The 72,089-nt window shown below is 44.9% G+C and overlaps 3 protein-coding genes across 3 annotated transcripts in view; 2 read left to right on the top strand and 1 right to left on the bottom strand.

Moving 5' to 3' along the window:
• The window catches only part of MAML3 (mastermind like transcriptional coactivator 3), a 429,833-nt gene extending 411,159 nt beyond the window's left edge, over nt 1-18,674 (top strand). Inside the window, exons 3-5 of the mRNA XM_029235078.1 lie at nt 6,131-6,370; nt 10,620-10,704; nt 15,173-18,674. Coding sequence (XP_029090911.1) covers nt 6,131-6,370; nt 10,620-10,704; nt 15,173-16,167 — 1,320 coding nt within the window. The 3' untranslated portion in view covers nt 16,168-18,674. The remainder of the gene's footprint in view (nt 1-6,130; nt 6,371-10,619; nt 10,705-15,172) is intronic.
• Nucleotides 18,675-22,744: 4,070 nt separating this feature from the next.
• Nucleotides 22,745-51,499, bottom strand: MGST2 (microsomal glutathione S-transferase 2). The gene is given in 5 exon segments (XM_029235971.1): nt 22,745-22,876; nt 23,379-23,458; nt 25,249-25,319; nt 47,048-47,147; nt 51,463-51,499. Coding segments are annotated over 5 exon segments (420 nt in total).
• Nucleotides 48,163-48,447, top strand: LOC114903159 (uncharacterized protein C8orf59 homolog). Its single transcript, XM_029235972.1, has 2 exons — nt 48,163-48,282; nt 48,388-48,447. Exons 1-2 carry the CDS (start codon nt 48,163-48,165, stop codon nt 48,445-48,447), a joined length of 180 nt encoding a protein of 59 aa, XP_029091805.1.
• Nucleotides 51,500-72,089: the final 20,590 nt, after the last annotated feature.

The raw sequence follows: 72,089 nt of genomic DNA, 5'->3' as shown, positions 1-72,089 counted from the left end.
GGGGCATGGTAATTATCGAAGGGCACGTTAAATTCCTCCTAAAGACTCTGGTTCAGGAGGCTTGGAGCAGAGCCTGAGAATTTGCATTTCTAACAAGCTCCCAGGTGCTGGTCCTGGAGCCACGCTTTGAGAACCCCTGATGTAGCCCTCATGGTTCCCCAACAGCCCACACTTAAATTGGAAGAAGTTTTAGCACCTTCTTAGCCATTTTCCCTCTATAGCTTATTTATCTCCAAAGTTTCCGTTGTCGAGGGAGGAGTCCTATGGATAGGATTTCCGTTTGAAGAGGTGGGGACTGAGACCCAGAGGTCAGATGGCCCCCTGAGCCTCAGGAAGCCAGTTCACCACCCTGAGCCCCAGGTTGTCACAGCCGGATGCCTCCAGCCGGCTCTGCAGTGGGTGTCGGATTCTCTGACATGAATGTACTGAACTTCCCAACAAGTGTGAGGTTCTGCGTGAAACGTCAGCTTCCACCTTTGAAAAGACTTCCTCCTTCTGAAACTTAAAACTTCAACAGTACCTTTGCAGGAGAAGACCCCTGACAGTGGTGAGAGGTTGGACAGAGAAGTGGCTTGTTGTATAGAATCTAGGCAAAATTCCCCTGGGGCTGGATTTTTTTTTTTTTTTTAAATTGATCCACTTCAGTGTGTGTGAAAAGCACAGGTCTGTCTGCTGGGACATGCTTTTTGTTTATGTATTAATTTTACTTCTTCCTACCGTGAACTACCCTCCTGTCTCCCCCCAGTGCCCTCCGGCTCCCACTTCCTTGCCGGCGACCGGCCCACACGACGTGGCGGGGAGGGGGAGGTGAAATGCGCCCCGGGGAGCGCGCAGAGGCCTCCCAGGTTGCGGAGCAGCGCGCTGGCCGAGGATCTCGGGGCCCCTGGGCGGCTCGGCCGCCGCACGCCCTCCCTCCGCTGCCCCTGCCCGCGCCCAGACCGCCTAGTCGGTTTCTTTGTTAAGGACGCCTGCGCGGAGACGCATCTTCGGCCCCGGCAGGGGCGCACGGGCCTCACTCCTGACTTCTTAGAGTCCCCTAAGGACTTGTAAGCATATACGCTCGAGTCGAGAGGCTAAATTACGCCCCAGGGGGGCTTTTTAAGTAAAATCCTAAATTTCATTTAGGCTGTTCGTAAGCCATGCGATGGCAAAGACACTAAGCCCAGGCTCGCCCCCCGGCGCGGCCCTCACCGCGCAGGCCTCGTACAGCCCGGGTTACGGTGAACGCTGACCCTCTCGGACACTCCGCCCCTGGGTCTGGGGTACGCCACTGTCCCTCCCCTCTCGGGTCGCCAACGCCCCCATCACCTCCTCCATCTCCCGGCCCTTCCGTTTCCTTCCACGGCCTCCCCCACCCACACGAGAAATCTCCCTCCCCTCGGGCTGGCAGCAAGGTCGGTAATAAGAAACCAGTTCAGTGTCAGTCGGAGAGAGGAGGGAGATAACCCCAGAGATACACGGCAATGGAGAGAGAACTCATTTTGTGTAAAGAGGGCCTCGAGTCACCAGGGAATTCCTGGATTGTCTCAGGCTGTCGTGTGTGATGTCCATCACGCCGTGCGCACACCATCTGCTCGGTATTATGCTCTCAGTTGCCAGGCTACCTGCTATACGCAGTAACACTTGACTGCCTGGCTCCACGCTCGTAGCGTTAGCCCAGACGCGCGGGGCCGGGGGGACCTGGTGGGGGAGGAAGGCGAGTCCTGATTAAGCCATCTGCAGGCTGGGAGGGGGGCGGGGGGAGGGGACACGCCGCGCGGGCGAGCGGGCGGGCTGGCGGCGAGGACCGGGCTGACACTACCATCTGCTGGGGCCGAGGAGGAACAGCAGCTGTTCCTTGTTTCCCCCGACGCTAGCACCTGAAAAAACGCCGAAGCCCTGAGCATCCTCCAGCCAGTTCTCCACTAAGCCCCGGCACCCCAGTCCCAGTCACCGCCGGAAGCCTCTTGCAATCCCCCCTCCAAGGAGCCAGCAGTCTTTGGTCCACCGCCAGCAACCCCGGCCCCTCTTACCCAAACACGAGGCATGTTCTTGAAAACACGTAAGAGAAAATAAAGCTTCCCTACGCACAGATTTATAAATAAACAGATGGCTACTCTTGAGAGATTTTTACCACAGCTGCTTTTTGAAGTAAAAACTGCCTCTTTGGGGGAAGTAGGGTGTTTTTTTTAACACCTCTGACCTATCTCCAGCCCTTAGAAAATTGCTAAGATCTTTTCCCTGGAAGAGAAGATATGTAAAATAGGTTCATTGGTTTTGATTTTTTTCCCCCTCCCTTTATTTTACTGAAGAGTGAGAGCTTTGGGGAGTAATGAAGATCTATGTAGCCAATTGGATTTCTGAGAGGAAGAGGCTGAATTAAGATTCTGGGTAGAAGGCAAGGGAGGTCGTTGGGCAGGGGGTGGAGTGGAGAACAAGCTAGTAATTAAAACTAAAAATACTGCATCATTTGGCTTCAAGGCATTACATTTCTGGTGACGAAAGCCCAGCCTGGTTTTCTCTGATTGCACGCACAGTGTGTGTCCTCCTTAGAAACAAGAGCGGGGGCTTGAAATTCTGAAATTCGACAGACTAATGCTCATTAAGCCCTCTTAGACGGGGGGGGGGGGGGGGGGGGGTTTAAAATCCACCATGTCATACGCATCAGATAATGGCCTCAGCCAGCTCAGTTTGTAAGGTGTCACTCGGCGCGTCTTCACACTTGGCATACGCACCTGAGGCTGGGGCTCTGGGTGCCACTCACCCGCTGTTGAATGCAGCAGAGCTGGTTGGGAAAGGTGTATCAACCTAGGCTCACAAATGTTTCATAGGGAGGGCAGTCCTGTAGAAGTGCACATAGCCCTCCTGCCTCTCGGTCTTCAGGTCTTTGGTGAGAAACCTGAAGGCAAAATCTTCGAGAGGGAACCACTGGGGGAAATATATAACCCTGGGAGGTAATAATCAGACTATCCCTTTGGGAAGGGTTTTACGCACTGTGCTTTAGAAGTTCAGCAACACCCCGCCCCATCTGAAAGTAGAGCATCCCTATGAAACCTTTCCTAAGCCGACATGGCTTACAGTGAAGAAGCAAGCACCTTAGGACACATCTTGCTAAGAATGTGCGAAATAAATAGAGATAGAGCACAGATGCTCACACAGTTCAAAGCTATGGCAGCTTGATGCTGAGACGCTGAGTGTAGTTCCTGGGGAAGGAGCTTGGTGTTGCCACTCTTGTTGCTGGAGGCGCCTGCTGTCTCTACCATCACTCTGCAAAACAAACACTGAATGCTATCTTAGATTTTCACCTTCTTTTGTAAAAGCGAAAATCCTCTTCAGATTTCTTCCAGTTACAGAAGATAAAACAGATACTAGTGTAGGTGTTTCATAAAAGGGGAGTGGCGTAAGTTGAACTCTTGAAAAGGGGCGGACTTGTATTTCTTTTTGGTCTAGGAAGACAGGGACTAGATACGCTTAGATGAATCTACATCCTCACCTCATTTGCCTCTCCCTTTCTTTCTGGGTGGAGAGAAGGCTGGGAGAGCAACACATTACTACTTATGGCTCCTGGGCAAGCTCACCAGGTACTTGAGGGCTAGTCTCACAGGACAAGAATATCTCAAAGTGTACAAAGATAAACGGGGCCAGCCCAGACCAGTCCTCTCATAAAACCAAGCCAAAGAGAACTTGATCGTCCCTTGGGTCTCATTTTCTTTCCAACTCCCTCCTCATTATCAAAATTGGAAAATATCAAATATTCTGAAATACACAGAAAAAACTGTATATCTGTATTTTCGCTGGTCAGCTATCTGCACTTCCGTGTGAATTCATTTGTTAAAGTGCTAAGTCAGTCAGCCATTTGTCTCCAAAGGTGGCAAGAAACAGCTTCATCCCATTGGAAGGAAGGGTTTGGAAAACAGGTGGCAAGTTTGGGGGGAAAAGGAAAGAGTGAAATATCTTGACCTCTGCAGGGGTCAGTCATAAAGTAAACTTTTTGGTGGCATAAAGTTCCAGGCATTGCTGAGTATAAGGTCTTTTTATTATTAATATCTCATAGCTCTCTACCTAATAATTGTCTATGTACAGAGAAAATACACAAAGACAAGAAGTTTTAATTTCAGTAACACCACACTTACCATTTGAAAAATAGAACACAGTGTATTTATGGGAGACATACTATATATTTAGTCTACAGGCAATTCTTAGGCACACGCTTGGCACCATGGACCCGTCGTCTGGGAAAGGCCTATGCTTGTGGAAGGAATACTGAATTTAGACTCAAACTCAGTGTTCCAGTTCTGCAAGTTCTGGTTCTTCCATTTACTAACTGTGTGACCTGGGCCACCGCACTGATTAACCAAAACTTCTTGAGCTATTGTTTCCCAGATGAGAGGACTAACGGGGTTTTGTTTGGTTTTTTTGTTTGTTTTGCTTGTTTTGTTTTCTTTGGGTGCTGATGGGAGGGACGAAGAGTACCTGAAGATGTGGGTTTCGGTGTACCTGGAAAGAAGGATGTGAATGGCTGAGCTCCACACAGTAGCGGGAAGGGGGTCCAACAAGCCCAGGCTACGGGGGCTCCAATGCAGGGCTGCGTCTCTAGGAGTTGTGTCAAACACGACTCTCTGTTTTGAGAGGAAACTGCCCACGTGATTGACTGTACCAACACTGAAGAGGTAGCAAAGCAAAAAGAGGACAAATATTAAAATCCAGTTTGACTGCACCCTGTTTTTCATATAGGATGGCTCAGAAGAGGTGGATAAAATTCATGTTGTTCACAGAGCAGGCTAGTTGCATGCATGAATGAAGGAATGCATTAATAACGATGGAAATACCATTGCAAATAAAATTTGATAACTACTACACATCCATTTAAGGTAGTCACTTGCCTGTATACATCGGTGTAGTCTTAATTTCCTTCACCCCATATAACTGGAAATAATAACCAGTGTGGAAAAAAAGAATGAATATCTAGATTTTACAATGAGGAAATTTTTTTTAATCCAGTTTAACTGGATACAAAAATTTAAATACTGTAGAGTTATTCACATTCGTTTCTCATGATCTAAGTCTCATAATTGTGCCTCATGATATGACTCTGTATGTCCTTACACGTATACCCATTTAACTTGTGTACCTCTCAGACCGCAGCTTCTCTTTGTTCAGATTAATTACTTGAAACTTCAGTGAATTAAAAGAAGCCTTTCTGTGAAATGTTCAGACGATACTTTGCCATTACCAGCTATGCTTGATAGAACGAACAGGAAAGAAAGCATCGAGAAAGTACATCTTACGGCCACACACCTACTTTTCCCATCAGCTGTTTTTCCCCAATGGTCTACACCGTCGGGCTGTTACTTCCCCTCTGAGTACAGTCTCCGAGTAGTGGCTTGGGCTGTGTGTGAGGAGTTCTCTAACACTTTACCTCCTGTTCCTTAAGGACCAGTCCTTAAAAGTTGCCATCATTTGATTTGACTGGCGGACACATAATTATAGAATCAAGAGACCCAATTCAACCCCCCACGTTTAAGTTATCCCAGACACCTGAGACCCAATTCTATCTTTAAAGATGTTGGGAGATTTCGTATCTTTGGTCAGGGTAACACACTCCTAATTCTCACCATCAACAATTCTCACTAGCAGGATTTTTTTTTTTTACACGTCAAAGCTTTCAAATGTCACAATTAATTAGAATTTCATCGAATAGCAATCTGCTGACGAATCAACTCCAGCAGTCTTCTGTAAACGTCTCTCCTACTAGCTAAGAAGCGCATTTTAGCCAGGCAGGCGGTGAGGATGCCTCATTCCAGACTTAAAATGAGCCCCACCTGAGGGCTTACTCCCTTTCCTTTGGAGGAGCACAGATTGCTAGCTGAAAATGCGGTTCTTGTTCCTTAGCCAGTCCCATCAGAAACAGACTGGACCGGGTCTCAGATTTTCCCAGAGCCGTGCTCTATTACTGTCGCCCTGTAGCCTCTCCAATCCCACCTGTGGTAAGGCCAGGTTTGAGGACCACTGGGTTCTTTTTATGGAAATGTAATGTGTGCCTCTCGGGATCCCGTAGGTCCCTAGGCCGGGCCCTACCCCATCCCCCTAACCCCTGTGCTTTCCTTCAGTTGTGGAGTGGCTGCATTCTCTTCTCTTCCTGTCCTTCCAGGAGCAGCATCCGGTCGGGCTTCCCCGGACCACGGGCCCCATGCAGCCCTCCGTAGCCCCGGGCTCTGGCGGCATGGTCTCCGGAGCTGGTCCAGCGGGGCCCAGCTTCCTGGGCAGCCAGCCCCAGGCAGCCCTCATGAAGCAGATGCTCATTGATCAGCGGGCCCAGCTGATGGGGCAGCAGAAGCAACAATTCCTGCGGGAGCAGCGGCAGCAGCAGCAGCAGATTCTGGCGGAGCAGGTAACTCACGCCCGTGGTGTGATCCATTCGTTCGGCAAACACTTGTTCAGTGCCTGGTGTCTGTGAGGGAGTCTCAGTTCATGTCCCTCATCAAGAAATTCACAAGCCAGCATTTCCTGAGATCACAGAAGAACCTGCAGAATGTAGACCTTTCCGTTAGTTAGGCTTTATCTTAGAATGAATTAGTTCGTTCTGAAAAGACAGGCTTCCGCCATCCATTTGAAGACCCAATTGCCAGAGACCGTTCTTCAGTTCAAGTCTGGCTCTTTTCTCGTGGCTTCTGGTACAGGGGTCTGTAGAATCAGCATGGGGGGGCGAGAGTGGAAGGGGGCTGGCTCACGTGCTTCGTAAATTCTGATATTTCCAGCATGAAGAAAAAAGAAAATAATTCAGAGAACTTTGCTTCTTGGAGGAAAGTGTCAGAAGGAGGGATTGAGAAGAATTCTTACAGAATTGGTCATGAACAATGGAACAGGAACAATAGCAGAATAATAGGGCCCACAGAACTACCTGGAAACCTGAACTCGGGGTCACAGAAAGGGTGCAAACTTGAGAAAATTCCCAGCAGCTTTGAACACAGCTCAGGAAATGTTTGAGTTAAAGGCCTAACACAGAGAAAGCTTTGCCTTAGGCGTCTTTGACAACCCTTGACATACATAATTCCTCCAGCTTTGAAAGAAAGCCTTCCATGCGGGCTACTCCTCTCAGTTCCAGTGTGTTTTGTTTTTCGAGATGCCCGTGCCTGATTTCGTGTTATCTCGGGAAAGGCCTGAGGACTTCCCCAGGAGTCCCTGGATGCCTCCCGTGGGGGCCTATCCAGCACGTCTCACCCTTCTATTATAGGAGACGTGAGGCTGTCATCTAAGGCTCAAGGCTCACAATTACCCTTCTAGAATGTTTCTAATAGGATCAGAATTTTGGAAATGTATTAAGTATCCTCCACCATATCTATAGGAGAGGTTGTGTAGGACACGAGACACGTCGAGGTCCTTAGTAACCAAGGGCAGCAGTTCAAAGTAACACCAGTCATCCCCCAAATAGAAAAATTGTACCGTTGAGCACAGTTCACTTATGTTCCCTTGTTCGCTTTTGTTCTTGAACAGCTGTGTAATTATCTCCCTTTTTACTGAGGTCAGTCAGCTTCCTGGCAGCTCTTGTACAAACAAACCTCTATCCCTCTCACCCTGCATAAGGTGTGTGACAAGGAGCCATGCTCATATCTCTCAGACAGTGATAAATGGAGCTGCCGAGGGGAAGCTGGGCTTTGCAGATCCGCCCCTCAGCCAATCCCAGGAAATTTCAGGTGTGCCTGATACTTGGAGGGATGCTCTTTGATGTCTGTGCTGTGACCAAGACACAAAGGGGAGTCGGGGTAACCAGGCCAAACTCAGCTGTGCCAGCCCAGGGGTGTCCCCCACTTGGCAAGGTCAGCCAACCCCGGGAATGACGGGGAAGGCAGGAGACCGGGAGCATTGCTTTCACGGATGGTGCCCACAGACCTTGAGGTGAGAGAGTGCGGGACCCCTCAGAACCCGGGACCACGGAAAGACAGACATAGGGCTCCTCAGAAGAGATGAGGAAATGGGAAACTGCAAAAAAAAATGAGTATAGGGCTTCCCTGGTGGCGCAGTGGTTGAGAGTCCGCCTGCCGATCCAGGGGACACGGGTTCGTGCCCCGGTCCGGGAGGATCCCACATGCCGAGGAGCGGCTGGGCCCGTGAGCCATGGCCGCTGAGCCTGCGCGTCCGGAGCCTGTGCTCCGCAACGGGAGAGGCCGCAACAGTGAGAGGCCCGCGTACCACAAAAAAAAAAAAAAAAAAAAAAAAGTGTATAATTCCTTAACGACTGTGTGTTCCGGGAGCTGAAAGGGACCAAGGAAAGAACAGTTCACTCTGGGTCACACCCTTTGCTTATGGTATGATTTTGGAAAAACCACCTAACCTCTCTCCTCATCTGCCAAGTAAGGTTTTCCTAATCTCCCAGCCTTCCTCCTGATGCTCAACGTGAGTAATAAGTGTAAAACCCTTCGGAAACTGCACAAGGTGTGGATCTGCCACTTGACCCTGGGGTCACAGAAGGTAGTGTACGAGCTGCAGCCACACGTGCCAGCCATCCTGTGGGACTAGCCCAGAAGTAAGTCAGAGGGATGTAGCATCTCACCTGCACCTGGGGAAAGTGCTTATTGATGCCTACATTTTTGAGGTTGAATGTGGCCAAGCTGATTTCCTTGGTCCCTGCAGCGGCAGTGAAAGCATCCTAACACTTTCAATTTTGCCAACAGCGTACTGGGAACACTTGGGTTTCCGGAAAGGACATGTGAGGGAAAACAGAAAGACTGGGGGTATCTTGCATATCTTTGGGAACTTTCAAATGGTTCTCAGTGGACTTAGAAATCAGAACAAGTTGAAAGCAGGTGTGAATTAACATTTAATGCGTTATTCTCAAGAGCACAGAGCGTGTCAAATCCCACCCATTCACAAAGGTTCAACGGCATCTGGAATTTTGGATCTGAAAGAAACATTGAGGATCATGAAGTCCCTTTATTTTACACACGAGGAGACTGAGGCCAGGGAGCTTACATGATTTTTTTCAGAGATCGCAGAGCTAGAGAGGGGCAGAGCCAGGACTGGCACCTGGGCCCCCTGACTCCTGACTGACAATCCACCCCAGGCTACGCCAGGGCTGATGCCCAGTTGTAAGTGGAACAGTTAAATTCTTACATAATATGGGAAGTTTGGCTTCTGAGAAGCTTTTAAATGCTCACCTTACTCTCAGTAATGTTCTTAGATTGCTGCCTAAAAGATTAGCTTGGTTTCTTGTCTACGCTGTGTCTATACAGTTAATTCATTTCAACGGTTTCGAGCAAAACACCACAGGATGGGGTGAACAGAGGCCCTTCTTTTCTTTGGTTGCCAGTACTGGCTGGCCTTGTCAAGAAACAGAAAGAAAAAGAAAATTATAGAGCTGCCCAGGAACAAAAACAAGAGGAAAAAATAGAGATAAACACATGTGTTAAGAAGTGGTCAATGTGTGTTATTTTTATAATGAACACTGTAAAAAGCGGGGCCCTCGTTGTCTGTTTTCCTAGCCCTCGCAGATGAAAGGTGCTTGATGCATATTCCACAGCTGCAGAGGAGGTCAGATGACATGCCGAAGGTCACGCAGCTACTTGATGGCAGACCCAGAACGAAAACCCCTTTCTTTGCTCCTTCCACCTCACTCTTATTTTCTCTCCCTTTTCACATACAGCATGATAATGATCATAATAGCCTTCCCTGTATATTGGTAACAGTGCCGGCAGTGCAGAAGCCTCGTGACTGGAAGAAGAAAAACTAAAACGCGGGCCTCCTGGCTCCTGGTGTATGTGGAACCCCACGCGGTTTCCTCAAGGCAGTAAATGCTGTATGTTTGACTTGTGGAGATGTATTTTGCAGGCAGGGTGGCTTCCTGGGGATAAAATGAGCCTTTTTTTTTTTTTTTATAGGCCCTGAGAATCCCATCTTCCTATACCCGAAGCATCTATTTTAGGTCCTTAAAAGTTAGCTGCTTGTCCTTTTGAGCTCGGTACCCACCGTGCTGAGGAAAGCACGCAGGCTGACGTCGGAAAAGCAAAGTCAGAACTGCCTCCCTGGCTACACCTCCCTCATAAGCCAGCAGGTCCACACAGCAGAAAGGCCACAGATGTTCACCGAGGATGTTTGCAGCAGAGGGGGCTCTGACGGCCGAAAGCCAGAAGCACCCTAAGCAGCCACCCCTAGTAGCATGGGCAAAGACATCGTGGGATGTTCTTATGGGGGGAATACTACTCGACAGTGAGAATGAATGGACCCCACTGCAGGCATCACCGTGGAGGGAGCTCCCAAACGCGATGAATGCAAGAAGCCAGTCCCCCAGAAAACAGGCTCAAGTACATTGTCTCAGGCCACTTCTCTGAAGCACAGAAGCAGATATAACTAACCTGTTGCTAGGCTGGGATAGTGTGCCCACGGGTCAGGTGAAGGGCAGTGGCTGGGAACGGGCAGGAGGGGCTTCTAGCAGCATTCTGCGTCTCGACCCGTGAGCGTGTTCCTTTGTGAAAATCCGTCTCACGGGGCACGGATGCTACGCGCTTGTGCCCTGACCTGTATGCGTGTTATTCTTCAGTACAGAGTTCAGGTTTTGAAAACCGCTTCCTCAGAACAGCCAGGAGATCTAACTGTGCGCCTCTTCCCACCCCGCCCCCCCGGCCCTCCTTGTCCTATCGTTTCAGCAGCTGCAGCCGCCACAGTTACCCCGGCAGCACCTCCAGCGGCCGCGCAACCCATACCCAGTGCAGCAGGTCGCCCAGTTTCAAGGTGAGGCCGGTGCACACCTCTGCCGTTGTATCCATTCCAGTGGGCAAGTGTAAGTGAATGTAGAGCCAGTGACAATGCCACGGCTGCTGTGTTTGTGTCCAGGTAACATTAAAAATATTTAAGAACTGATGATGCCAACCCATCAGAATCCCAGGCGTTAACCTTTGGGTCGCTGGGCCCCAAGAGGTCCTGGTGGGCCGGGGGCGGGGGCGGGGCGGCGGTGGGAGTGGGACTGGAGCAGCTGTTCTTTACCAAAGCTACGGAAGTATTTCGGTGGTTTAACAACCAGCAAAGACATACTGGCGCCGACTGACCTAATATCAGCCCCGTTTACGTCTGCATCGTCATCTCAGTGGCCATGGGGAGGAGTGGGGGGAATCCCGTGTCACATCTTTCTTGCTAATCCCAGTAGGTCAGCTGACCAAAGCCCTCACTTCCAGCAACCTTGTAAAAGAATCTGGCTTTCGGCAGCCACTAATCTCTGAACATAGAAAGCAAATAGGAACTTAAGTTTGATTGGACTTTCTTGATCCTGCGGCCCTTTGCACAAATCCTGAATCATGGCCGCAGGAGCAATGGGTGCACTGTTTGTGCGGCGTTGCCATTTCTCTGTAAAGTAGAAGGTCCACTCAAATATCAATCGCTCCCATCTAGAGATGGGAGCCCCTGTGGGTCTTGTATGGGGTGGAGGATGAGTCTGAGAACCCTTCCCAATCTCATCCACAGGAGTTTTCAGGGGGCCACAGGGGTCATGAAGCAGCAGAAATCCTCATTCCTGTCCTCTGTCCTTTTTGAAGACCTAGATCAATGCATCCTAACTTCTCAAATGTAACCTATCGCTTTGACAATCTGCCAGAAGCTATGAAGCCCCTTGCACAGAAATATCCATATATATAAATAAATACAAACTTTGTGGATCATTTCACAAGTGTCACCCTTTTCCATAGACTGTGGGTGAAACTTCTGTGATCTAGGGCAGCCTTTTTCAGTCTTTGGGTTGCAACACTCAAGTAGGTTGTGAAGATGATTGGCCACAACCAACATTTTTTAACGAAATAATAGAAATGATTGGAGTGTATCATAATTAGGGCAACTTTTGTTTCTGTCCTAAACCCACATGTGTATGTACTGTGAGTTATGGCTTAAGGAGTCTGAAAGCCGCTGATGTTCACGGCCAGATCTCCCTGAAGATTGCCTGTGGACCCCCTGGGGCTTGAGCCGCTATCACCCCCTCCCATCCCTGGGACATTTATATCACTTCAGATCCCTTTGGACTCGACACAGGGAAGGACAAAGGGAGTTTGTTCTGTGCACTAAATTAGTGCCAATATTCTTTGAAGAATTCTGTTTCTCACTTGGTCAGTGGGGGGGAGGAGTGGGAAATAGTCATTGTTACATGCGTAGTTTTTGTTGCAGACCCGGAGCCCTCTTTTGTACCTGTGGCTCTCAGACTTGAGCCTGCATCAGATCACCAGCACAGCTGGTTCAAAACAGAAGCCCGCCCTCACCCCCAGAGTCTCTGATTCAGTAGGTCTGGAGCAGGGCCTGAGAATCTGCATCTCTAACAGTTTCCCCACAGTTGCTGTTGCTACTGGCCCGGGGCCATACTTTGGGAACTGGTGCTTTGTATTATGAACTAATTTAAACCATTAAATCTGATAAACCTGGTATTGTGTCCCTTGAGTTTTCTAGGTTCATAACTCATGTATTATTTTTTGGAATACAGGGACCCACCAAAATTTAGTAACTCCTCTATGTTATGAGTTATTCTGAATGGTTTGGGTCCAATTTAAAAGTTCTACCCTTTGAACTTTTCTAAAACCCCAAATCACAGGTAATCAACCTAAAAAACTTAGCTCCACTTAGGCTAAACAACCAGCGACATTTTAGGTTTCCTAAGCTGGTTGATGTGATAACTTTTAAATTTTTCTTCTGTATTTTCATGTAATTTTACTGACATCCTAGATATCATAATGTTATGTATCTGGGAAAACAGCAAATTGATAGATAAAAAATATTGTCCTTGGAGAGAAGTTCTGTTAGGAATAACTTATCTGAGACCTACAGGTCCACTGACCACTACAGTTTTCAAAGGTTTTAAAGACGAACTTTCTCTTGCTGAGTTCTGTGTCTCTGGGCAATGTTACATGCCTAGGGGAAAAGCTTATTTTACATAAATATAGACTTCTTGTGAGTGAAAATAGAACACAGACCCTTTTAGGGAAAAAACTGCATGTTACCATCTCTGTTTGAATATGGAAAATTTTCTTTGACGTTGTGATGTTAACCAACAGACAAGAAAATTAATTTGACTACAGTATCTCACAGTAATATCTGTTTTAGACAAAAATAAAAAAGAAGAAAAAGTAGTCCATTGTTTAACATATGTAGTTGTCAGATAAAGACACAATTCTTTGAAGGCATTTGAATTTTTTTCCTTTGTATATTTAAAATTACCCAAGTTCATAAAACCAGATTAATATGAGGTTTTTTGTTTTTCTTAGGTTGAAAATATGGTGCTGACTGCTGATATTAAAAGGTCCTTTTTTTTTTTTTTTAATAAGAACTACATCTGGATAGTGTAGTCATGGACACCAAGTAAAAATAAAGGTTGGCTTGGATTAATGGTTCAATACTTCTTAAGAGGCACTGCAGCATTTTTGCCCTCTAAAGAAAGGAAACTATTTCTCATTCACAAAATTAGTCCAGTCAGTATCTAATCCCTCAACATATTTATTCTAAGTTACAACAAAAATGTCCGAAATATGAAAGTCCTTTCATCTGTTTCCAGCAGCCTGTTTTATGTAAATTGGGTCTATCCAATCAATCTCTGAGTCAACAATATTTTTCCCTTAAATTTTTTTATAAGCAACTCAATAACCCATTTCACCACAGTTGATCAGACTGGCCATGTAGTCAATACAAATTTAGTTGTTAAGGTCACAAAGCTTCATAACAAGATTGCAAGTTGCAATATATACCACCATCCAGTGTTTAATCAGGAACTTTTTTTTAAAACTCCACTTAGATACAATTAAGCTCAAAACAAAAAACTGAAACGTTTCTAGGGATCTCCCCCCAGATCTTTCTGCTTTCCCCACAGTAACCATTTCATTTTTCAATTCAGCATGATATTGATCTCAAGTCACAAAAACTTGTCATAATCAAAATTCCCATAATTTTCTTTCTTAAAGAAAGAAAGAAAATATGGAGACATATTTGCTGCCCAGAAATCAATAACCCAATCAGGAAGACAAAAACACACTTCAGTTATCTGCCAGCAGGTGCCAGGCTTAATAAGGTTACACTATTCTCATCTGGTTTCTCATCCAGGTTCCAGGTAGGATCAAATTTGCTTATAGTATCGATTGGCTCCCATGCTGCACCTTTTTTAAATGTCCAGGAAAGAAACTATTTTTCTTTTTTTCATAGACTTAATCATTAGAAGGGACACAGAAAAATCCATTTCTGTGCACCGCGTAGCCCTTGACAACACTGACGGGTTCTAAGGGTGACATTTCTATTCTCTTGACTGGTTTAGAAATTTCCCGGAAACGTGTAAAGAAGGACTCACTCAAATGTCTAATTAGGGTTGAGTGACTTGGCATTGATATTCTGGTCAACTTTTAAGCAGCGTCATTAAAACTGCCTTAGTGGTCATTGCTGATTTGAAGGAGTGGCCTTTGTTGGAGAAATGCATAAAGTTCATTGCCAAGTAGCAAGTAGGAGGACGATTTCTTTTTCTAACTCAGGAAGCTGGCCAGTTCGCACCGACATATTATGATTCAGAGAATCTGGAGCATGTGGAAGTCTACAGAGTGGTTCCAAGAAATGTCCCATCTGTCAAAATAGCTTCTTAGCAGAAGCGATAGCCTTTAACCTCTCAAATCCTACTCAAGTCTTAGGGGAAATTAGCCTAATGGCCTTTATTGATAGTATTCTCTGCTGAACCATATTCCACTTCACACATAGGATATGCAAAGTGATCAGCCATTTCTGCCTAATTTAGCCCAGGAGGTGAATTTCCTCTCACCTCCAAAAAGATGGTATCTTATTGGTTGAGGATGGCATCATATCAAGACGGGTGAGAAACGATTTGTTTCTGAAATGGGAACAAAAATAATATCAGGGTATATCAAATAGGAAAGTCAACTACAAAAGCCTATGTACTTCATGGTCCCAGTTTTCATGTGTCTATTTATATATTAATATAAGTTAGCGGTGGTCATCTCTGGACGATGGGAATGACCTTAATTTTCATCTTTATGCTTTTCACTATTTTCCAAATTTTTTACAATCAGCATATGTTACAGTCAGAAAAATAATACTCTGGTATTTTTAAGGATTTATTATGAGTAGCTCCTTTCATCTAAAAGAATTTCGTCAGTCCCAAAGAAAAGTCCAACAACTTGTTACCATACATTGCTTGTAGAGATGAGTGAACAGGTCTGTCCTTTTCTCCCTGCAGGGTCTCCCCAGGACATAGCAGCCGTGAGAAGCCAGACAGCCCTCCAGAGCATGCGAACTTCACGGCTGATGGCACAGAACGCAGGCATTATGGGAATGGGACCCTCCCAGAACCCAGGGACAATGGCCGCAGCAGCCCAGTCAGAGATGGGACTGGCGCCTTATAGCACCCCACCTACCAGCCAACCGGGAATGTACAATACGAGCACAGGAATGACCCAGATGCTGCAGCACCCAAACCAAAGTGGCATGAGTATCCCACACAACCAAGCCCCGGGGCCGAGGCAGCCCACCTCGGGGCAAGGGGTTGGGATGGTGAGTGGTTTTGGTCAGAGCATGCTGGTGAACTCGGCCATCACCCAGCAGCACCAGCAAATGAAGGGGCCGGTAGGCCAGGCCTTGCCCAGGCCCCAGGGCCTGCCGAGGCTGCAAAGCATTATGGGAACGGTCCAGCAGGGAACACAGAGCTGGCAACAGAGGAGCTTACAGGGGATGCCTGGGAGGACTAGTGGAGAATTAGCATCATTCAACAACGGCGCCAGCTACCCACTGCAAGCTGGCCAACCGAGGCTGACCAAGCAGCACTTCCCACAGGGACTGAGCCAGGTGGTGGATGCGAACACCGGCACGGCGAGAACCCTCAACCCAGCTGCCATGGGTCGGCAGATGGTGCCACCGCTCCCGGGGCAGCAAGGCACCAGCCCGGCCAGGCCCATGGTGATGTCTGGCCTAAGCCAGGGTGTTCCCGGCATGCCAGCGTTCAGCCAGCCCCCGGCACAGCAGCAGATGTCCAGTGGCAGCTTTGCCTCGAGCAGCCAGGGCCAAGGCTATGAGCGGAACCCCCCTCAGGACATGTCATACAATTACAGTGGCGACGCAGCTGGGGCCTCCTTCCCCAGCCTCTCGGACAGTGCCGACCTCGTGGACGCCATCATCAAAGGTGGGCCAGGGGACGAGTGGATGCAGGAGCTCGATGAATTGTTTGGAAACCCCTAGTCAAGAGGGGCCCCGGCAGCCACAACTCTAGTGGTTAAAGCTTCAACCGTGAAAGAGAAACAGGATGTTGCATCATCCTTGTTTTTTTGTTTATTTGACCTGCGTAATCTGAGCAAAACTGCAGCCGGCTGACAGTGGAAGATCCAGGTGCCAATCCACAGCCCCGCTGGGCCTCATTTCACCTGATTTTCACACAGCAATCAAGACAGACGCCCTGCGAATCCCGCTGCGAAAGAGGGGGACGCACCAGAGACAGGTGGGGAAGATGATTCCGTAGCCCCTCTGCTCGGCCCTCCCTGTGATTGTCCGGCCCAGCAAGAGCCGCTCTGGCCAAGACAGACTGCTGCCTGACCTGAGGTGGCCGTCAGTCCCTCCTGGCCCTGGTCCAGAGGCTGTAGCTTTGGAGACACAAAGGAGAGAGAGCCCGGGACTGAGAGTCCCACGGAGCCTGCTGGGTGGTGGCACAAGCCAAAAGCACACGTCAGAAAGGCGCTGAACTCCGGCTACAAAGAGATGTCAGGCTTCAAGACATGCTACTGGGTCTGGAGGGTGGGTGCAAAGAACAGTGAGATGTCACAGGAAGACACAGGATCCTACAGGCCTGTCTCCTGCCCGTGATGACCCTCAGGAATTTTAGAGCGACTGCCTCACAGAGTGAGCTTGGAGAAGGGTCCTGGCAGTCCCGGGCGGGCAGCCCTCTGCTGCTGACCGCGGTGGCCGTCACTCTGGGGAGTTGAGCTGGAGCCTCCTGAGGACCCGACAGGACCCAACACATCTTGGCAGTTCCCATCTACTCCTGGAGGCCGAGGATGGAGAGGCCCCGGCTGGACGCTCTGTGTCCGCTAGCACGGCCGCCTTTCTCCCTGGTCCCTGCCCTTATTCCTCCTCGCCTCTACCCCAGCCTGCACTTGCTCTTCCTTGCAGAGTAGCCAAGAAGAAATGAAGCTTTTGTCTTTAGGGAGCCCGGGCAGAGGGGAAATAGGTGCAAGAAGAACTTAGACAATGCCTGAAATGCAAAGGTGACACTGGAGTTTCCTTTCTCTGCCTGGAACTAAGTGGGCCACTCTATGCTTCTGGGACACCAGGGAGGACTGGCCTGGACATCGCTAGCTCTGGCTCCCTTTGGGAAAAGCCTAGGGGGTGATACTCTAAAATCAGCCTGGCCCTTCATCCCTACTCACTCACCAGAAAGACAAACCTCACACCCTGAAAGTTGAGGAACTGAAAAATCAATTGCTCCACTTCACACATTTTGATAATGGAAAGCAAGCAGGTATGGTTCCTTTCCTGTGGGCAAAGCGATCCGCTCCTGAAGTTCTGTACGGTCGTTCCCTTGGTAATTCACTCAAATCTGCCCTAACTGAAGTCTGTCTGAAGGGATCCATAACCTCCACTGTCGTAAAGCTGATCTCATCCGTCCTTTCCTCCCCTCCCACTGTCACGTTTTGGACGCCGCGTGGCATAACCATTGTCCTAAGTGAGTGGGAGTGGCGTGAGCTTTCCTCCCGCCACCCCCTCCCTCCGCGTCCAAAAGGCAGGCTCGCTTCCGCGCACTCACGTGTAACTCGCCACGTCAGAGCCCCGGCCCAGCCACGGGAGCCGGACTGGCTGCACTGGCGGCGGGTCCTGGGAAGGAAGGGGGTTCAAATGAAGAGCTGCGGCAGAGGATACAGAGAGGCGGCAGGCAGGCAAACACTGCCCTTGGCTTGCTCGCCAAGTACCAAGGTCATAGCCCTACTCAGCCAGGGGCAGGATGGAGAACAAGTGGGCCACCCCTGGGAAGAGGTGGTGGGGGGCAGTCTGACTGTGAACTCCCTGTGTGGGGAGGGACACTGCCAGGGAAACTCTTGAGTGGAAACAGATGAAAACCAAAAACAAACAGAAGAAAGTAAACAAATGAGAAGACACAGAATATATAATTACCTTTTTCTGAAAGGTACAGGAAAGAAATGTATAAGAAATGATGAGAAACTGGAGGTGGCTGATGGAGGGGGAGGGCCACTCCATGCTCTTTTTAAAGCTTCCTCCGAACGCTCAGTACTGGGACCAACTACATAGAGAGGTAGATTTTAACAAGGTGGTTTTGTTTTGTTTTTGTTTTTACTACGGTGCTGATGTATATGTAATGTCTAAAAAAAAGTTATTTGTAAATAAGTTTTTACAATATGACAGATATCACTGGGTCTACTATCTGTAAAAAATATATACATATAAATATATATATACTGTTTGTTTAAAATAGAGTATTTTTATTTCATTCCGTAACTCATCATCCAGCAGTGGTATTGCACTTCAGATGACATCATATTACTAATTTGTACTGTATGACCTCGGGCGACTTCCTCCATTTGATTCAGATTTTTCTAGTTTTCTGTTTTTACTTTGTACATTGAGCATTGCTTATTTCCTTTTAAGAAATGTACAGAACTCTGAAATGTAGAAATGAAGTGATGTTGACATACCACTTTTAAAGAAAAAAACAAATAAAAGATCATTATCTGAACCAATCCAAAGTTGAGTGTATTTTAGGACTGTCCCTGGAGCTCCAGCCTTAGTTAAGCAGATGGATTATGCCTGGGTTTTAACTGATTAACTGCAGTTCTTGTCTCAAAATTTTTATATCATTATTTAAACATTTAAGTAACAGTGGAGATCAATCATTCCCAGCCTTTTTAATTCCACCACGCTACTAAAATGTTCTAAATTTGCAGTCCAGGAGATGTGGCAAAGGTAAAAGAAGAGAGTCTGGCCAGCACCACCCACAGAGAGTTGAATGTGCTTAGAAGTTAACAGCCCTCCAGACTGACGTTAGCCAATGACCTGCCAGGAGCATGAGAGCCCAGTTAACTTGCCTGGACAAACCCTGAGATAGCATTTCTGTTCCAAGGTCCCCTGCAGGATCAGGCAGACGCTGGGACTTTGACAGAAGGTGCCCCCTTGCTTGGCTTCCTGCCTTTTTCTGCCCTGTTTCCCCCACTCCCTCAGTTTCCCCTCCTGGGAGCCCTTCGGTGACAAATCACACACATGTGAATCCTCTCCACTTCTAGAAGACCTGACCTAAGTCTTCCCATCAAACTTTAAAAAGCATGGTAAAGCAACATGTTTCAAAACTGTCTGGGTGAAGCAGAAAAAGAGGCCACAAGAGTAGAATAAGGTCATCATCAAAAACAGATCCAAAGCAAAGGTGAGTTTTGATATGTACAAACCAAGAAAAAGAATGAACTTGACTATGGAAGAAGAGGCCAGCCCTACCCATGGTGGGCTGTGGTTCCAGACCAGCTGACAAATAACACCATGTAGAAAACAATGTGACACTGGGCTTTGTCCCAGTGATATGGGCTCAGTGACATGAGATCAAAAATGAACTGATTCGCGGGTGGGGATGGGAAGGCTGACAACAGAATAAAAACATGAAGTCTGAGAAGGGCTCCTCGTCCTGATGAGGCAAAACCACATATTTTTATTTACTGCACTGGATGGATGGAATACCATTCTCCTTTAAAATGGTTTCTTATTTATAATCGTGTTGACCTTTATAAAGTCCCAGCGCAGCAAGTGTATAACGGGGGAAGAAAGAGAATAAACATCTTTCCAAGAAGTCACTAGGCACTTGCCCCGTAAGGAGGAGGTATTTTACCGCTGAAAGTTAAGGCACATTCGAAAGCATTAAAGGAGCTATTTCTGCCTTTAACCATTCTTTTCAAGGAAGGTTGTATCTAGAGAAAAAGGACAAAAAACAAATGACCTGGTATTTTTCCTTATTAATGACTTTTTTGGCCACACCTCCTCTACTTCCAATCCTGCAAAGTGCGAGAGGAAAACTACCTTGGAAGAGAGCAGGGCTGCTCGTTTGTGTAGTCAGTCCCTTGCCTTTCTAACTGATTTTTCATTTTAAGTTCTAAGGACATCATATTTCCATGCTGGTGTTCTCTGGACAAGTTACTACAGACACCTGTTTCATTTCATAACAAGCGGAGGTAATTAGGGCAACATTCACACACTTGGGGCCCAAGCGTCCCTGCCACGTCTAGGACAGCTGCTGGGCCAGAGCTAACGCTATGGTTCTATCCCTACCTCAGATCCCAAGTCAGGGATGCAGCACTCAACATAAAACTCTTCAGAGCTACTGAGAACCTGACTTTAGCTTTTAACTTTGCCTCAGATATTTAAACTTGTATGACAATCATTTTCAAACAATCAGAAAAAAAGAATAGTACAATGAATAACTATACACTTACCAACTTGATTTGATACTTGTTAACACTTCACCATATATGCTTCACATACATATTTTGTGGAACCATTTCAAAGTAAGCTATACACGCCCAGTCACTTTACCCCTCAACCTCCCAGCATACCTCACCAAAGAATTAGGGCACTTTCTTTCCTAGACACAACATCATTATCACACCTAACACAATTAATTCCCTAATATCTAATTCTCACTCCTTATTCAAATTGTCCCAAATGTCTCCCATAGCTGTTTTTTTCTAACCAGGATTTGATCAAGGATCCCACATTGCCATTTGGGTTTTATGCCTCTTAAGGGTATCTTTTAATGCAGAAAAGTTCTCCTCCATCCCTTTGTTTATAACACTGACTTTTTGAGGCAAGGAATCTGATTTCTAAAAATAAAATCAGTCAATTTACTAATACGTAAAAGATATGTATGTCAGATCAGAAACTCACATCTCCCTGGCCAACACGTTTGCTCCCTGTAAAATCAGTCAATTTACTAACATGTAAAAAAAATGTATGTCAGATCAGAAACCCACATCTCCCTAGCCAACACGTTTGCTCCCTGTAACCAAATTATAGGAATTAAAATCGTCAAGAGGTTGCCTTGGTGACAACAGAATTGGAACAAAGGAAATAAATTCTATAGTTCAGATATTTTTAAAGATAAAAAGCTTTGATATGCGGGTGGGACCATCTTCCTTTTTCCACATGTTGTTTAACCAAACTCTGTGTGTGTGTCTTTGTGTGTGTGTGTATGTGTTTATAGTTTACATCTTTAAATAGTTCCAATTTAAATGCAAGATAGAAATTGTTTAAAAATTCTCAAGTGTAAGATTTGGAAAGTTGTGGGTTTTTTCCCACTTCCAAAGGATAATGAGTTTGCAGTAATTATGCTTTATGGTCAAAAATTTGCACTTTACCCCCTGGCGGGACACATTAAATTTAAGGTCTCCATGAAAATAAAAAAAAAAATTGCACTTTCTCTTCCTTTATTGTCTTCAATGTGTAAAACAACTAAGATGTCACAATACGAGTCACTATAACTGACTGAAATACTAAAAAGTAAAAAGACCACAGAATCATAGCATTTTAAAATATTAGCCCCATTTTACCTGAGAAGAAAACTGAGGCAGAGAGCTACACGGCTGTGGTAGCATAGCCAGCGAGTGGTAGAACAGGATTCATGTTGAGTGGCCCTGGAGTCTACACTTCTTTTGCTGCACAACCTCTATGGTGAGCTGCCTTATCCCGAGTCAAAGAGCCAGTTAGTGGGGGAACTGGGCTGATATCCAGATACTCCATTCCCAGACTGGTCGTTCTCAGTGTACTCCAGGGTATTTAGCCCAGCTATTTGGAATGCAAGAGGCTGTCGTGTCTTCTCCCCTACTATTTTGGAAACGCTAGTGTTTTAATGCCTTTATTTTTCTCTATTATTCATAGCCTCTGTAACTGCCTTTGTACCCACACACCAAAAAAGGCCCAATAAAAAGTTTCTTGGAGATGCCTACACCAGATTCAAGGCTGTCACACTTTCTTTAGAAAAATTACAGAGAGCGCTTTTCCTGATGCTAAAAAGTTATATATGCTCATAATTCCATTCTGCTAAGGTCCCTGAAGACTCATTCCCATTTTACAGATGAAGAAAGTGAAGAAGGGTCATTTGCCTTGTGCCAGACAGTGACTGCACGGGAAGTGCAGTGGAACCCAGCCTAGGCTCTCCAGCCATGACCATGACCCTCCTTCCCCTGCCCAGGGGCAAGATATTCCCCGAGCACACTTCTCTGGATGGTTTCTTAAAAATGACAGACGCTTTTTTTTCCTTTTTCCTTTGTTCGTTACAAAGTCCATTTTCACAGCCAGATGTGTTTTGTGCTGTTAGTTGATGACTCTCTTCTCTGGCTACTTGATGTGTTTGCCTGACTTCCCTCACCAACTGTTGCATTCCTGCAACTAATGAAGTGGGCTCAGCTGCCTTACCAGCATCTATCTGGAACTTCCCATCAAGAGAGAAGCAGTCTTAGAGGTGAGTGATGGCAGTGGTCCACGGAAAGCCCTAGACACAGACAGGTCAGGCTGCTTTCTCCCTACACCGGCAGTCACGACTTTGGCATGTGCTCCTAAAACCAGGGCTCAACACACTTCCACTGATGCTACGGATCCTCCCCCCTCAGAGCAAACTTCAGTCGTTAAACTCACAGGAAAATCTAAAGGGGATGTTTCTACAAAGCCATTTCAAAAAGAAAGGAGACTTACTTCTTTTAATTGAACAAGTGGCACCATCTAACCTTCAGAGTGGAAACATCTTCTGCGAGCGTTTGGGCAAAGGGAGGGGGGAACGTTAGAAGTGCCTCAGCTTCTCGGCAACATTGAAGTCCAGGTATTCATCCAGAAAACTGTTTGCAATCCCCACGGTGCTTAGGACAGTCAACAAGGCCAAAACCCCCAGACTCAACCGGAAACCAGTGATCCTGCAGGCGGATGTGAGAGAGAGAGAGAGGTGATAAATAAACTGGGCTACAGGGATGAAGCTGGGGAGCCTGGGGCAGAACTCTCATTGTGGACACTGCCCAGAACTTCCATGTTTTTTGCCATTTGAAAATTTTGATTCATCAGATAAATTAAAGAGGATGCCTAGCCACAGAGGTCAAGTGGCTCCTTTTGAACATTCAAAGGATTATCAAGGCTGGGACGGATTATTTCCTTGGTAAATTTGGGAGATAGTGCAAAATGTCTGCAAGGATTTAAAGTGTGGTGGTCAAAAGAGTGCACACTTAGTGTACAGTTTTATCCTTGCAATTTCCTGTCTCACACCTAGTTGTGGAGGACCTGATGAGACTTGGCCTCAGGCAACGTAGATCACTTCTGCCGTCATAGCCATCAGTGCTGTATTACTCTCAGGAACAGGAAGCTAATATAGACTCCATCCTGCTACTTTTTGTCTAAACACACAATTCTTGGGTGTTCCTTACCTTTTCTTTAGCAGCTTCTGAGTATCCCCAGAAATACTGGTGATGGACATATATGTACACCAGACTTAGACAAGTATCAAAAAACTATAGAGGAAAAAAAAAAGAAAAGACACAGAACATGATGGCAGCCTCTCAAAACGCGGTGTGAAGATTGACAACAGTCACAGAACGTGTATCTGACAAAAGACTTGTGTGCAGAGCTCTGGCAATTCAATAAGGAAAGAAAAACAACTTAATGTTTTTAATGGGCAAAATATTTGAATAGAAAATTCACATAGCAAGATAAACAAATGTACCAATACGCACATGAAAATTTTTTAAACATTATTCAACATCATTCAATATCAGCAAAGCTGCAATTTAAAACCACAACGAGGTGACACCACTTGCACACCCACCAGAAGGGCGAAATTTTAAATAGACTGAAGCATAAAATATTGGGGGTGTTGGAATCTCATACATTAGTGGTGGGAATGCAAAATGGTACAGCCACTTTGGGAAAAGTTCTGGTAGTGTCTTATAAAACTAAACATTACTTTCTGACCCAGCAATTCCTTCCTTTCCTGTGTATTTACCCAAGAGAAATGAAAGCACATGTCCATAAAAAGACTTGTACAGAATGGTCACTGCAGCTTTATTCATAATAGCCAAACACTGAGAACAGCCTGGAAATCTATCCACAGGAGAATGGATAACCAAACTGTGATAACCATACAACAGAGGCCCACTGGCGAGGAAAAGAAACAGACAACTTGCAACAAACAGCATGGTGAATCTCAAAAATATTTTGCTGAGTGAATGAAGCATTATACAAGAGTACATACTATGATTCCAATTATAGAAAGTTCTAGAATGGACAAAACTAAACTATGATTTTAAAAATTCAGAGCATTGTCTGCCTCTGAAAGGGACTGGGAAGGACCTGAGGAAACTTTCTGAGTGGTTGTCACGTTCCATATCTTGATAGGGATTTGAGTGACACAGGTGTATACACTTGTCAAAACTCATCGGATGGTACACTTAAGATTTGTGCATTTCACTAAATACAAACTTTACCTAAAAGAAAGGTAAAATGTGGGGTTATATTCTGCCATCCAGTCCAATGAAAACTCTCAGTATCTTCCCTACACTAGGGACCCTCTGCTTCCTCAGCACTTCACAGATGTAAATTGTCAGAGCCCTCTTCGAAACACTAGAAGTCTGCCTGTGGGACTCTGATACGCTGGATAAAATGAAATTCTTTATTTTATTAGGTCATAAACATTTTTTTTGGCTTCTACTATATACCAGGTATTATTCTAAGGATTGGAGTTAGCTGTGACAAAGATACAAGCTCCCTGCCCTTATGGAGTTTATCATCAAAGACAGACAACAAAGGGGAAAACAAGAAGAAAAATAGACTTGAACGTGCTGTGAAGGAAATGAAGGAGGATGGGCCGCCAGGAACTGGAGGAGGCCACCTTTAGGAAGGGTCAGGGAAGGCCCCTCTGAGGGGGTGACGCTTGTGCTGGGCCCCGAAGGATGAGAACAGGAGGAGAAAGGGTTGGAAGGGCCACCTGGCCTCTGAGGAAGGGGAGAGGTTCTGAGCACGCTGCGGTTTAGAAACTCCCTATCTAATCCATTACTCCCACAAATCCAATGAGAACTGTTCAAGGCAGTTAACAGGCAACCTACTCTGGATAAGAAAGAGTGCAAATTACAACAAGATACCCAAGATATCCTCTGACGCCAGAGTTAGCCCGTCTGCAGCAGTGTCCTTGGACGCAAACAGACAGTGCTTATTTTGTATAAAACAACTTCCAGGGTCAGTAGATGTCTGGTTGCGTATCTGCTGTTTAATAGTTGTAAGGACCATAGTCGTCATTAAACTTACCTTAGTTGAAATACCATCCAGCCATCCACAACGTAATCATAAATATTGGGTAAAACTCCACACAGTTTTGTCTGCAGGAAGAAAATAAAGACGTGGGTTATTTTATGAAAAAAACTATACACCAAAGCAGTGAGTTTTCATCTATAGGTACATGTGCACCCTCTTCTTACAAAAATAATTATAAGAATTAACCTAAAGAGCATAAATGTCCTTACAGGTAAAATTAGTCTTTCAAGGTGGGACTCAAACATTTTTTAAACCTCAGAGCAGGGCTGAGAATCACTCTCCTACATGTAAGTTGCCAGCAATAGAAATGAAGTGTAGCTCTTTTCCAAAAGACAGGCCTGGAGATGGTCCTGATTCCGAGCCTAAAGATCATTCTGTATCTTATCTAAATAACCCAGAAAATAACTCAATTCATATTAAATGGATTTCTTCCCCAGAATTCCCTTGCATCTATTGCCTTCCATTTGAGTTACTCAGCACATTAAAAATGGTTTTTAAATAATTCCCCTAAAGCCTCCTGAAATAAATGAATGAGTGTATTTCATTCCCATTTTATGGAGGAAAAAAAAACTAAAGACTGAGAACCCAAGCTGATGGATGCCTTGCAGAGAAACAGAGGTAGTCTGTGTCATCTCCAGATTCCAAAGCTCTGTCCTAATGTCAAGTCAAATAGCTTCTATTCATAGAACACTTGGATGGAAAATTTGACACTATTTTAAGCGAAAGGGAATGCTTCTCTGGGAACTATAATTAATTCATCTGCACCTAGCAAAAGGAAAAAAGATGAACTATATTCATCTTCCTTCCTGTGCTACACCCCCAAGTGATCTTGGTTAGGTTGGCTGAGCTCTTTCCTGACAATATCACAACCAGAAAAAAAACCTTTAATGTAATTCATAATGAGGTTTTGAGTTGATCCTGGTGGAAGAGTCATAGTCTACAGGATTAGAAATGATCCTACATGCTTCCTTAAGCCGTACAGCTTAAGTATGTAAGGTTATGAGGCAATTGACCCAGAAACAGTTGATTCTGGTTCTTGAAGGCTGAGTCTTCTAACGCAGGTCACCATGAATGATTCTTCCTTCTTTTCTTCCCTTTTTTTTTTTCTCTTTTCTTTCTTAATGAAAAAAAAAGGTCTTTTCTTTTCTTTTCTTTTGTGACCAAGATGGTGACATGGAAGCTCTTAAACTTCCCTCCTCCCACAGATGCACCGAATGTACAGATACACACAGAGCAATTCCCTCGGAAAGAAATCCAGAAGTCAGCTGAGTGACTCCTACACATCAGGCGAATAAGAAAATAGCCACACTGGCAGTTCCCTGGTGGCCTAGTGGTTAGGATTCCAGACTTTCACTGTCGTGGCCCAGGTTCGATCTCTGATCAGGGAACTGAGATCCTGCAAGCCGTGTGGCATGGCCAATAAATAAATAAATAAATAGTAGCCACACTGAAATAAGCAGGAGAAGCTGAGACACACTCTCATCATAAACACCACCCCTGGCACAGCACAATACATTCAGGAGAAAATCCTCAACCCCCAGCTTCTCCCTGAGGAGCAAAGGGCTTAGATTGCATATCTAGCACCCCAACTTTTAAGACTTCCACCTGAGGGCTGGGTCCCCAAAACACCTAGTTCTGCAAGCCAGTGGGGCTTGCATCCATGAGACCCACAGGACCATAGCAAACAAAGAAGCAGTTCTTAACAGAGCACATTGAACACTCAGTATAGCTAAGCCTCCAGGGCTCAGTGCAGAGGGAGCAGGCAAAAACTCCTGTCTCCAGTCTTTCTCTAGAAAGGGTTTGACTGCATACTTTACAAGCTGATGCCTGGAGACCCAGCTTCTAGTTTAGCACATATCCAAGGGCTAGCTGAGATCCTCTCTGGAGCCCAGGGGAGCTCATGGGCACTTCTCTTGCCTACTTCCTTCAATTTGCTCCACTGATAAAACCAGATTGCCAGCATCTGTCTGGAAGGAGTCTGTACACACATCTGGCACCCCAGCTTTTGCAGCTTCTCTCTGAGGGACCGGCCTCCAAATCACCTAGCTCTGATAGCCAATGAGGCTTGCACTCACAAGTCTCACAGGACCATAGCAAACAAAGAAGCAATTTTAAACTTTGCAAGCCAGAAGGGAGTGGGAAGATATACTCAAAGTGCTGAAAGAAAAAACTGCCAACAAAGAATACTCTACCCTGCAAAGTTGTCCTTCAAAATTGAAGAGATAAAGAATTTTAGAAACAAAATCCGAAGGAGTTCATCACCACTAGACTTGATATAAGAAATGTTAAAGCGAGGTCTTCAGAGAAAAACAAATACTGTATGATATCACTTACATGTGGAATCTAAAAATTTACAACAAATTAGTGAATATAACAAAAAAAGAAGCAGTCTCAGAGATACAGAGAACAAACTAGTGATTACCAGTGTGGGAGGGGGCAATAGAGGAGTCGGGGAGTGGGAAGTACAAACTACTGGGTGTAAGATAGGCTCAAGGATGTATTGTACAACATGGGGCATATAGCCAATATTTTGTAACAACTGTAAATGTAACGTAACCTTTGAAATTTTTATTTAAAAATTAATAAAAATACTGACATATGTAAAAAATATAGGTCCTCAAGTTGAAATGAAAGAATGCTAATTACTAATATGAAAATATATGAAAGTATAAAACTCACCAGTAAAGGTAAACATATAATTTAATTCAGAATTCTCTCCTATTGCAGTGATGGTGGGTAAGTCACTTACGACTCTAGTATAAAGGTTAAAAGACAAGAGTATTAAAAACAAAACAATAATAATTTATTAATAGCTATACAATATTGAAAAATATCAATTTGTGACATCAAAAACATAAAATGGGGAAGGACTGTAAAAATATAGAGCTTTTGAATGCATTCAAAGTTAAGTTGCTATCTGCTTAAGATGGACTGTATAAATATAAGATGTTTTATGTAAGCTTCTTGGTAACCGCAAAGCAAAAGTTTATAGTAAAAAAAAAAAAGTCTATAGTAGATATACAAAAGATAATGAAAAAGGAATCAAAGCATAGCACTATAGAAAATCATCATATCACAAAGGAAAAAAGCAAGAAAGGAACAAAGGAATTACAAAACAGCCAGAAAACAATTAACAAGATGTCAATAGTAAGTTCACACCTATCAATAATGACTTTAAATGTAAATGAACTAAAGTCTCCAATCAAAAAACACACAGTGGCTAAATGGATAAAACAATATAAGACCCAACTATATGCTGCCTAAAAGAGATTCAGATAAAATAGACTTTAAGTCAAACACTTTAACAAGATATAGAGATTCATTACATAATGACAAAGGGATCAATTCATCAAGAAGATATGACAAGTGTAAATATTTATGCACCCAACATTAGAGCACCTAAATATATAAAGCAAATATTAACAGATCTGAAGGGAGAAACAGACAGCAATACAATAAGAGTAGGAGACTTCAATACCCCACTTTCAACAATGAATAGACCATCCAGATGGAAAATCAATAAGGAAACATTGGGCTTAAACTACACATTAGACCAGTAGACCTAACAGACATATTCAGAACATTCCAGTTAACAACAGCAAAACAGACATTTCTTCTCAAGTGCATATGGTGTAGGATAGATCAAAAAATAAATAAACTCAGGAATACTGAAATCATATCAAGCATCTTCTCTGACCACAATTGTATGAAACAAGAAATTAATTACAAGAAGAAAACTGGAAAATTCATATATATGTGGAGATTTAAAAACATGCTCTTGAACACGAGTCAAAGAAAAACATCAAAAGGGAAATCAAGAAATACCTTGAGACAAATGAAAATGGGGACACAATATACAAAAACTTATGCAGTACAGCAAAAGCAGTTCTAGAGGGAAGTTTATAGTGACAAATACCTACATTAAGAAAAAAAGAAAGATCTCAAATAAACAACCTAAATTTACATTTCAAGGAACTAGAAAAAGAACAAACTGAGCCCAAACTTAGTAGAAGAAAGGAAAAAGCAAAGGTTAGAGAAAAAATATGAAATAGAGACTAAAAAGACAAAAAAATCAATGAAACTAAAAACTGATATTTTGAAAAGGTAAGCAAAATTTACAAAACTTTAGCTAGACCAAGAAGAAGAAAAAGAAGACTCAAATAAATAAAATCAGAAATTAAAGAGGAGACATTGCAATTGATCACACAGAAATACTAAGGATCATAAGAAACTATTATGACCAATTATATACCAACAAAGTAGACAACCTAAAGGAAATTGATAAATTCCTAGAAATATACAACCTACAAAGTCTGAAACATGAAGAAATAGAAAATCTGAATTGACCAATTACTAGTAAGGAGATTGAATCAGTAATCAAAAACATCCTGACAAAGAAAAGACTAGGACCACAACTGGTGAGTTCTACCAAATGCTGAAACAACAGTTAATACCATTTCTTCTCAAATCCTTCCAAAAAATATAAGAGGAGAGAATACTTTCAAATTCATTTTGTGAGGCCAGCATTACTGTGATACCAAAGCCAGACGAGGACATTACAAGAAAAGAAAATTATAGGTCAATATCCCTAATGAACATAGATGCAAAAATTCACAACAAATTTTAGCAAACTGAATTCAACAATATATTAAAAGGATCACAACCACAACTGAGTGGGATTCATCCCAGGGATGCGAGGATGATTCAACATACACAAATCAATCAATGTGATACACCACATTGACAAAATGAAGGATAAAAATCACATGACCATCTCAATAGATGCAGAGAATGAATTTGCCAAAATTCAACACCCTTTATGATAAAAACTCTCAATAAACTGCGTATAAAAGGAACACACTTCAACATAATAAAGGCCATGTATGACAAGCCCACAGCTAACATCATACTCAACAATAAAAAGCTGAAAACTTTTCCTCTAAAACTCAGGAACAAGACAAGGGTGCCTACTCTCATCACTCCTATTCAACATAGTACTGGAAATCTTAGCAATTAAGCAAGAAAAAGAAATAAAAGGCAACCAAATCAGAAAGGAAAAAGTAAAATTGTCTCTGCAGATGACATTAGATATAAAAACCCCTAAAGATTCCACCAAAAAACTGTTAGAACTAATAAGTTCAGTAAAGTTGCAGGATACAAAATCAACACACAGAACTTCCCGGTGGCGCAGTGGTTAAGAATCCGCCTGCCAATGCAGGGAACATGGGATCGAGCCCTGGTCCAGGAAGATCCCACATGCCACGGAGCAACTAAACCCATGTGCCACAACTACTGAACCTGTGCTATAGAACCCACAAGCCACAACTACTGAGCCCATGTGCCACAACTACTGAAGCCTGCGTGCCTAGAGCCCGAGCTCTGAAACAAGAGAAGCCACCACAATGAGAAGGCTGCATACCACAATGAAGAGAAGCCCCCACTCACCACAACTAGCGAAAGCCTGCACACAGCAACGAATACCCAACAACAAAGACCCAATGCAGCCAAAAATAAATTAATTAAAAAAAAATCAACGTAGAAAATCATTTGTGTATGTATACACCAACAATGAACTATCAGAAAGATAAATTAAGAAAACAATCCCATTTACAATTGCATCAAAATGAATAAAATATTTGGGAATAAATTTAATCAGGGAGGTAAAGACCCGTAAGACTGAAAACTACAAAACATTGATGAAAGAAATTGAAAAAGTCACAAATAAATGAAAAGGTATTCCATGCTCATAAACTGGAAGCATTAAGATTGTTAAAATGTCCATAATACTCAAAGCAATCTACAGATTCAATGCAATTCCTATCAAAATTCCAGTGGCATTTTTCACAGAAATAGAAAAAACTCCTAAATTTCATATGGAACCAAAAAAAGAACACAAATAGCTAAAGGAATCTTGAGACAGAAGAACAAAGCTGGAGGCATTGCACTTCCTGATTTCAAATTATATTACAAAGCTGTAGTAATTGAAACAGTATAGTATTGGCATAAAAACAGACACATAGATTAATGGAACAGAATAGAGAGCCAGAAATAAACCCATGCATATGTGGTCAATAAGTTATTACAAAGGAGCCAAGAATATACAATGGGGAAAGGATAGTCTCTTCGGTAAATGGTGTTGAGAACACTGGACAGCCAAATGCAAAAGAATGAAACTGTACCCGTCTTACACCATACACAAAAATCAACTCTAAATGGATTAAAGACTTGAACATAAGACCTGAAACCATAAAACTCATAAAAGAAGACATAGGGGAAAATATTCTTGACATTGGCCTTGGCAATGATTTTTTGGATTTGGCACTAAAAGCAAAGGCAACAAAAACGAAAATAGGGCTTCCCTGGTTGGCTCAGTGGTTGAGAGTCCGCCTGCCGATGCAGGGGACACGGGTTTGTGCCCCAGTCCGGGAAGATCCCACATGCCGTGGAGCGGCTAGGCCCGTGAGCCATGGCGCATCCAGAGCCTGTGCTCCGCAACGGGAGAGGCCGCAACAGTGAGAGGCCCGTGTACCGCAAAAAAAAAAAACACAAAAAAACAAGTGGGACTACATCAAACTAAAAACCTTCTTCACAGCAAAGGAAACTGCCAACAAAATGAAAAGGCAATCTATGGAATGGGAAAAAGTATTTGCAAACCACACATTTGATAGGGGGTTACTACCCAAAATACACAAAGAACACATACAACTCAATAGCAGAGAAAACCAAATAACCCAATTAAAAAATGGGCAGAGACCCTGAAAAGACATTTTTCCAAAGACATAAATGATCAACAGGTACCTGAAAAGGCGCTCAACAGCTCTAATCAGCAGCGGAATGCACATCAAAACCACAGTGAGATATCACCTCACACTTGTTAAAATGGCTATTACCAAAAAGCCAAGGAACAAGTGCCGGCAATAACTTGGAGAAAAGGGAACCTTCTACACTACTGATGGGAGTGTAAACTGATGCGACCACTATGGAAAACAGTATGGAGGGTCCTCAAAAAGTTAAAACTAGAACTACCATATGATCCAGCAGTCCCACTCCTGTGTATATATCCAAAGGAAATGAAATCACCCTCTTGAAGAGATATCTGTACTCTCATCTTGATTACAGTGTTATTCACAGTAGCCAAGATATGGAAACAACCTAAGTATCCAACTGTGGATGAATGGATACAGAAAATGTGATATACCTATATGTAATGAAATATTATTCAACATTTAAAAAGAAGGAAATCCTGCCATTTGCGACAAACTGGATGAACCAGCAGGGCCTTATGCTAAGTGAAATAAGCCAGATAAAGAAAGACAAATAGTGCATGGTATCACTTACATGTAGAATCTTTAAAAAAAAAAAAAAAAGGTGAACTCACAGAAACAGAGAGTAGAACGGTAGGTGTCATGGCCTGAGGGTGAGCAAAATAGGGAGAGCCTAATAAAAGGGTACAAACTTTCAGTTATTAAAGGAATGAGGTCTGAGGATCTAATATATAACATGGTGACTACAGTTCATAACACTTTATTGTATAATTGAAATATGCTAAGAGAGTAGAACTTAAGTGCCCTCACCAAAAAAAAGAAAAAAAAGACTAAATATGTAAAGGGTAAATATGTAAGGTAAGGGATGTATTAATTAACTCAGTGGGGGAAATCCTTTCACAAATTATACATTTATCAAATCATCATGTTGTACACTTTAAATATCTTACAATTTTGTCAATTATACCTCAATAAATCTGAAAAAAAATCTCTAACTCAAAAAAGGAGAAGAAAGCCTAATTACAAAGCATAATTCTTTCCTCATTCTCCATAAATCTACAGGAAATTGTGGATGGGTTAACTCAACCTTATTAGTTTCTGACTCAACTACATTAGAAAAAACTCCCTGCTAATCATTCAGCCATCTCTTAAAGCTGGGCAAGGAAGCTTCGTAACTAACTGCATAACTCAGCGCTCATATATAGACCACAGCTGGTGCAGAGTCAGAAGCACGAGTGGACCTTTCTAACCCTGAGCCGGCAATGACAACGGTAATGTCACCCACTCAGCTCTCTAAGAGCCAGAAGAGCGACCATCAGACCCCTGGCACACCAGAAATGCAGAATACGAATGCCAAATGCTTTCCTCTTCATTTTTTTTTTTACTGTTGCTTTTAAGGCCTGAAAGGCCACTGGAATGACCTAAGGAATATCTTGTCCAGGGCCTGACACTGATACCCTCACAAACCATAGCCACAACTTTCTCATTCTTAGGGAAATAACTGAGCTTTGTCTTTCTGCCATTTCCTATCCTTGGCATTATTTTGCTTCTGATGGTTGCCTTTTTACCAACGTCTTTTAAAGTTTGTGAGTTCCTATGGTAGGTTAAGTGAAAAGATACTTTACAAATGTGAACAGTCAGAATAATTACAGCTATATTAAAAAACATTTCCTTTGCCTCGGCTAAATTCATGGACCTGTTTTCCATGAAGTAAAAGAGAACAGGAGCAGAAGGTGCTCTATTTTCCACACCCAATGTCAAGGATATTATCCCCTTTGTCTTCTTCTATGAGTTTTATCCTTTTTGGAAACAAAACACAGTTGTCCCATCTTCTATCTAGTCTTGTAAAACACCTTAAATTATCCCAAAATTTAAGGGGTAAGTTCTTCCACAACACGACACAAAATTAGCCATGATGAGATTTTTTTTAAAAATCACCCTCGAAAAAAATAAAAATAAAAAATCACCCTCGGACTTCCCTGGTGGCGCAGTGGTTGGGAATCCGCCTGCCAATGCAGGGGACACGGTCCCTGGTCCAGGAGGATCCCACATGCCAGAGAGCAACTAAGCCCGTACGCCACAACTATACTGAGCCTGCGCTCCACAGCCCGCGAGCCACAACTATTGAGCCCACGTGCCACAACTACCAAAGCCTGGCGCCCTAGAGCCCGTGCCACAACAACTGAGCCCACATGCTGCAACTACTGAAGCCCACGTGCCTAGAGCCTGTGCTCCACAACAAGAGAAGCCACCGCACCTCAACGAAGAGCAGCCCCCTCCCGCTGTAACTAGAGAAAGCCCACACGCAGCAACAAAGACCCAACGCAGCCAAAAGAAATAAATTAAAAAAATTTTAAAAATCACCCTCAAAACCAGTGCACATTATTCTTCATAAAGACTAACTATTTAGAAGGTTTTTTCTCCCCACTGTACTAGCAGCCTTGGCTAGGCATGTGGGGCAGGTGATATTATATAAAAGCATCCCAGCCAAGCCCAAACTGAGCTGCAGAGGCAGAACCTTGGGTCTGTGGCCCCTGTGGGCATCCGCCCACACACACTGAGAAGCAGGTGCGCTTTTGTGTCTCTTATTTGCAAGAGGAAGCAGGCCTCTGGGCAAGAAAGAGTGAGGAAAGAGGAAATGAGGAAAACGGAAGGATGTTCTGGGGTCTTTCCCACCCCTGCCCAAGCCAGGGTACGGGTTTCACACCTGAGTGGAGACCAGGCTGAAAGCTGAAGGACGGTATTCATGAAAGGACTGGTGAAACTCCAGATGTCTGCAGTGCTACGCCTCAGACAGAAGTGCCAAACAGCTGCAGAGAGCCACAGCCCTCACCTCCCTCTGCCACAGACCAAAGAGCAGCCGGAGAGCAGTCATGGAAGACTCCAGGACCTGGGGAGGGATCCCGAACTCACAGGACCGGAGGACTGGAGCACGGCAGTGGCATGGCCCCCCACTTCAATTGCTAGGCAGCAGAGCTGTCCCTGCCCACGTGCCCGGGGGCTCCAGGAAGTAACTGAGAAGATGGAGGAAAGGGGTGCTGAGGTCCCGGGGGAGCGGTTAGAAGTCACGGAGACTCAGGCAGGGATGTGAGTGTAACTGCATTTGTGCTCCCAGAGGGCACAGCCTGGTGGATGTGGGCAGTTTAGTACCATATCTCTGCACCCTCCTCTCCTAAGAAACGAGACTCTTTGTCCCCTATAAGCCGTTAGTCACTGTTGGTCTCACCCTGACCTCCTGTCCCAGCTGCGCTCGTTGTACTTTTCTCCTGGTCCCTTGTTTACCGACCCACCTTAAGCCCTGAAGATGTGTCCCACTATCACCTTTCAGAGATTGAAAATAATTCTCTGACAGCCAGCCTGGGGCCCTGCTCTTTCTAACGGTCTTCCCTGCTGCTGCCTGCTGAAGACACCAGGTATTGCTTGGCCTTAAAAGAACTGGAATCCCATTCCGGCTGCTCAGTCTGACCTCCCGCACCTCCTCCACCACGTGACCGTGTCCTTCCACCACCAGCACTTTTGGGTCCCTGCACACCCCACAGCACCGTTAAGTGGTCCACGCCCGGATGTGCTCCAGAGCAGCTTGTTCACAGTGAGCTGTCCACAGACATTGTTTAACTCAAGGGGACCAAACACTGAAAATGTGTCCTGCACAATCCTATCAGTGACTAATTACAGTCACTTCGCCAGGAAAACCAAAGTGAAAATAATCGATGATCTCTTTTTGGACATGAAGGCAGATTATATTCTAGGAGACCCTCAGGAAAAATCTACGGGACAGAAATGGGACAGAAATCAGCTGGCAGCAGCTGTGTCAGTTTCCCTTTGCGTGGGAACAGCGGGTAATGTTGGTTCTGACCATCGCTGGACCGCCCCATTTCCTGCATGTCCATGCTGAGGGAAAATGAATCTGTCTACTCATTCCCTGGTGAGAGCCCTCTTTGCACTACAACCCTGGGCTCTTTGATATTTAAGCTTCCCATAAAAAGATAAGGGAGAAGCTTCTCTTTTGTTATAGGCAGATGTCACCATGGGCCTCAAGTTCCACCCAGGGGTAATAACAGAAAGAGTCTTTACTGGAAGAACAGTGGGGTGACCAGCCATCCTGGTTTGCCCTGGACTGAACAGGTTTTCAGAACGGGGGACTTTGATTTTTTAAACCAGGACAATCCGGGGTTTGCCTGGAACGGAGGGATTTCCTGGGACACAGAAATCGGAGTGCTAAAACTGGGAAAGTCCCAGGCAAACTGGAAAGAGTTGGTCACCCTAGAAGATGGGCCAGTGGAGCCCATGGAGGTTGAATATTTAAAGCCACTGAAAGCCCCCATCGTCCGTCCCCAACTCCAAGGAAGCCTGGGCCTGGGGGCTCAGGACATGTGACCACTGCAGATCCCTGTCTGGACCCAAAGGCTGGGAGCAGTGAAGGTAGTCCTAAACTAAGCACTGCTTGGGCCCTGTCTCCGTCATTAAGTGTATGTACTATAAAGCTCACCCCATACTGGAAAAAGAAAGAATCATATTGCGTTCTGGCAGTGCCTAAAACCCTAGTCTCTGACTTTTTTTAATTGCACAACCCCAATAAAAAACATCCGCATGCCCTACTATAGCAGAGGCGGCTGGCTGACAACAGGGATGGTGTGAAGCTGGTGCTGTGCAGTAGCTGCCCAGTCAGGGATACACTTCCCAGCCTCCTGGGATCTTAGTGGGGCTACTTCTTGCCAATGGAAAGTAAGTGAAATGACATACGTCACTTCTGAGCCAGATGGCTAAGCAGCTGGTGTGCCAAGCTCCCTTCACCCCACGCACTGGTTGCATGGAGAGAATGCTGAGGACCCGGATGGGGACAAAACCCTTAGATGGAAGAAGCCTTGGCCCCTAAATGACCATGTGAAAGGCCACCCAACCAGGAGCACCCATGTAGGACTTGACGTGAGCAAGAAAAACGGTAAACTTCCGTTACATTAAACCACTGGGAATATGGGATTGATCCATTAGCATAGTTAATACATTCGACTGGAAAAGAGTATCATGTACATTATAAAACAAACACAAACTAGAAATTAAAAGATGATATTTTAAGAGTAAATATGAATAGGAGCTCCAATGTTTTCCTCACTCCCACAGCAGAGCCCTTAGTGTGCCCCTCAATGTGTGCACATCAGCTGGGAACTTTTTGGCCTTAAAACACTTCTGAATATTTCTGCTATTTGATAGATTTCTCGTAAGCACTCAACATGAAACTTTGCTTATGACAATCATGTTCATAGAAAATCTGAACCATTTCCCATAGAGGAAAACCTGGACAGCCGGAGGACACCTCTAATGCCATGCTTAGAGTATGACAACTTTTAAAAATAAAAAGCAGACAAGGCAACTTAAAGGAGGTTTCCCTCGTTCAAGATTTTTGCTGCTCCTTTTTCTTCTTTTGTTTTGGTGACTTGTTCTGAAACACCACCAGTAGGTTGCACACCTCCATGAGCTACTTGCACTATTAACAGAGACCCAGACTTGGTCTGCTGGCTTTTGACCCTAAGAAGTGTTTTGGATTATTACATTGGCTGGAGGGTCAGAGCAACAGGTTAATATGCTCAGAAAAGGCTTGGGGATGAGAGGTTGCTGGAGCTAATCCTTTTATATAGATCTGTAACTATCTAAATTGTCCCTTGTCAAGTAACCCTCTGGGACACGGGAGGGAGGCTGCTGCTAATGGCAGGAGGGCATGAAATCTAACTAGCACTTCAGTGGTACTACTGATAAGGAACAGGATGGGGAGACGAGGGAGTGAGGCTGGCAGCTCATCCAAATTCTAGCTGCCTCTCGTCCCCTGACTACCTGAGAATCACCCAGCTTGTGTGACAGAAGCTGTTTGGTGGTGGTGTGGACTAAATGTTTGTCTCTCCAAAACTTACATGCTGAAGCCCTAACCCCTCAGTGAGGCTGTATTTGGAGTAAGGAAGTAATTAAGGTTACATGAGATCAGAAGTGTGGAGCCCTGATCCAATAGGATTGGTGCCCTTATAAGAAGAAACACCAGAGAGCTCTCTGACACCTGCCAGACTGACTGACTCTGACTCTCTCTCCCTCCCTCTCTCTCTCCTCTCCCTCTCTCCCTCTCCCACCCCTCCACCAAGGAAAGGCCATGTGAGGACACATTAAGCCAAGAGAAGAAAGCTCTCACCAGAAATAGAATCAGCCAGAACCTTGATCTTAGACTTGCAGCCTCCAAAACTGCGAAAAATAAATATCTGTCATTGAAGCCACCCAGTCTATGGCATTTTGTTTCAGTGGCCCCAGCTGACTAATACAAGGTGGGTGTTAGAGGAGGGTGGAGTTTGAAGACGCATCGTTTAGTCACTCTCTCATCTTGGAGAACCCAAGCCCTTTATAACTCAGTGAAAAAGTACATCTTGGGATTTCAGCTAATGTCTAAGATCGGTACACTTGTAATAAGAATGGAGATGTGTTTATTGTCTCTATTATTTATCATTTTTGTACTTACTACAAAAGTAGGTGACTCACATTACTATAATCCTGGTGCTGCAGAATATTTGAAAAATTACTCTATTGTGAATTTTCCTTTTCTCCATAGGTTTTAGGCATGTATTATGGTCAACAGTTTTAATTTCAGGATTCAAAGTGACTATAAGGAGTTAGTAAATGGCAAAAAAAAAAAAAAAAAGGAAGAAGAAAAAGAAGAACTCTAGTAGAGTAAGAAAAGGCTAACATTTCTAAAGAGTTCTCAGATTCATGATGATTGGGTTTACCTGTGCCTTGTGGCAGGTTAATTCTGGAACAGGAACTTAATAATTCAGCATTAAGCAAACAGAGTACATACAAGAAAGAAGTAAGAGGCAATTCTTCTACCTCACCCAGAACTGATGGAACCATTGTTGGGATACTATGTACATTTCTAGGCTCCAGGTTTAGAAATAATATGAAAAATTTTAGTCTAAAGAGAACAACCAAATTTTTTAATGATTGAAAAAAGCAGCTGAATTTCTGCTACCTAGCCTCAAAATACAGCAGATGAAAGACATTTAATAATGGTCCTCAAGTGTATGAAAAAGAGTGAGGTCATCAGCAGCTATTCTTCTCTTCCGGTGAGGATAGAATCAGAGGAAATATATTTAAATTACAACAAGATCAATTTATTACTTGGATCTACTTTTTAAATTTATAAAAGCCTTTAATCTAAAGGGATCAAGGTCCTCAAATTAGACTAGATAGAATTTTCTAACCTTAGCAATACCATGAAGAAATGGCCCTCTGTGAAATTATAGCTGCTATTTTCATAATTTCAAAGAGTGTATTCTGGCAAAAGACTGCAAAACTCTAGAAAGAGTCACCTCTAATGCCCTCCCTGGAGGAAAGGAAGAGGAAGTGAATGGGGCCTCTAGAGAAGGGGCCCTGAGCTAGTAACTTGGGTAAGCTGGCTCCATAATAACGATCGCTGCTTGACAAGTAAGTATCCAACTTGAGGCGACCCTCAGACAGGAAACAGGTACTTCAGGGGTGGTCAGAGGGACCTTGAAATGGTTGCTATGAGATGTCAAATTCCACTCAAAGAAAGAATTAGTCATAACAGCGGGCTTCTTGACTACGCTTAGGGCAAAACAGCAGGAGAAAGAGTAGGGGAAGAGGCAGTGTTTCTGTTACTCATGAGGCCATAAGATCTTCAAGGGAGGCTGAAGGGACTCAATGCTTTGGTGCAGAAGAGCCAGAAAAGAAAGTGCATTCCCTCTTGGGGATTTGCAGAGCTCAAGGGAGCCTTCCCTGAAAAAGAGAATAGGTAGCCGAGTAGGCTTTGGAATAAACTGGTTATCCCAGGGGCTCCTGCCCTAACTACCTCAGATAAAGTCGAAATGGCTTCACCAGACATAAATCTTCTCTGATCTGGCCAAGTTCATCGTAAACCTTCGAACCTAAGGCAAGAACTGGGCTAGTGCCCTGGAATATCCAAGAAGAAATTCAGAGAAGGGAGTAGGACCATTCCCATCCACCCTTCAGGGAGAACCCAGGACAACTATACTGTGACAAAGGTATTTTATGGCTCCAAATCCCCCACCCCACCCTAATATTGGCTATTATTTTTTAACCCCTCTCTGTTCTGCCATGATTAATCAAACAAAACACACTTAACAAGGAAATTGGATTTGGATACTTATAAACAGCAACTTAAGAGAAATATTTGGAAATGGTGTCCAGCTTTATTCCCAGGATAAGAGGCGTCCAGATGCAGAAAAGGAAGGAGAGAGCAGTAACTCGAAAGAAAATCAAATCTGTGAAAACTATGTGAACGAACATAGAACCAGAAGTGACCCAAGAATCTAGCCTGCTGGAAATCCAACACTCCCCAACAAAGTCTCAGAACATGAAAGACAAAGTGAGAAGATGCAGAATTTCCTCCTGTGATCATTTGTATGAATAGTATGGTATCTCCCAAACTCCAAACATTAATATATTACTGTCAAAAATTTAGCTTCTCCATATACCTCTTATTATTTTCCTATGAATCAACTTCTTTTTGACTCAGACAAATTCGGAAAAATGAAATTGTTCCCACTTGCAGTAGTGATGTAAGAGTGTAACTTTCTAAATAAAAGATAAGTATAAAGATAAATGCCATGAAAACAGAAAGTTGTCAGATTCTTATTAGATGCTATTGATTGCTGGAGACTCTGAGCATGAGACCCTTCCTCTGCTGAACGGGGGGAAATGGGTGTCCAGATGGTGTCGAGAACACATCCCAAGGACTTCCTGCTAAACATGGCAGATTGAACCCGTGTTTGTTTCTTCTACCTCCTGAAGCCTCACTAAAATGCCAGTAAAGGAATAAAAAATAGAAAGTCTTCAAGAACAGAGAGAACGGAAGCAGACACAGCAGTGGAAGAGAAATGGTAGCAAATTTCTGAAGGAAAACCAGCACAAGGGGAACCATAGCTGAGTTGGCAGAGTGCGGAAAGCTGAAGCTACGTGCCTGTAGGAGGAAGAAGCAGTGAAGACTGAGACAAGGCATTCCCTGGCAGCACAGTGGTTAGCACTCCGCACTGTCACTGGCGAGGGCCCGGGTTCAGTCCCTTGTGGGGGAACTTATATCCCACAAGCCACGCGGCACAGCAAATTAGAAAAAAGACTGAGACAGTCCTTATCCCAGAACCCAAGAGGCTCAGCAACTGGGGCCCAGGTCCCTTGGAGGTCAAAGGCTGAAACAGAAGAACTAGTTGAAAGACTGTAGAAGGAGGCCTTTGGCTCTGCTCCACCTCTGAGCCCCACCCTACTCCTCCATCAGAGGAGATGGGAGGATTATTGTCTGGAGAAACCGAACCAGAGAATCTCTGGGGGCTCCAAGAACAATGGAGCGTGAGGGTAAAATTCTGTACGGATCATAGTGCGAATTCACATACTGCAGAGTGGAAGAAGCTTCCTTCCTTCACCCACCACACTGTCAGACTACTAGAAGGCAGGCCTAATATACCCACCCTCCTCCCTCACCCTTCACTCCCTCCTCCCTCACAGGGGAGTTAAGGGTTTTTTTCCTAGAGGAAGTTAACGGTCCCATAAAGATGACCTACAGATGCCATCATCTGGGGTCCCCCCAGAAGAAGGCTGCCTCCTGATCCATCACCCTTCAGTGAAGCTGCCTTCTCAGTAAGCCCCGTCTGTGCACACAGAGCCCCCAGTTCTCTCCCTAGTGCCTCTTTCTTAAATTGCACAGATAGCCAATCAAGAATGACCTGACATTTGAGTAAAGCCTCTAGGGTCTCTTTTGCTCAGATCTCTTTGCTGGACCCTTGTTTTCTTGGCCTCATCAGGCTGGAGGGCTCTAGGTTCAGTCCTTGGTCCTCTCCTCTTTTTGACCTATACCCACGCCCTTAAAGATGTCATCCAGTGTCCTGGCTTTAAATCGTTTTCATGTGCCAATGACTCCTGAATTTATATTTCCAGTTCGGATCTCCCTGCTAAAATGCAGACTGGTATATCCAACTGTCTACTCTCTATCTCTGCTTGGATGTGTAAGCAACAATGTATTAGCCAGTTTATGACGCAATAACAAACGATCCAAATAGCTTAGCAGAGCACAGTGTCTAAAGCCTCTCCTTAGCTGTAGCGTTAAGTCCCATCTCCTGGTCTTCCCCCCAAAACTGCTCTTCCTGCAGCCCTCTCTGACTCAGTTAATCACAATTCCATCCTTCAGGATGCTCAGGCCAAAAATCTGAAAGCTGTTCCTGACTCTTCTCACACTCCATATTTGTTGAAATCCTATTGGCTCTACCCTCAAAATATATACAGAATCTGCCATATCTCATACGTCATCTGCTATCTTCCTGGTTCAAGTCGCCATCATCCCTCACCCGAATTTTTGCAGTAGCTTCCTAACTGAATTTTCTGCTTCTACCAATGCGCCCAGTCTATTCTCTGCAAAACAGACAAAGTGATCCTTTTAAAATACAAGATCATGTTACTCCTCTGCTTAAAACCCTGTAACGACTTTCCATTTCACTTAGAGAAAAAGCCAAAGTCCTTACAATGGCCTTCAAGGCCCTGCCTGGTCTGGTCATCCATTACCTTTCTGACTTTTCCCTCCTACCACTCTCTGCCAGCTTCCTCTCTCAGCTACACTAACTTCTTTGCTAACCCACCAGTCACACATTTCCACTTAAAGTCCTTGCATTGGCTACTTCCTCTATCTCAAGAGCGTCTTCCCTACATGGCCACATGGCTAACTCCTTCACCTGCTTCAAGTCTTTGTTCAAGTGCCACCTTCACAGTGGGGACTACACTGACCACTCTGTTTAAACTGCAACCCACTCTAGCTCACCCCCCAGCAGCCCTCCTCCACGTCCCTATGTAATGCTGTCGTTTTTCTTGTATAGCTTAACACCACCCTCTTACACAATATCTTATTTTCTTATGGTATTATCTGCTTATTGTGTATCTTCTGTCTTCCTTGGCTATAAGATAAACTTCAAGAGGGCAAGGATCTTTGTTGGAGTTGTTCACTACTATCTCCCAACAGTGCCTAATACATAGAGGTGCTCAAAAAATATTTAACAGGTGAATAACAAATAAAAATTAAAGGCAAAGGCCAAAATAGAAAAATAAGAAGGAACTTGGAAGAAACAGAAATGATAAAGGAAGATTTTTTTTCAAATCATTAAAATCCTCAGATAGAAGAGAATAAACTGCATCTATGAAACAAGAAAGGAATGATATAACAGCAGCAGCAACAAGAAGAACTAAAAAACAATCAAAGGATAAAAATTAATTCTTAGGAATTAAATTCATATTTGAATTTTTAAAAAAATCAGTAAAAAGTTGGAAGTTCAAGAAATTCCCTGAAAGAACAAAAGTCCAAGAAGATGAAAAACTCAAGATGAAAGAAAACTAAAGTTCAGTCCAGGAGGTCAACTTACGACTAATATATATTTTAAGAATGAGGGACAGGGCTTCCCTGGTGGCTCAGTGGTTAAGGATCTGCCTGCCAGTGCAGGAGGAAACGGGTTTGAGCCCTGGTCCGGGAAGATCCCACATGCCACAGAGCAACAAAGCCCGTGTGCCACAACTACTGAGCCTGCACTCTAGAGCCCGTGAGCCACAACTACTGAGCCTGCATGCTGCAGCTACTGAAGCCCGCACGTCTAGGGCCTGTGCTCCGCAACAAGAGAAGCCACGGCAATGAGAAGCCCGCGCACCGCAATAAACAGTAGCCCTCACTCACCACAACTAGAGAAAGCCCTTGCGCAGCAACAAAGATCCAACACAGCCAAATATAAATAAATAAATGAATTTATTTTAAAAAAAAGAATGAGGGACTTCCCTGGTGGTCCAGTTGTTAAGATTCCCACTCCCAGTGCAGCGGGCCCTGGTTCGATCCCTGGTCAGGGAACTAGATCCCATATGCATGCTGCAACTAAGAGTTCGAATGCCACAACTAAGGAGCCTGAATGCCGCAACTAAGGAGCTGGTGAGCTGCAACTAAGTAGCCCACCTGCCACAACTAAGACCTAGCACAACCAAATAAATAAATAAATAAATATTTTTAAATAAATGAAATAAAATAAATAAAAGATCCTACAGGCCACAAAGAAGATCCCACGTGCTGCAACTAAGATCCGGTGCAGCCAAATAAATAAATAAATATTTTTTAAAAGAATGAAAGAACAGAGAAAATAAGAAGACAAAATTTAGGGGCAAACAATATTTTAAAATATTCTAGAACAGAAGGCATGAGTTTTCAGGCTGTGAAAAAAACTCCTCTAGGGTTCAGCATAGTGAAGAAAAATGCCTCTGAGCAAGCACAGCACTGTAACACCTCAGGCCAGGGATCAGGGGAAGACCCTAAAGCTTCTACAGTTTCCAAACAAAGCATCAGAACGCACAGAACACCTCAACAATAGCAGTGGAAATTAGATAATAATGAAAACAATGAGGGTAAGGATTTTAACAGAGAAACAGAGGCATATTCAGAAGTGTCAAGACCTACCATTCCCCTTCTCTCAGGAAGTGTCTGGAGGATGTGCTCCACCAAAACGAGAGAGAGAAACCAATACATAGGATAATATGAAATCCAGGCAACAGGTGATCCAAATCAGTAGGGTATAAGGGAAATTCCTAGGATGATGACAGGAAGTTGTGGGATGACAGCTACGTAACAGATCTAAAGTGCAACCTCCAGATTGGAGGAGAAATATGGAAGACTAAAGCACAAATGACTCCAAGGAAAAAACAAGTGGTATTACTAGCTTACTTAATGTATTTAAATGTACTGAGAGGAAATTTTCAGTTCTGCTGAAGATTCAGAGATGAAACTAAGCAAACAAACAAAGAGGCAATTATTAACCCCATGTAAAGCAAAAAACTACACAAGAAGGAAATGTAACCATAGTATACTACTTGATTCAGCTTTGAACATTATTTACTTAATCACAACAACATAAACGTTGATTTAACTCAACAAAGTGATATAACTTTTCTGGAAGGATGAAGTGAGGAAAAGAGGAAACAGAGGAGCATGAAATTTTTTCTGCCATAAAAGGAAGTCAATTGATAATGTCTAAAATTTGTGAATCAATAAATAGCAGTGAACACATAGTATTTAGAAATATGGAAATAAATACCAAAAGTAGTAGTCAAAAGGAGTGCCAATGGCTGTCTCTGGGGATGGATTGGGGATAAGGAGAATTACTTGTTGTTATAAGGCTTGTAACCTCAGTTTATTTTCAGACTACATACATGTATTACCCTGATAAAAATAAATATTTGGGGATGTGGGACATACCAGCACCAAATCAATACTTTCCACTTGATATAACATAAAGATTCAAAGACAGTGGAAATGACTTTCTCATCATGTGGTCCAATGTTATTTAAAATCATACCTTGGGGGACTTCCCTGGTGGCACAGTGGTTAAGAATCCGCCTGCCAGTGCAGGGGGACACGGGTTTGAGACCTGGCCCAGGAAGATCCCACATGCTGCGGAGCAACTAAGCCCACGTGCCACAACAACTGAGCCTGCACTCTAGAGCCCGCAGGCCACAACTACTAAGCCCACATGCCACAACTACTGAAGCCCTTGCACCTAGAGCTTGTGCTTCACAACAAGAGAAGCCACTGCAATGAGAAGTCCGCACACTGCAAAGAAGAGTAGCCCCTGCTCTCTACAACTAGAGAAAGCCCGCGCACAGCAACAAAGACCAAATGCAACCCAAAATAAATAAATAAACAAAAATTTTTTTAAATTAAAAAAATAAAATAAAATCATACCTTGGGCATAAAGTTTCAGCCAAGTTAGATGAATAAGCTCTAGAGATCTGTTGTACAACATTGTACCTCTAGTCAACAGTAATATATTATACCCTCAACATTTTGTTAACAGGGTAGAGCTCAAGTTACACATTCTTACCACATTTTAAAAAATGTTTAAACATGTCTATGCACCTCTTAAAATTATCTCTTGTACTACCAGTGGTATTCATCACACTTTCAAGCCTAGGGAAATAGTGTGTGCCATCCTCCTTGGAGCAATTAGATGGACAAGAGACCAATGTTCACAGTTCAAGGGCCATGTCTGACCCAAACTAATTTAAGACATAATAAAAAAACTGAATAATTCCATAATCATTAAAGAAATCAAATCTCATAGTTTAATTTTTTTTCACAAGAAAAACATCTGGTCTAGATCATTTTATAGGCAAATTCTAACAACTTTGAAGGAACACACCCTTCCAATCTTATTAAAACTCTGAGAAAATAATTCTCTAATTCATTCTGTGAGGCTAACATAATCTTGATATCAAAATGAGCAAGGACCATACAAAAAAAGAAAAATTATAGTCCAACCTCACTCATGGACAAACATGAAAAATCCCGAACTATTAACAAAAGAACCAAGCAATGTATAAATGGTGATATGTGCAATGTTTTTAAAAGCACCGGGTTTGGGGGATTAAATGTAAAGGGAGCCCTAGCATCTTGCATCAGGCAAATTCATGGTGTTTATAGTGGAACATTCTGTGTGGATCTGAAAAGGCAAGGAGCACAAGATGTTAAAAAAAAAAAAAAAAAACTATGAATACACATAAAATAGAAAGCTTTCTCATTATTATAGGTTTCTGATTTTAGGAAATGGGTTATTGGCAGAGGATAACACTGACCTACCTCTGTTTTGAAGTGGAGAGGAAGAAGTAAAGATTTCAGATAGAAAATTGATAGCATAACTATTCCAACATGAGGCTACTGAACTCTCAGGGAGCCCCTTCCAGGCTCTTGGACCAAACTGCCACACTTAGAGACATATAGCAATGCCCCCTAAGATCCCAGCCTTTTCTGTAAATGTATCCTCTGAATTTGTAATATAGGTGGGTAGAAACTCCATGCACTGCCTACTTCAAACCTCAAGGATCATGAGAAGGGTCTTGGTCACGAAGACTGGTTTGTTATAATGGCATATCTTCTCTGCGTATCTTTCCCCTAATTAGGAATTGTGTGTATGTGGCAGATCCATACCCCTGAAGGGAAAAGCATTACTCACTGTGCATGAAATAGTCTCTCAAACTCTGGTGACCCAGAGACTGCTGGGGGTGTGACTTTGTATTTTGATCTCGCCTTTCCTGCCTGCAAAGCGAAATAACCTGCAAGTAAAGAGGAACGAACATTAAACATGTGGCACATCATTATTCATTAGTAAAATGCAAATTTAAACCACAGGTAGATACACTACATACCTATTAAAATGTCTAAAATTAAAAAGACAGATCATACCAACTAGAAAAGACAGACAGACATGTGAAGATACAAAATCAACTGGAATTCTCACACACTGCTGGTGGGAATGTAAAATGATACAACTACTTTGGAAAATCACTTGGAAGGAACTTTTTAGTTAGACATACATTGACCATATGATTCAGTCATTCCACAACTAGAATTTTCCCATGAGAAATTAAGTCATACATCCATAAAAACACCCGCCCACAAATGTTTACAACAGCTTTATTTGTAATAGCCAAAAATTAGGAACAACTCCCTGATGGTTAAGATTATATGTCAACTAGGCTATCCATGGTGCCCAGTTGTTTGGTCAAACACCAGTCTAGATGTTGCTGTGAAGGTATTTTTTTAGAGGTGATTAACATTTCCATCAGAAGACTTTGAGTAAAGCAGATGACCCTCCATATTGTGGGTGGGCCTCACCCAATCAGTTGAAGGCCTTAAGAAAAAAGTCTGAGGTCCCCCAAAGAGGAAGAGATTTTTGCCTCCCTTTGGACCCAAGACTGTAACATCAATTCTTGTTGGAATTTCCAGTCTTGCAATCCACCCTGCAAATGTCAGACTCACCAGCCCCAACTACTATATGAGCCAATTTCTTAAAATAGATATGTGAGAGTGTGTATGTGTGTGTGTGTGTGTATCCTATTGGTTCTGTTTCTCTGGAGAACACCGACTAACACAAATGTCTATCAACAGTGAGTGGATAATTAGTGCTTTGTCCATACAACAGGATACTACTCAACAGTAAAAAGGAATGAACTATTAATAAGTGAAACAACATGGATGAATCTCAGAATAATTATGCAGAATGAGGTGTGTGCAGATGATGTCACCTGGAACTTGAGCAGCTGCACGAGGGGTATCGGAGGTCTGACGATGGCCAAGGACAAACTAAGAGGGCAGAAGTCCAGGAATGTATTCCACATAGCCAGCCAAAAAAGCTTTAAGGTTAATAATAAAGCAAAACCAGTTACCACTAATCTTAAGATAAACATTGTGAATGATGAAAAAGATAACTGAGTGAATAAAGCTTTCGTAGATATACAAAAGGAACGTGCACACTTCGCAAAAGGCCTTTCTCTTGAACCTCTGCAGAAACAGCTGATTCCTCAGCAGTGTCATGAAAACGAACCAGTTAATGTTGATGAAGCTACAAGATGAATGGCTCAGTTGTAATACACTGGTGATGCATCGAATTCCCCCAAAAGACAAATAAATTAAATGTTTTATACAAAAATTTATGCTAAATGAAAGAGGCAAGACCCCCCAAAAAGTATTACTGTATAAGTTTATTTGTATAAAATTCTCAGAAATGCAAGTGAATCTACAGTGACATAAAGTAGATCAGTAGTTGCCTGGAGATGAGGAAGGACAGGAAGGGGTGGGTCACAAGAAAACTTGGGGATGATGGCTCTCCGCAGGACTCAGCTTCCCTATTATGAAATGATTATGACTTTCTTCTTCATTTGCTGCATGGAAAATACATTAGATTATGAAACCCCAATGCCTGGGATCACCTGCCTCTGATCATCAGTGCTGTGACCCTCTTTCACTTTCAGACCCACACCTCCTCCTCTGTAAATAGTTCTCACCTCCTGTCCTTATCTCCCTCGTTTTACCCCGTAGTTAACTTCTGGGGTCTATTATTTCCCTTCAGATTATTTCTTCCAGTTTCAGTTTCTCACAGTTTCTCTCCAACACTGTTCTGGTCTCCCTTATTTTACCTTGATATCCATTTCCTACTTGCTAATGTTTTACAAATAATTTCCTTTTCCACACCAAGTTTGCAGCTTCAGTCTCTCACTGTGTGACAGTATTAGGGGCCATGTGTTTCCTCCTGAAACATGGTACCATCTCCCCTCCAACAAGAAGTCAGTAAATACCGAACCTGGTCGAGTAAGCCTCTCACAGCCGGCTACTTTCCTTCCCCTTCATCCCCCTCTGCTGCAAATAAAGTGTTGGTCCTGATTTAGAAGCTACAGCTGAACATCTAAGGACTGGCCTCTTTCTCGTTCAAACTGTAGTCCTATCACTGAAGTCTGGGAGAGTAGAGTGAAGATAAGTGTGGCATTAGGCACTGATGGTTTCCAACCCTGGGCTAAGTCTTTTCAAGGCAGCATAAAGCTGGAGAGGCCAGTGGCTCACGGCCTCAGCTGGAGCCAAAGAGGAGGTCTATCTATGGAGGGGAAAAGTGGGGCTTGGCCACCCTGGGCCCTGCTGCTACCACTGCTTCTAACGTGCTCCGCAGCCTCAGAGAACACACCAGGCAAGGCTTCTGGTTTTCACGATAGAATGGAAACGATGAAAGATGTGTGCTCCTAGATTTTTCTATTGGCAATGGTGCCAGAACCTAGAGCTTCAAAATGAAGGCGAATAAGTGAAAGCTTTGCAGGGCTGGCTTTTTCTGGCTGTTCATTGCACCTGGTCGGCATCTGTCTGGAGCAGCAGCAAATGTGAGGAATGAGCTTCAGTAAATGGAAGACCCCGCCCACCTCCAGCCCCAGGAAGGAGGACTCAGTTGCATCAGCTCCAGTTCCAAGGAGTCTCAGGTCAGGGGCCTCAGCGGGACACGTGTGCTGGGGAAAGTGAATCAAGACCCCTCATCCTGCCCCCCACTCTCAGCCCAGCCACAGCTGGGCTTCTTCACCACAAGGCTGCCTCTCAATCCACCAGAAGCTTCTCTCTGTGGGGAAGCAGCCAAGGACTGGAAGTGACTGTGCTGAACACCAACCCTGGGCCAGGCACCATGGTGGGCACTTCCTACCCAGTGTCCTGTTTAACCCTCTTTGATGAGGACACTGAAGGACAGATTTTCCCGGCCAAGGGCACCCAGCTTGTAAGTGGCTGGACCAGAAGATACAAGTCTGTTTTCAAGCTTTGAGTTGCTTCTACTATAGCACAGGGCGTCTCACCTCTGTAAACACCAGACTTCCGCTAAAGCAGTGAATTCTGGTTCTTAATGCCAACTCCCTCCCTCTCTCTCTCTTCCCTATCTATCACCAACCACCATTGGCCCCGTCTCCCCTTCCCAACTCAGCTGCCTGAACTTCACACTGCAATTCACACCATCCCTTGCACCCACCAGCAAACAGAACCTCTCTGTGGGGATGGCAGAGGCTATGCCAGCCTGGGGCAACCGTGGACCTGCCCCTGTGCTCTCTGCAGGGCCAGGACGTGGGCACACACGGGGTGGACCGTGCCTACGTGTAGAGGGTCAACACAAGGCGTTTCAGACCCAAGTGCTGCTTTAGCTGGCTATAAGCATCCTGCTTTACTCCAGAAAAGACGGTAAATCAAACCACAAAACATGTGTTTTAAGGTATAATCTTTTCATAAATTCACAAAACAGACTGGCTAGCAAGTCTGCCATTGTGTGTGTGTGCAGACTCTATCTATCCCAAACCGTGGCGCCTCCGTGCTTGGGGCTGAGAAGTCCGCTGCTCTGCCCCATTTCCTGGTACAAGCACACTGGGAAAATAAAGAAATACGTGTTCTTGATAAGTCGTGCTCAACAGGGCTCAGACCCTTTTTCCCATTTTGCATGTTAAGGAAGCATGTGCCTAAGATAATATGAATTGAGCAAAAGTGACCCCAGAGGAGAAGAAAACTCTATTTAACCAGGCAATCAGGATACTGAATAATCCTAGTGGGAAGGCACTTTAAAATTTAGAATGAATTACTTAATCTGAAGCTCATATTTTTGCAGGAGATTTTTTTTTTAACCTGATAATCATACCTGCCATACCCAGCTTATTTAAGAAACACACAGTAATTAAAAGATCGCGGTTCAAGAAATCACAGCCATGATTTATAAGCAGGTACAATGTTACCTTTGGAACACTCCAGATTAATATTTATAGCCCACTGCCCCCAGGTTACCGCATTTCTAATGCTCACTCGAACTGGGCTGTGGGTTGTAACTACAGATGATGCAGAATCTCTGGGCTCAAAGGCCCACGGCATCCCCACTGGAAGAACTAATCCCTGGAATGTTCCAAATCCCTGCCTGTCCCCAGGGAAAGGGGCACCGATGACCCTGAGCACAGCGTGCTCTTCAAAGCCCATGGACCACCAGCAACTGAGTAGAAACCCCAAAACGCTCCCTCCCTCCCTCTGCCACACACACACACACACACACACACACACACACACACACACACACACCGGGACGCTTACTTTGCTGACAGGCAGAGAGGACAGAGAGAGCAGCCATCTTTCATGTGGAAAGTTCTGGTTCACGGGACTATTCGCAGAAATCGAGGGGAAGATAACAGAGGCACTTTCGACTTGGCAAGGCTGACCTTCCTTATAAGGCGAACAGAGCTGAGAAAGGAGAGAGAAAATAAAAAGGAGGTTCAAGCGGCTGCGTGACCTTTGCCCTGGAACAGGAATCAGAGAGGCAGGCGGGTCCAGGCTGTCTGTCAAAGATCTTCACCTGGATCGGGCACAGCTTCCCTGACGGGCTTCAGATCTCCTCAAGCTCCGACCTGCGGGGTTAGCCCTCCAACCTCAGCACCTGCTGCTAACCCATCTCAGCCAGCTCAAAAACAATCCCCTCTCCTTCTCTTCCAAAGTCTGGACTCCTTAGTCCCCTGCCTGGCTCCAAGGCCTTGATGAGACCTTTCCCACCTCCCATGGGAAAAGAGAGGCGATGAAAGATCTTATTTAACCCCACTGAGATTAACATGCTAATTTAAGCCGATTCTAACTTTACTCCCTAGTAAATGGAAGATCTAGGATTTGAACCCGTGTCCAGCATATTCCAACAGTGCCCTAAGCCCCCTGCCAGGCTTCCTCCCACTGTCACCCCAACTCTCCCATCATCGTGGTGACCATAATTTTTTTAGTTGAGATATAATTGACATATAGCATTGTTTTAGTTTCAGATGTAGAACATAATAACTTGATATATGTATATATTGCAAAATGAGCACCACGATAAGTTTAGGTTAACACCCATCACCTCACATAATTACAGTTTTTTTCTTGTGCCAAGAACTTTTTTTTTTTTGTGGTACGGGGGCCTCTCACTGCTGTGGCCTCTCCCGCTGCGGAGCACAGGCTCCGGACGCGCAGGCTCAGCGGCCACGGCTCACGGGCCCAGCCACTCCGTGGCATGTGGGATCTTCCCGGACTGGGGCACGAACCCGTGTCCCCTGCATCGGCAGGTGGACTCTCAACCACTGTGCCACCAGGGAAGCCCTAGTAAAATGTTTTTAAAAGGTGTATATTCCCTATATAAACTCAAAAAAACTACAAGAGTTTGTGAGAGTTTAGCTTATTAGTTAATCAGTGTTTGTTACCAAAATTATACTCTGGATAAGGCAAACCAGAGAAAAGTTTGGTAATATAAAAACAACCCCAAACCATGTGAAAGAACTGTTGTTATGAAATGTAAACTCTAAATGTAACTATTTCTGAATAATTTTGCTGATAGATGAAAAGATATATATATAACTATAGACATGTTCTCTCAGACCAGTTGCATCCCCCCCAATTATTCCCTGACTTCACCCTCTGTGTTCTATCCCTGTCCCTCCAAAAAACGACAGCTTGTTGTCCTGGTTTCCACTGGTACTACGGCAAGCCGTCTCTGCTGCCAACAGGCCTGGCCACAGAGAGACAGAAAACACACCACCTGCCCGAGGATGCCCAGAAACCGTCAGTGAGCACAATTATCAAGGACCATAATACTCCTGATTGAAAACTAGCCCAGAAAAGGGTTTCCACGTGCCTAGTGTTTATTTCATTCTCTTGCTGGAAGTCCTGACCAATTGAAAACACCTTAACAACGCAGCAAACAAAGCTCAGATTAACCAAACTTGAGAAAATATGCCCCAGCCTACATGATGCAAAAATTCAGGGAATTGCAGTGGTCCTGCAGAACATTTTCTCCCCCTTCAGAAGCTGGAGCACTTTGCTCTGTGACCCTGGGTGTGGAAATGAAGCTACAGAGTGCTAAGGCATTTCCTACATTGGGGAGCCCTTTGCCCTGGGATGGGCAGGGCACAGGGCAGAGGACTACAGGTTACACCAAGCCTCAGGCAGAAACTGACAGCCATCCAACACCAGGAATGTCCCATCCAGGCTCAAAGGCAGAGACAAAAGGGGAGCAGAAAGGAGAGGAAACTAAAGATGAGTCCCCAGGGTAGTGTAGTGAGAAGAGCACAAGCTTTGAGCTAGTGATCTAGGCTCAGTCCCTGTATGGTGTTGGCGAGTTGCTAAACATCCCCTGACCTGTTTTCTCAAAGGGAAATAATAGGACCAATCACACAGGGTCCGTCTGATGACAATGAAATAACACGCAGGATGCAAACAGCACAGGACGGGGCACGTGGCAGGGCGTCCACGAGGTCTCTCTGCCGCCCCCTCCATGCCCTCAGGCCTGGTGGACGCAGAAGAGACAAGATCTATTTGTAGGGAAGGGCCCGGTACAAAGCAGCAATGATCACAGGATGCCGTTATAATTTCCCAGAAGAATGGAAACAGAGCACTTGAATTGCTTCAGAACGGCTCTTGACAGTAATAGGTCTGAACCTGAGTTGTCTTAAGTGTACATAAGGCTTGGGAGAGGATAAAGTAAAGCAGGATCTAGGGACCGGGGAGGGGAATTAGAAATTCTTGTTGACAAGCCCCAGCCCACGCAGCCCTACACACACACACACACACACACACACACACACACACACACACACACGTGCACACATAAACACCCTCATGTACAGATTCACACACATTCCTACACACTCACATTCTCATAAATACGCACACTAACACACACATATATTCACACACTCATACACACACACACACACACACACATTCTACCCTCATGTCTCCAAAGGGGATTTGTAAACTGAATGTTTGGACCTCAAGGCACATATTCTTACAAAAATAACATTATAAATGGTGGCCATGTTCTCAGGTGGCTTCACGGTAAAGAAAATTGTAACCCATAAGTGAGGTAAAATGCTGCATATTGGCAGTTGAACAACGAGAGGAATTAACACTTCATTTGCCTCTTCGTTTAGTCATTAGTAAATTTTTTTAAACCAAATAGTATTTGAAATGAAGCACTTTTAAAAGACGGCTGTTGGCAAAAACTCCCTGCCCACCCTCCCCATGGAGAGAAGCCAGGCTCCCTGTGGGCCATGCTCAGAGCTGGATTCATATATACTTGCTGGGACCACAGCAGCAAGAGGCAGGAGGACCCTGGGCCCAGAGGGCTGAGACACCCTGGACGGGCCTCAGTCTGACGGGGGCTCTGATGTCCACCACCCCAGTTCCCAATTCCACTCAACAGAAGGGAAGTTTCGAGCACTGTGCCAGGCCCCATGCAGAAATGTCTCAACTAATCTGCCTAATCAACAATGAAGCAAATGTTTTATTCCCATTGTTCAGATGGAGAAACGGAGGCTCAGGGGTTAGTGACTGGCCCAAGGTCAGTATAGCCCAGCCCTGCTGCTCCCAAAGCCCTTGTGCTTAACTTTGGCTGTACACTGGAATCACCTGGGGGTCACTAAAAATACTGGCGCTTAGCTTTCCCCACCAAAAGCAATTCTGATTTAATTGATCTCAGGTTCGACCTAGGCACCTGAACTTTTTAAAAACTCCCCAGATGATTCTAGTGCACAGCCAAGGTAGAGAACCACCATCTTAACCAGTGTCTCTCAGTGAGGTCCTCACCACCTGCCACCATCACCTGAGGTGATATAAACACGCAGATTTCTAGGCCTCATTCGGGATCTGTTTTTGAACATCAGTTTCATGTTGGTTAAGCATCCACAGGCTCATATAACTCACACAACACTGCTCTAAAGTTGTAAATTATTCTCAGTTTACAGGTAAGGACACTGCGACCCAGAGAGCTTTGGGAAGCTGGTCTAGTCACTCCATCTCACTGCTTCCCAAAGAGGAACGATCACACACCATCTTGGGGTGCGGTTGGGGGAATGAAGCAGCTGGTGGAAGCCGAAGTGGGTGTCCTTGGAGCCCGGGAAGGAAGAGGAACGGGTATGGCAGGTTCTGCAGTGGCAGGAGGGAAGAGGTGAGGGTGGGAAGAACGGGATCCTGGGGGCCTCAGGGTGCAGCCCGGGAGAAATGGAGGGAGATTTCCACGGCAGGACTTTGGGGGGTGCCTGGGTGGAGGAAGGAGGAAAAGACAGACACAGGAGAGAAATCAAGGCTGAGGAGGGGGAGAAGGGGTGCTCCAAGGTCTCAGTAGAGAGCAGTCTGGCTGGAGCCGGTGTCCCAGCTAATTCCTCATCAGATCCACCAGTACTTGCCCGCTAACTGGTTTTGATGTCCATCGAGACTTGGCAGTTCTCACTTTAGAATCACCAAAGGCGCTTTTGAAATAGACACGAATTTAACTGAGAAATCTCTTGGATTTTGTGACATCAGCACGGCCAGCTACTGCCTCCGAAAACTTACTGAGATTTCTACACACGAAAGGAAGAGAGCTCGCCTCCTCTGAACTAAAACACGACGTTTCTCTTTGGCTTGTCCTTAAGGCGTAAATGTTAGTTCATCTCTCGTGCGTTGCCCGGTCCCTTCACTAGGCATCCTATCCTATGTAGGTGGGACAGAAATCTAGCATGCAGAGGGTGCAGTGTGATTGGGCTACTTCAGAAAAAGGGGGGACTGTGGCTTCCCCTCCTGTCTCTCTGGGGCTTGTTAAAGCCTAGGAAAGGGCAGCTATTCCCCCTCTCGATAAGAAAACACAAAAGGTCGCAGATTAAGAGCAAACAGTTAAAAGCAGCTCGGTCTTTGAAATGTGGCACTAAATCTGCCATGGGGCTGACATGCCAAACCATGGTAATTGCCTCACAGCCCAGCCTGGGCCAACATGACTCACAAGACACCCATCTATCAGATCGAAGGCCCAGTCATGTCCTGCAGAAGAAGAAATATAACAAAGTAAATTAGGAGCTTGGGATTAAAAGACACACACTACTATATATAAAATAGATAAATGACAAGGACCTACTGTATAGCACAGGGAACTATATTCAATACCTTGTAATAACCTATAATGGAAAAGAATCTTAAAAAGAATATATATATATATATATATATACACACACACACACATACCTACATACATATATATAGTATACATATTTCTGGATAACTGGCCACGAGCCTGTCCCCGAGTTAATATCCCTAAAGCCTGTGTCTATCATTGTTTAGGAGTGATGGGTGAGGGGTAGGCTTGTATTTTGTAGATAATCCAGGTCTTGTGTTTCGTCTGTATTCAACAGCCATCGCCATGCAGTCAGATGAGCCACAAGCATGGGGTTGCTACTTTTAAACTGGAAAGAAGAGACTCTGAGGTTAACAGGATATTATCACTATAATGGGAGAGAAAGACATCTCTCACGGTAGTCAGCTGCCACAGGGTCCCACATGCTGGTGGATCACCCCCAAAGAGGAAAACCCTAGCGTGACACAAACCTAGGCATGAAGGCCTATGACTGCTTTGTTCTGCTACCTTAGCAAGAGGATAAGGAATTTCAAAGATTGGATGCCTGGTTTTCACTTTCCTTTTCTCTTCCTTTCTTTCTTCTTGTTTATCGCTCCTGCTTTACCTTAGATTGTGTTTGGTTCTCGCCTTTGTTGCTGGGACTTCGTTAGCAAAGCATCCTCGGGATTTCAGTCTCTGGCAGTTTCTGGGACCAGAATTTTAGACAAAACAGCTTCCTCCGCCCTCTGCGTCTCCCACCTCCATGATCCGATTTCCCATCCCCTTCTCAGAGGACCCATCGGCTTATCATCTCTTTTCATCCCTGATTTGCATTCGGAAGATTCTAAGCCGCCACACATTCAGAGCTGGGAGTCATAGATCAAAGTTTGTCGTTTCCATCGAGAGAAGTTATATTTCGTCAAACCACTAGGGGGAGTAAATCCCAGGGTTACCAGAAATCAGGGATTCAGCAACCTTGGGAGGAAGCAGGAGCGTCACCATGGGCCAGCCTCCCGGCTCAGTTAAACTTCCTCCTCCAGCTTTCTACATGCCCTGAGAATGCACATCAGCAAAACTGGAACAAGTCAGTTAACAGACACTGTTTTCCAGAATCATTTCTAAAGGATTCCCTAAAAAATGTCAGGTTTTCAGAAATCAGCATATTGACACTTCCCAGCAAGAGCTTGTGATAGGAACAAAACCCACTGGTGCTTAAATGTAAAATGACCAGAATTTAACCCTTAGTTCTGGTTAAAACTAGACACAAGCCAAACACAGACTCTGCCCTAAAGGCTTACATTCCATTGAGAAACGGTCCAAAACAGGACGCAACACGTCACATTAGGCATCCCTGCAGGAGGTAGTCAGGAATGAGAGGTGAGAAAAGACAAAAGAAGTCCCATTTGGTGGACAACCAGCCAAGAGAGGAGATTCCATCTTTTTCTTTTTCTTTTCTTTTATTTTATTATTATTATTTTTTTGTGGTACGCGGGCCTCTCACTGTTGCGGCCTCTCCCGTTGCGGAGCACAGGCTCTGGACACGCAGGCTCAGCGGTCATGGCTCACGGGCCCAGCTGCTCCGCAGAATGTGGGATCTTCCCGGACCGGGGCACGAACCCGTGTCCCCTGCATCAGCAGGCGGACTCTCAACCACTGCGCCACCAGGGAAGCCCGAGATTCCATCTTTTAGTAAATATTTTGAGGAATCAAATACCACATCTTTGACTTTGATCCTTCCATGTACCTCTGGCTACTAGAATAGTTTAGTAAAATTTTAAAGTACTCTGCAAAGTACTTTACATAAATTCTTTGTAGAGGAGCAGGTCAAAGAGCTGAGCAGGGTCTGGAAAGATTCTCAGGATCAGAGAGTTTGGCTGATAAAACATCAGAGAACCGGGCTTTCACCCACACATGCAGTGACAGTCCCGCTTCATAGTGACAGAGGAAAATCTAAAGCAAGGAAAGAAAGGAATGTGAAGATTCTCAAGAATACACGTAAGTAGTATTTGTCCGTTCATTCATTCATTCATTCCCAAATGCGCTGAGCACCTACCACTCACCAAGCTCTGTGCTAAGTACTGAGATACAGGGCTGAGCAAGATGACAGCATCACGCTCTGGCGGAGGTTACAGAGGCTTGAGGAAAGCATTAACAGGGCTTCCCAAGGCTAATTAATTCACCATCACTGTGATGAATGCTGTTAAGTGCGTAGTCGCTGATGCCATGAGAGCATGCATCACCGGACTAACCTAGTCTGGGAGGCCAGAGGAGCCTTCACAAAAGTGACGTTTTAGCCGAGGACTGATGATAAAGGGTGAGCCAGATGAGTGCTGTGCAGGTGTGTGTGTCGAGGGTGGATAGGCAGGAGAAAAGGGAATGTTCCAGGCTGAGGAACAGCAGTAAGAAGGCCTGAATAGGGAAAGGCCCTGGCATGGTTCAGAGGATGCTGAGAGAAGTCTAGCCTTGGCTGTTACATAAAGACCTGGGAGAGGGTGGCACCTGGTGAGCCAGGGCCAGTCCACGCAGGGGGATGTCAGGAATGCTTACTTGAGACCAGAGCTTCTCGACCGAGACGATTTTGCCTCCCTCCCCTCCAGGGACATTTTTACTTGTCACAACTGGGAGTAGGCTGCTACTGGCATCCGGGGAGTAGAGACCAGGGATGCTGCTAAATATCCTACACTGCACAGGGCAGCCCCACAGCAAAGAATTCTCCCACTCAAGATGTCAACGATGCTGCAGAGGAAAAGCCCTAGTTTAGAATGAGAATCAGGAACCACGCAGGGGTTTTAGGCTGGGAGGTTTGGCGATGAGATTTATTTCAAAAAGATCACTCTAACTTCAGTGTGGACTGATGGGAGAGAACTATTAGTGCAGATCTAAAGCCATCTGTTGGGAAGATCTATTGTGGTCCGGGCAAGAGGAGGTGTGGCCCAGCCTTGGGGAATGTCGGTGTGAATGGAGAAAAGTGAATGGATAAGAAAGATACTTAAAAGAATAAATCAGTGGGATTGGGTGACAGATTGGTTGTGGTGAGTATCTTAGCCCATGCTCTTGAAAGCAGCAAAGCCCGAGGCAAAGCTTAAAGGCTGGTGCTTTACTTGGACAGCACGGTACCAGGGCAGCAAGAGTGAGGGAAAGGGAAGTAAGGCAGAATGACGGGAAGCAGTGCGTTTCCACCCAGACCACTGCTCCAGATGAGCTGTGATGAGACACAGCTAGTCACTGAACAGGCACCCAGCCAGCCACCCAGGGTATCTTTGGATGGGGTGCTGGAGTAACTGCACCCTAGGACAGTCCACTGGAGAGAGGAAGGAGAATATAGCTTCTATCTCCCGTCTCTCACTGGTCAAAGGCTCCCCCGTGGCAGTTTTAAAACATGCCTTCAAAATCTCCCAGTAAAACACATCTGCACGGCTTCCCTGGTGGCACAGTGATTAAGAGTCCGCCTGCCGATGTAGGGGACGTGGGTTTGTGCCCCGGTCCGGGAGGATCCCACGTGCCGCGGAGTGGCTGGGCCCGTGAGCCATGGCCGCTGAACCTGCGCGTCCGGAGCCTGTGCTCCTCAACGGGAGAGGCCACAACAGTGAGAGGCCCGCGTACCACAAAAAAAAACAAAAAAACAAAAAAACCCACATCTGCAAATTTCTCCCATCATGAGATGGGAACTGTATCTCCTATCGTGAATCTGGACTGGCCTGAATTACTCACTCATATCCAGGAGAACACAGCAGAAGTGATGCTGTAGGACTTCCAAGGCCAGGTCATAAAAAGCCATGCGGGTTCTGCCTTGTTCACTGGAGCACCAGTGCTTGGAGTCCTTGGCTGTCCTGTAAGGAGTTGACGACCCTAAAGCCACTGTGCTGGGATGAAGCCCAGGCCACACAGAGAGCCCAGGTGGAGGGGCTCTGCTTCACAGCTCCAACCACAGACCCTGTCAACAGCCAGCATGCACTGCCGGCCCTGGGAGTGAAGATACTTTCAGATGATTCTATTGCACGAGCATAGGGTCACTCACAGCCATGAGTCACCCAGCTCCGGCTTCAGACATCAAGGAACAGAGACAGGCCAGTCCTCCTGTGCCCTACTGACCCACATAGTCCATGAGCCTAATTAAATGATTGTTTTAAGCCCCTGAACTTTGGGGTAATTTGTCACCCCCAAAGTCACTGGGACACCCTTGCTACAGGTTAATGACTCAGCCTTCTCGTATCATTTGGCCTGACATCACCCCAAGCCCTGCCATGTGGCACTTCAGACAGGAGCCAGGGACACCGGCAGTATGGCTGGGGGTCCTCAGATGGCAGATTACAGATACCCCACAGGGAGTCGGCCAACCACAGTGGAGCCTAGGTAGAGCGTGTGGCAGAGGACTCAGGAGAGACATAAGGTTAAGGCATCAGGCACGGTGTGCTAATACGTCTGATACAGGGGTGAGGCAGCGGGAAGGCAGGAGTTAAGGATTCTCACATTTCTGGTTTCTGACTTGAGCAACCAGGTAGATTAATGATTTTAACTGAAATCATTAGTGCAATTTACTGAGAGAGGAACTGGATAAAAGGAGGGGGCTCAGTTCGAGGTACCTGTGTGTGCATTGGATATGGCAAGAAGTAGGAGCCCAGAACACCCAAGAGGCTCAAAGTCATTGATCTTAAGACTCCAGGGCCCCAAGAGGGCTTAAGAGCCTGTCCCTGAATCTTCTTTCACGTGCGATGAATATTTTTCCAGGTCTCTGGTTGGGACCCTTGTCCCGCTGAATTATGTATTTCAAGGCTAGTGTGTTAGAGAAGGCAAAGGGAGCCTCCAGGAAAGAACACGGCATCTGCAAGAGCTGCCATATATAAACACATGCCCTATATCCCAGTGCTGGCAGGAGAGAGACCATCAGGTTTATTTATTATTATTTTTTTAATGTGTGGGGAAAATATTTCAGTTACCTTTAATATGTTGGAACCCCTTCTCAGCATGCAGCGCCCCTTTCTCCTCCCTCTCACTTTTTAACCCAAACTGCAGATGTTCTGTATATGCAAGATGTTAGCCTGTTTTGCACTGCATGTTTAGATAATTGGTGCTCTTGTCAATGTTGCTTTAGTTCACGGATTTATAATATCCCTAGGCCTGGAGGAGATCTCAAAAAGAAATAATGCAAAGCAATCACCAGTGCCTGGATGCCTGAGGTGATGGGAGCCTGCCACCTCCTGTCCCTTACCACAGGTAGGCAGGATCCTCTTCTGAAACAAGAAGTCAAGGTCAGGTCTAAGGACAGGTCTGAGCTACTCTGATTCCTGTGAGGGCAGAGCCTAGGGGTCTCCCAGTCCCAGCTGGGACTCCCGGGACCCACTCCCTGCTGCTCTCCCAACACACAGTTTCAGGTTCTTCCAGACCCCGTCCCCTCAACCCCTCCGCTAAAATTAAAAAGGCCGTGCCTGCAGCAGTAATAACTGTTGATTATTTACAAAATCGTGTCGGGGCGGGGAGACGGGGGCAGAACACAAGGAGGAGTGAAGAAAAGCAGGGATGAAGCATTCACCGAGGCACCACCTTCCTGTTCTGGGGGCTTTATCACAATGAATCCTTACGAAATCCTGTTGGTATCAGTCACCCACCTTTTTTACATGAAGAAACTGAGGCACAAAGAGATTCATCAGCGTGCCCAGGATTGTGCAGCTCGTAAGATTCAAAGCCAGAGCCCCTTTTTCACTCCAGTCCAGTGCTCTCTGCACCCTCCCTTTCTTCCCTAGAGTCTTTGTATCCACCCCTCTCTTACTTTTTTTTTTTTTTACATCTTTATTGGAGTGTAATTGCTTTACCATGGTGTGTTAGTTTCTGATCTATAACAAAGTGAATCAGTCATACATATACATATGTCCCCATATACCCTCCCTCTTTCATCTCCCTCCCGCCCTCCCTATCCCTATCCCACCCCTCCAGGCGGCCGCAAAGCACCGAGCTGATCTCCCTGCGCCCCGCGGCTGCTTCCCACCCCTCTATTACTCTTAAAGAACAGAAGGCATTTCTCTGGCTGTGGGGAGACCGGGCTGTGGGCACAAGAACCACTGTACCTCTCCCTGCGCGCCACCAGATGGCGCCGTGAGAGGCTAAAGTCCTGCTGCTTTTTACCGGCGCCCTTGGCGAGACAGACAAGCGTGGGGTGGAACAGCTGCAGGGAGAGTGTCAAAACAGAGTTCTATTTAGGAAAGCGGAGCCTTCTGCCCGGCCCTGTTTCCCACCGGGATCCTTGGTTGGCTCTCCACAGACTATAAATGAATTTGCTTTTTTCTTCCTTCCCCATCCTACTGCTAACCCACATCTCGATTCTATTTTCTCTCCAACTCTGACACCAGGGCACAAGTCCCACCCACATCAGGGAATAGTGTGTCCTGAAGAGAGAGGGCAGCAGGCAGGCTGGGTGGTGCAGAGTCGGAGCCTGCAGCGGTCCCCAGAGCGACTGGTGGGCCATTTCCCACACAGACCCTTCCCACCCGTGGACCATCACAGCATTCCCACGACCCCCCCACCCCGCCTCCCAAATCTAAAGGACCTATCTTAGTCTGCTTGGCTGCCATAACAAAGTATCACAGTTCTGGGGGCCGGAAGGCCAAGGCCAAGGTGAGGACAGTTTGTTTCCTTCTGAGGCCTCTCTCTGTGGCTTGCTGTGTCCTCACATAGCCATTTCCCTGTGTGAGCATTCCAGATCTCTCTGTGTGTCCTATTCTCCTCCTCTTAGAAGGACACAAGCCAGACTGGACTAGAGCACATACAAGCAGTCTCATTTTATTTTGTGTGTGCATTACTATTCTTTTTTTTTGTAATTGAAGTATAGTGATTTACAGTATTGTGTTCATTTCAGGTGTCCAGCAAAGTGATTTGGTTACATTTTTTTTGTCAGATTCATTTTCCATTATAAGTTATTACAAAATACTGAATATAGTTCCCTGTGCCATACAGTAAATCCTGTTGCTTGTCTATTTGATGTATAATAGTTTGTATCTGTCAATTCCATACTCCTAATTTATTCCTCCCCTCACATTCTCCTTTTGTAACCACAAGTATGTTTTCTGTCTGTGAGTCTGTATCTGTTTTGTATATAGATTCGTTTGTATTGTTTTTTTAGATTCCATGTAAGTGATATCATACACTATTTGTCTTTCTCTGACTGACTAACTTCACTAAGTGTGATGATCTCTAGGTCCATCCATGTTGCTGCAAATGGCATTATTTCATTCTTTTCTGTGGCCGAGTAATATTCCAGTGTATACATGTACCACATCTTCTTTATCCATTCCTCTGTTGATGGATATTTAGGTTGCTTCCATGTCTTGGCTATTGTACATAGGGTTGCTGTGAACATTGGGGTGCATGTGTCTTTTCAAATTAGAGTTTTCATCTTTTCTTTTTTTAGTTTTCTAAGGAACGTCCATGCTGTTTTCCACAGTCAGCCTCATTTTATTTTAATTGCCTCTTTAAAGGTCCTATCTCCAAATACAGTCACATTCTGAGGTACTGGAGATTAGGGCTTCAATAATATGACTTTGTGAGGGGATACAATTCAGTCCATAACAGGATCCGATCACTAATGTTTAAACATCCTGAGGAGAGGGCAGAATTTTGTGCTTAATTTTAGCCCCAAGAGGTCACAAGAAAAGTCACAGGTCACAATGTGCTCGTGAACTTCATCAAGTGTGTGATGTTAAGGATAAACATAGCTGAAATAATCCAAGTAATTGCAAAATGGCCCATCGTGGGGCTCACATGGTAACCCTGATGGATCTGGTTTGGGGTCTCTAACCGATGAACTAACGAGAACATCAGCGTCTACTTCCCTTTGAAAAGCAGTTTCCCTTCATCTCTCTCTTTTGAACACCCCAAAATGCAGTGCACTCCCGGAGCCCACAGAGCTCCCTCCTTCCCTGGGGTCTGTCTACCTGGGAAACAGCTCTTGGATGGCAACCTGGATCTACCCGACACACCCTGGGTGGCTGTAGGGATGGCATAGTCGTCCCCAGGTTGAAAGATTAGGCCAGAGGGTCTGTTGAATCTGGGAATGCCCCCAAGCCAGGCTACATGGAGCCTCATTTAGAAGAAATTCATAGAGAATTAAGAAATCCCAAAGAGGTCGTCTCTTCCCCAAGGGAGAATTGTGGAGGAAAGACAAGAGAAATGCTTAATTAGAAAATAAAGAAGGCAGCTCCTGTCTGACGATGGCCAACATGACCAGAGGCTGAGGCTGGGTTACCCTCAGCTGGAGAATGATTGTGCGGTCAGTTGTCAACTATGGATCTCCAGCACCTTCTTGTTCTCAGACTGCTCTTCTGTCCCCTCAGAGGGAAAACTAACACTAGTTTGATAACCTAAGTAATTCTCAGCCCAGCCCCTACTCAGCCCTCTTAAGGGTTTCTTGCCTTCTTCAAGACCTCAGATTTCTGTACTCACGTGTTATATCATGGTGCAGTAGAGTTGTATGATGCTGGAGCCACAAGTGCGTATATGCAATAGTTGTGAGTCCGGCCGCATGTGGTTTGGGCAGATGTATCTCAGGCAGGGAAGGCAAATCTGTATCTAGGATAAGTGTCTATTTTAGTGTGAACAAACTATTGCAGGGGACTGATCCACGTGGGCTATATCATCTCATCTTGCCTCTCTCTGAACATTCCTACCGTGGTCACCTGTCACCCAGTGACTTTGGTCCTGCGCCCTGGTGATGCTGTCTCCTTCTTTGTCTCCAACCTAAGGCTGGTAGAGCTCCATGCTACTGCTAAGCTTCGGGTTGCCTCTCCGGCGACCTGGACTTCTCAGTCTGACCAACACTTACAGAACCAATTCCCTGTATCAGATTCCCACTCTTTTAAACACTTAAGTTTCTTTTTGCCTGGTTGGACCCAGACTGATAACAGCCCACTTGAAGTTTGAGTTCATAAAGTTAAAGAGACACCAATCAGCAGAGCGTATGATTGCTCCCAGTAGCCATCAGCTTTCTTCAGGTGTTGACAGAGAATAGGCAGAGAGCTGGATCTAAGTGGCACTGGAGTCTTGCCAAGAAAAACCGATGGAAGGAAGAGCTGAAGATGATTTTAAGAATGACCCAAAGACTCTCGGCTGGGTTAAGAGATAAGTGAGGTTATGAAAGGGTTAATAGCAATGCAGAGATGGGAAAGCCAATGGGTTAAAAATCCATGCGTGCTTGATCATTTTTTGAGCAGAGGTGCTACAGGGAGTGAGCCGAAAGGGTATGCAAGGGTAATCAGGGGTTAGGATGCTTGAAATCAAACTTTTGGAAGAGATGCAGCAATTGATAAGACCATGAGAGTGCGTGGCTGAGACAGGCTGGAAGACAAGATCAATGGAAATGAGGAGATGAGGGATTACTGTTGAGTGGATTATCTACGTGGATATTGAAGACCCACCCTAAGACCTCTAAAGGATCTGGGTCTCTCCTCTCTTGCTTAAACCTTGGAGAGAGGGGCTCCAGCTTGTTCTCTCCTCTTCTCTCTCTGCTGTCCTGTCCCTCACCATGACCCTCGATGGTGGCCACGGTTACTCTCGTTACCCAAGCCCCACTGGCACAAAGTTGTTATGTGTAACAGACATTTACCAACTATTCGCAGATAAAAGAGGAGACATAGCAGAGCATAAGGCTAGAAATAACTTAAAACTGAACATCGGGCTTCCCTGGTGGTGCAGTGGTTGAGAGTCCGCCTGCCGATGCAGGGGACACGGGTTTGTGCTCCAGTCCGGGAGGTTCCCACATGCCGCGGAGCAGCTGGGCCCGTGAGCCATGGCCGTTGAGCCTGCGTGTCCAGAGCCCGTGCTCCGCGACGGGAGGGGCCACAACAGTGAGAGGCCCGCGTACCGCAAAAGAAAAAACAAAAAAAAAAAACTGAACATCACCTATGAAGTCTTAGAGTCCTTAATAGGAATTTCTCAAGGACCAGTTTTCCCCTTGGGTCCTGACTCTGCCAGTTTTGTTCAGGTCACCTCTCTCTACAGAGACCCTTCTCTACCTTGCTTCCTCTTTGGGACATCTGGTCCCCCAACCTCCCTTTATTGCAAGCTTCCGGGATAATGCTCTTAAATTCACATACAGGGAACACACATTCAGTGGTGCAGTCCTTTCACAACCCTTGCCACTACGGGGGTCCCACCTTTTATTTCCGAAAGGCCTGTCAAGGTATTTTCCTAAAGAAAAGAGCCATCAACCTCTAAGAGGAATTCTGCCCCTTCCCCAAAATACAAAGTTGCAACAGGCATGGCATTATTCTAATAAAGCAAAATTTTCACTTTCCTGTTATTACCCAAGTTAAAATGACATCATGCAAACCACAGTGTTTAAAATCTGAAAAGCACTTTTCTAATTCAAATATAAGAGGAGAGAAATTGTATGTACAATCGCATAACCCAGTCTAATAAGGAGATGATCCAAGAACCAAAGATACATTTGTCTGCAAGGCCCCAGGGATGCAGACTTGGGGAAAGTGGGCTGTGACTAAATGCAGTGCTCAGTTGAATGCATGCTTAAATTAATGAATGAAATGTGCATAGTTGTATATGACATCATGACTTATAATAACAAATATACGTTTGGTCTTCTGCCATAGAGCTCCTAAAACCCTTGGAATTTCCTAAGTGATAAGAGAATGGGAGCATCTTTTGTTATAATATTTATTCTTTGGCCTTGGTTCCTGAAATAGCTCCAGAGCCATTGGAGCTATTGGTGACCTATTGGAGGTCGGTGACCTTCTGGGTTGGTGAACATATGGTGGTGCAGGGAGAATGGCTCCATGCCCCTTCCTATATGCTTTGCCCTATGCATCTTTTCCATCTGGCTGCTCCTGACATACCTTTTTATAATAAACTGGTAACCTGGTAAGTAAACTGTTTTCCTGGGTTCTGTGAGCTGCTCTAGCAAATTAATGGAACTAGAGGAGGAGATCGTGAGAACCTCCGACCTACAGTTGGTAGGTCAAAAGCACAGGTGACTATCTGGACTTGCGATTGGCACCTGGAGATGGGGACAGTCTTGTGGGACTGAGCCCTTACCTGTGGAATCTGAGGCCAGCTCTAGGTAGGGAGTGTCAGAACTGAACTAAATTGTAGGACACCCAGCTGGTGTTGCAGAATTGGTCAGCGTGGGAATAAGCCCACATCTTGTGTCAGAAGTGTGAAAGTAGAGAAGCACAGGAACAGGTTTTCCTTTACAGTGTAACGCAAGGAGGTGCTTGGTAGGAACTTTTTAGCCTTCTCAATAAAAAACATTTCAGAATTGTGGTGGAACCCAAGCGGGGAATAAGAAGGGGATGAAGGGTAATAAGAAAATGGATAAAACAAGTGTGACTCACTTTATCTAGAAGCTAAATGTGAAAAGGAGAACAACAGTGTAGTAGCCACTTAGTTCCAGCACTCCTCAGGATCCATACTCTGCTTTGAAGTCTAGTTATTTTACACTCATGGTATCTTGAGGAGACTCTAACAAAGGGCACCTCCCAAGCATCCAGTTCTTTACATCTCCCCCCCCATATGCCTAGGGCAGTGCCAACTATGCCCTTTCCTGAGTGAATATTTTGATAAGAGTCTTGGGGAGAGAAGTAAAAAGGACAGGCCTGCTAAAGTGAAAACAAGAGGAAAGAGATGTGCTATGGACTGAATTGTACGTCCCCCAAATCCATATGTGGAAGCACTAACCCCCCAGTGTGACTAAATTTGGAGATAGGCCCTCTAAGTAGGCAACTAGGTTAAGTGAGGTCATAAGGGTGGGGCCCTAATCCAATAGGACTTGTGTCCTCATAAGAAGAGGAAGAGACAGGAGGAGTTGACAGGCACAGAGGTAAGGCCGTGTGAGGACACAAGAGCAGGTGGCTGTCTGCAAGCCAGGAAGAAAGGCCTCACCAGAAACCAACCCTGCCAGCATCTTGATCTTCAACTTCAAGCCTCCAGGTTCATAAGAAAATTCATCTCAGTTGTTTAAGTCACCCAGCCTGTGATACGGTTGTTATGGCAGCCCAAGCAGACTAACACAGGGAAAAAAAATTAATAATAATAAATATAAATAATAATAAGGGGGGAGGCTTGTCTAGGATGCTGAACCTAGATTTCTCTTCATAATTTTGCAAAGGTCTGGCTCTAGTGGTGTAAAGGGAGAGGGAAAGGGAGAGGGGAGGGATGTGACAGTGGCAGATTTGTCACACAACAAGACACTGGCTCTCACCTGGCCAGCCCACACACCTCCCCAGCCCCCCTTTGCTGTTCCCCATTCCCTGGATCTCTGGGGCTGGCTGTCAGACTATGGCAAATACTCTGCCTCCAGGAAAAGCAACTCTTTGAGTTGGGAGCCCTCTGCCTTCACCTTGGGTCACTTTATAGACCTCTCAAAGGTTTGCTTAGTTTTTAAACATCCCAGTTTAGATAACTAAAGTTCCGTGGTGGGAGGTGTGGGTTTTGTTCTTTTGTTTTGTTTTGTTTTTTTTCCTTCTGATTTATGCCAGGATCAAAAGCAGCTTCCCTGGGACTTCCCTGGTGGCGCAGTGGTTTAGAATCCGCCTGCCAATGCAGGGGACACGGGTTCGAACCCTGGTCCGGGAAGATCCCACATGCTGTGGAGTAACTAAGCCCGTGCACCACAACTACTGAGCCTGCACTCTAGAGCCCACGAGCCACAACTGCTGAGCCTGCGTGCCACTGCTACTGAAGCCCACACACCTACAGCCTGTGCTCCGCAACAAGAGAAGCCACAGCAATGAGAAGCCCGCACACTGCAACGAAGAGTAGCCCCTGCTCGCCGCAACTAGAGAAAGCCTGCACGCAGCAACGAAGACCCAACACAGCCAAAAATAAAAATAAATAAATAAATAAATAAATGTATAGAGTCTTTCCTGTGGTTATCGACCCATTGAGAGCCACTCTGCAGTGAAAGGCCTCGCTGTGCTCCAGGGAATGCCTGGGATTACGGAGGATTCCGCAAGAGGCTTGAAGAGCCGCACGCGGGCGTGGGGACGTTGCATCTCTCTTTGCAAGCACATAATGGACCCAAAGTGGTGGATCGCTCAGAAATCTGTTCCCCCCTCCTTTCATTTCTAACCTTAGCAGGAGAACTGCATTAATTACTTAAACAGTTGAGCGACTCAGAGGCTTCTTTTCAGCTGCAACGCTCACGTGGCTGCCTCTTTTATGGCCGGCAGGTCCCTGATGCCAAGGGTGGGCGATGGAGGGAGGCCTTGCTAGGAGCACTTGTTTAAACAAGGCCAATTTCCAGCCTCCTTTGCATGCAAATACTTAACAAGAGCATCCCGGATTGTTCCTTAAAATTAGATGGAATAAAGACACTTTGGAGGGATATGGCTTGGTTCGTTTCCAATCTTTTCCTCCTATGGCTAAAACTAGTTTCTCCAGATCATCCTTTGGTTTTGCTGTGTTGAGAGTTTATATCACAAGGAAAATTACTTTCTTCTTCAGGACCAACAGTTTAAAATGGGAACCATTTAATGTATTTTGGGGCGGGGGGCGGTTTGTTTGTTTGGTTGGGTAGGTGGCGTTTTTCTGGCAGCGAGGAGGCTTCTGGGTGTGGAGTCTTAACTGGACTGCCAGGGTATTCCTGGGAACCATTTAATGTTGTTCTTGTTTTAAATTTATTTAGAATAGTGTCTTTTAAATGGGTCTCTTAAAACCGTTTGCCTTGCAAATGTTATGTTTATGTGCACAATTCCAGGCTCCCTGGGCTTCTTTCTTCATCATCAGGGTATCTTGCTTGCAGAGACCTGCAGGAGGTAAATGTGGTCTTAGCATTTCCGTGTCTGGTCAGGTGCCTGCCATGCACACGGTAAGCACTCACTAAATAATTTCCTTGGTGAATTATTTATGGTGTGGTCGCATTAATCTTTTATCTTAGACTAATTCACACTCTAAAATGTTGGTTTGGCCATTTTTGTAAATCATTTTCACAAATAGGTGTTTCCTCTGGATTCATTGGGTTATTAGCAGTTCAACCAAAAAGTGTTACCACGTGCTAGATGATGTTCTTCTCTGGTTAACTTAGTTTTTTTATTAATTTAATATCCATGAATGTTACCAAGATTGCCAGTCTACATATAGTCCTTCTGGTAACAATTCTCAAACTCTAAAGAATGGTGAAAAAAGCACAGCTTTGTTGTTGTTGTTGGGGTTTTTTTTGGTCTCTGGAGCTCAAAAAGATTTTTATGGTTGAAATGAAAGATGGTAAGCAGCCCTATTTACAGTAGCCAAGACATGGAGGGAACCTAATTGTCCATCAACAGATGAATGGATAAAGAAAATGCTGTACATATACACAATGGAATACTACTCAGCCATAAAAAAGGATGAAATAATGCCATTTGCGACAACATGGATGGACCCAGAGCTTATCATACTAAGTGAAGTAAGTCAGAAAGAGAAAAACAAATATCATATATCACTTTTATGTGGAATCTAAAAAATAAAACAAACTAGTGAATATAACAAACAAGAAAAAGACTCACAGATATAGAGACCAAACTAATGGTTACCACTGGGGAGAGGGAGGGGAGAGGCAACATAGGGATAAGGGATTAAGAGGTACAAACTACTATGTATAAAATAAACAAGGATACTTTGTACAGCACAGGGGAAATAGCCAATATTTTATAACTATAAATAGACCATAACCTTTAAAATTGTGAATCACTGTGTTTTATGCCTAAAACTTATATAATGTTGTAATCAACTCTACCTCAATAAAAAATAATTCTTAAAAAAAAACCAGAAAAATAAAGGGATGGTAAGAGGCAACCACAGAGTGGACAAAAGGAGTCCTGGGGACTCCCCTTCATTCGTTTTTTTTTTGCAGCATGCGGGCTTCTCACTGTTGTGGCCTCTCCTGTTGCAGAGCACAGGCTCCGGACGCGCAGGCTCAGCGGCCATGGCTCACGGGCCCAGCCGCTCTGCGGCATGTGGGATCCTCCCGGACCGGGGCACAAACCCGTGTCCCCTGCATTGGCAGGCGGACTCCCAACCACTGTGACACCAGGGAAGCCCTCCCCTTCATTCTTTTACTCATACATTGACACAGGCATTTATTGGGATTCAGCCCTGCCTTAAGAAGCCCACAGTCTAGGGATACAAATGAGCTAGTGATTACAGGGTAAAGTGGTAATGATGGATATTTTCATAGCTTATTTATTTATTTATTTTGGCCATGCCGTGACGCTTATACGATCTTAGTTCCCGAACCAGAGATTGAACCCAGGCCCTTGGCAGTGAAAACCCAGTGTCCTAACCGCTGGACTGCCAGGGAATTCTCACCTTTTTAATTTATTAAATGTCACCATCTGGTTGGCCCAGAAGCATCTTACAAATGAGATGGGCTGTGGCAGACATTGGTTGGTACTCAACTGAGCCAATTTTTTTCCCTTTTCCATTATGGCTTTTTACAGGATATTGAATATAGTTCCCTGTGCTATACAGTAGGACCTTATTGTTTACCCATTCTATATATAATCGTTTGCATCTGCTAATCCCAAACTCCCACTCCATCCTTCTCCCACACCCCTCTCCCTTGGCAACCACAAGTCTGTTCTCTATGTCTGTGAGTATGTTTCTGTTTTGTAAATAAGTTCATTTGTGTCATATTTTAGATTCCACATATAAGTGATATCATATGGTATTTGTCTTTCTCTTTCTGAGAGAAATGATAATATGGTAATCTCTAGGTCCATCCATGTTGCTGCAAATGGCATTATTTCATTCTTTTTTATGGCTGAGTAATTACTGCTTTGTATATAGGTACCACATCTTCTTTATCCAGTCATCTGCTGATGGACACTTAGGTTGCTTCCATGTCTTGGCTATTGTG

The sequence above is a fragment of the Monodon monoceros genome, unplaced genomic scaffold (assembly GCF_005190385.1).
Source record: "Monodon monoceros isolate NGI ecotype Baffin Bay Population unplaced genomic scaffold, NGI_Narwhal_1 Super_Scaffold_20, whole genome shotgun sequence".
Taxonomy (NCBI): domain Eukaryota; kingdom Metazoa; phylum Chordata; class Mammalia; order Artiodactyla; family Monodontidae; genus Monodon; species Monodon monoceros.
This window is presented reverse-complemented; position numbering and strand designations above follow the sequence as displayed.

Bases quoted from the DNA above. Each gene is read 5' to 3' on its own strand.
- LOC114903159 (XM_029235972.1), top strand. From the start codon at position 48,163: ATGGCCAAGGACAAACTAAGAGGGCAGAAGTCCAGGAATGTATTCCAC. The intron at 48,283-48,387 runs GTGAATGATGAA...CTGCAGAAACAG, and splicing joins CTAATCTTAAGATAAACATT to CTGATTCCTCAGCAGTGTCA.